We start from the raw sequence: 72,089 nt of genomic DNA, 5'->3' as shown, positions 1-72,089 counted from the left end.
TACCTGTAAAGTGTTATCCATTGTTTTTGTACTTCTATGCACACATCTATGGATAAAATACCATCCTTTCTGTTATTTAATTTTCCTGTCATATTGTATTTGGACAGGACTTTGCAACAAGGAGCAGCATCCTGTCAGAAACAGGAAAGGTACAAACAGAGCATAACTTAAAGAAAGCATCTGTTTTAGAAATGATGAAATATCACCACTATATTATACTACTATTGTATTATATGCTGAAATAAAAAATGCAGCATTAATGAAGGACTTAATGTTCGATTAAAACCGATAAATTGTTTTTAGGAAGGAGAAGAGACACCACCGTGACCGAATATCATGTGTATGATGAGATTGGAGATGAACAGGTAAAAAAATACAATGACAGTAACAAAGGGTTATTACTTGGTCACTAAATGAAGCAGTGTGGACCATTGTTAAAATGCCTTAGCTCAGTGCATTCTTGCATATGTGTGTCACCTCTAGGAGCAGCTTGAACAAGAGGAGGTGATCCCATTGCCATACGTCTATACAGACTTCCTTCCAAACAGAAAACGAGCAGATCCTCTAGAGGACTTTGGGTACTCCACCATCGGGCAAGCTAGCCTAAGCGGAGTCACAGTGATCGAGGCAAGCGAACAAGGTCTTGAATGTAGGTCCCTAGTTGAGACAGCGTAGCATACAAAAAAAAAAATATTCAAATTGTATTTGTCACATGCGCCAAATACAGACTTTACCGTGGGATGCTTCGTTACGAGCCCTTTCACAACAATGCAGAGTTAAATAGTAACAAAATAGAATAACAATAACGAGACTATATACAAGGAGTACCGGTACCGAGTCAATGTGCAAGGGTATGAGGTAGTTGAGGTAATTGACTTAATATGTACATGTGGGTAGGGGTAAAAGTGACTAGGCAATCAGGATAGATAATACACTGAGTAGTAGCAGCGTATGTGAAGAGTGTGAAAGAGTATCTCTGTGTGTGTGTGTGGCATCAATATGCATGTGTCTGTGTGTGTTGGCGTGAAGGTGTAGTATGTGTGAGTGTGAAGGTAGAGCCCAGTGAGTGTGCATAGAGCCGGTGCAAGAGAATCAGTGCAACAACAAAAAAATAGTGTCAATGCAAATAGTCCGGGTGGCCATTTGATTAACTGTTCCGCAGTCTTATTTACATTTTAGTCATTTAGCAGACACTCTTATCCAGAGCGACTTACAGATAGTGAGTGCATACTTTTTTTCTTTTCTTTTTTTTTTCTTTTCATACTGGTCCCCCGTGGGAATCGAACCCACAACCCTGGCGTTGCAAGCGCCATGCTCTACCAAGTGAGCTACACGGGACTATGGCTTTGGGGTGTTGGTGTGTTTGGACCATGATAAGTCCTTAATGATGTGGACACAGAGGAACTTGAAGCTCTCGACCCGCTCCACTACAGCCCAGTCGATGTGAATGGAGGTGTGCTTGGCCCTCCGTTTCCTGTAGTCCACGATCAGCTCCTTTGTCTTGCTGAAGTTAAGGGAGGGGTTGTTGTCCTGGCACCACACTGCCAGGTCTCTGACCTCCTCCCAATAGGCTGTCTCATCGTCATCGGTGATCAGACCTACCACCGCAGTGTCGTCGGGAAACTTAATAATGGTGTTGGAGTCGTGCGCGGCCACACAGTCTAGGGTGAACAGGGATTACAGGAGGAGACTTAGCACGCACCCCTGAGGGGCCCACGTGTTGAGGGTCAGCGTGGTGGATGTTGTTGTTGCCTACCCTCACAACCTGGGGGCGGTCCATCAGGAAGTCCAGGATCCAGTTGCAGAGGGAGGTGTTCAGTCCCAGGATCCTTAGCTTAGTGATTAGCTTGGAGGGCACTATGGTGTTGAATGCTGAGCTGTAGTCAATGAACAGCTTTCTCACATAGGTGTTCCTTCCACACAGTCGTCCAGAACAGCTGGTGCTCTCATGCATGGTTCAGTGTTGCCAGCCTCGAAGCGATCATAGAACGCCTCTAGCTCGTCTGGTAGGCTTGCGTCACTGGGCAGCTTGCGGCTAGGTTTGCAAGCCCTGCCACATCCGACGACCATCAGAGCCGGTGTAGTAGGATTCAATTTTAGTCCTGTATTGATGCTTTGCCTGTTTGACGGTTCATCGGAGGACGTAGCGGGATTTCTTATAAGCGTCCGTATTAGTGTCCCGCTCCTTGAAAGTGGCAGCGCTAGTCTTTAGCTCAGTGCGGATGTTGCCTGTAATCCATGGCTTCTGGTTGGGATATGTACAGTGGGGGAAAAAAGTATTTAGTCAGCCACCAATTGTGCAAGTTCTCCCACTTAAAAAGATGATAGAGGCCTGTAATTTTCATCATAGGTACACGTCAACTATGACAGACAAAATGAGGAAAAAAAATCCAGAAAATCACATTGTAGGATTTTTAATGAATTTATTTGCAAATTATGGTGGAAAATAAGTATTTGGTCAATAACAAAAGTTTCTCAATACTTTGTTATATACCCTTTGTTGGCAATGACACAGGTCAAACGTTTTCTGTAAGTCTTCACAAGGTTTTCACACACTGTTGCTGGTATTTTGGCCCATTCCTCCATGCAGATCTCCTCTAGAGCAGTGATGTTTTGGGGCTGTCGCTGGGCAACACGGACTTTCAACTCCCCTCCAAAGATTTTCTATGGGGTTGAGATCTGGAGACTGGCTAGGCCACTCCAGGACCTTGAAATGCTTCTTACGAAGCCACTCCTTCGTTGCCCGGGCGGTGTGTTTGGGATCATTGTCATGCTGAAAGACCCAGCCACGTTTCATCTTCAATGCCCTTGCTGATGGAAGGAGGTTTTCACTCAAAATCTCACAATACATGGCCCCATTCATTCTTTCCTTTACACGGATCAGTCGTCCTGGTCCCTTTGCAGAAAAACAGCCCCAAAGCATGATGTTTCCACCCCCATGCTTCACAGTAGGTATGGTGTTCTTTGGATGCAACTCAGCATTCTTTGTCCTCCAAACACGACGAGTTGAGTTTTTACCAAAAAGTTATATTTTGGTTTCATCTGACCATATGACATTCTCCCAATCCTCTTCTGGATCATCCAAATGCACTCTAGCAAACTTCAGACGGGCCTGGACATGTACTGGCTTAAGCAGGGGGACACGTCTGGCACTGCAGGATTTGAGTCCCTGGCGGCGTAGTGTGTTACTGATGGTAGGCTTTGTTACTTTGGTCCCAGCTCTCTGCAGGTCATTCACTAGGTCCCCCCGTGTGGTTCTGGGATTTTTGCTCACCGTTCTTGTGATCATTTTGACCCCACGGGGTGAGATCTTGCGTGGAGTCCCAGATCGAGGGAGATTATCAGTGGTCTTGTATGTCTTCCATTTCCTAATAATTGCTCCCACAGTTGATTTCTTCAAACCAAGCTGCCTACCTATTGCAGATTCAGTCTTCCCAGCCTGGTGCAGGTCTACACTTTTGTTTCTGGTGTCCTTTGACAGCTCTTTGGTCTTGGCCATAGTGGAGTTTGGAGTGTGACTGTTTGAGGTTGTGGTCAGGTGTCTTTTATACTGATAACAAGTTCAAACAGGTGCCATTAATACAGGTAACGAGTGGAGGACAGAGGAGCCTCTTAAAGAAGAAGTTACAGGTCTGTGAGAGCCAGAAATCTTGCTTCTTTGTAGGTGACCAAATACTTATTTTCCACCATAATTTGCAAATAAATTCATAAAAAATCCTACAATGTGATTTTCTGGAGAAAAAAAATCTCAATTTGTCTGTCATAGTTGACGTGTATCTATGATGAAAATTACAGGCCTCTCTCATCTTTTTAAGTGGGAGAACTTGCACAATTGGTGGCTGACTAAATACTTTTTTCCCCCCACTGTACGTACGGTCACTGTGGGTACGACAACATCGATGCACTTATTAATGAAGCCGGTGACTGATGTGGTAAACTCCTCAATGCCATCGGATGACTCCCGGAACATATTCCAGTCTGCGCTAACGGAACAGTCCTGTAGCTTAGCATCCACTTCATCGGCCCACTTCCGTATGGAGCACGTCGCTGGTACTTCCTGTTAGTGTTTTTGCTTTTATTCAGGAGGATAAAGTTATAGTCAGATTTGCCAAACAGACTGCCGTGAAAGTATTTGCCCCCTTTCTGATTTTCTCAATTTTTGCACATTTTGGACACTGAATGTTCTCAGCTCTTAATATTAGATAAAGGGAACCTGAGTGAACAAGTAACACAACATATTCATACTTTTTTCAATGTATTTAATAAACCAAGTTATACAATACCAAATGCCCGTGTGAAAAAGTACACTGAACAAAAATATAAATCCAACATGTAAAGTGTTGGTCCCATGTTTCATGAGCTGAAATAAAAGAACCCAGACATTTTCCATACGCACAAAAAGCTTATTTCTCTAAAATTTTGTGCACAAATTTGTTTACATCCTTGTTATTGAGCAAGATAATCCATCCACCTGACAGATGTGGAATATCAAGAAGCTGATTAAACAGCATGATCATTACACAGGTGCACCTTGTGCTGGGGACAATAAAAAGCCACTCTAAAATCTGCAGTTTTGTCACAGAATGCCACAGATGTCTCAAGTTTTGAGGGAGTGTGCAATTGGCATGCTGACTGCAGGAATGTCCACCAGAGCTGTTGCTAGAGAATTTAATGTTCATTTCTCTACCATAAGCAGCCCCCAATGTCATCTTAGAGAATTTGGCAGTACATCCAACCGGCCTCACAACCACAGACCATGTGTATGGCGTCGTGTGGGTGAGCGGTTTGCTGATGTCAACGTTGTGAACATAGTGCCCCATGGTGGGGTTATGGTATGGGCAGGCATAAGCTACGGACAACGAACACAATTGCATTTTATCAATGGCAATTTCAATGCGCAAAAATACCGAGACGAGATCCTGATGCCCATTGTGAGGCCCTTTTTTTAAGGTATCTGTGACCAACATATGCATATCTGTATTCCCAGTCATGTGAAATCCATAGATTAGGTGCCTAATAAATGTATTTCAATTGACTGATTTCCTCATATGAACTGTAACTCAGCAAAATCTTTGAAATTGTTGCTTTTCTATTTTTGATCAGTATAATTGCCCCTTTACACTCACTAACTGGTTGTGCCACCTTACGCTGCAATGACTGCTACAAAACACTTCCTGTAGTTGTTGATCAGTCTCTCATATCCCTGTGGAGAAATTTTGGAACTGGCTTTAACTCAGCGACATTTGTGGGTTTCAGGTCCTGGGTTTAGGTCTGAACTTTGACTAGGCCATTCCAGAACTTTACATTTGTTGCTTTTCAGCCATTCTGATGTAGACTTGCTTGTGTATTTTGGATCTTTGTCTTGCTGAATGACCTAGCTGCGCTTCAGCTCACAGACAGATGGCCTGACATTCTCCTTTTAGAATGATCTAAAACAGAGCAGAATTCATGGTTCCTTCAATGATGGCAAGTGGTCCAATGCAGTGTTTGGTTTTCACCAGACCTAACAGGACCCATGTCGTCCAAAAGGTTCTGTCCATAGAACATTCTTCTAGGAGTCTTGACGATCATCCAGGTGCTTTTTGGCAAACTTTTGGACGAAATGGGTCCTGTTATGTCTGCCGAAAACCAAACACTGCATTCCACAGTAAGAACCTCATAGCAACGGTCAAGCATGATGGTGGTCACTGAGTTAAAGCAGTTCTACATGGAAGTGTGGGCCAAAATTCCTCCACAGGGATGTGAGAGACTGATCAACAACTACAGGAAGTGTTTGGTTGCAGTCATTGCAACTAAAGGTGGCACAAACTGTTATTGAGTATAAGGGGGAAATAACTTTTTACACAAGGTGTTGTATAACTTTGTTAATTAAATGAAATAAGTATCAACATTGTGTTATTCACTCATGTTCCCTTTATCTAATATTAGGTTTTGGTTGAAGATCTGATAACATTCAGTGTCAGAAATATGCAAAAATAGAGAAAATCAGAAAGGGGACAAATACCTTTTCATGGCACTGTATGAGGTTGTGGACTGGCTTGCGAAAGTATTCACCCCCTTGGCATTTTTCCTATTTTGTTGCCTTACAACCTGGAATTAAAATTGATTTTTTGGGGGGGGTTGTATCATTTGATTTACACAACATGCCTACCACTTTGAAGATGCAAAATATTTTTTATTGTGAAACAAACAAGAAATAAGACAAAAAAAGAGAACTTGAGCGTGCATAACTATTCACCCCCCCCAAAGTCAATACTTTGTAGAGCCACTTTTGCAGCAATTACAGCTGCAAGTCTCTTGGGGTATGTCTCTATAAGCTTGGCACATCTAACCACTGGGATTTTTGCCCATTCTTCAAGGCAAAACTGCTCCAGCTCCTTCAAGTTGGATGGGTCATACCACAGATTCTCAATTGGATTGAGGTCTGGGCTTTGACTAGGCCATTCCAAGACATTTAAATGTTTCCCCTTAAACCACTCGAGTTTTGCTTTAGCAGTATGCTTAGGGTCATTGTCCTGCTGGAAGGTGAACCTCCGTCCCAGCCTCAAATCTCTGGAAGACTGAAACAGGTTTCCCCTCAAGAATTTCCCTGTATTTAGCGCCATCCATCATTCCTTCAATTCTGACCAGTTTCCCAGTCCCTGCCGATGAAAAACAACCCCCCCAGCATGATGCTTCCACCACCATGCTTCACTGTGGGGATGGTGTTCTTGGGGTGATGAGAGGTGTTGGGTTTGCACCAGACATAACGTTTTCCTTGATGGCCAAAAAACTCAATTTTAGTCTCATCTGACCAGAGTACCTTCTTCCATATGTTTGGGGAGTCTCCCACATGCCTTTTGGCGAACACCAAACATGTTTGCTTATTTTTTTCTTTAAGCAATGGCTTTCTGGCCACTCTTCCGTAAAGCACAGCTCTGTGGAGTGTATGGCTTAAAGTGGTCCTATGGACAGATACTCCAATCTCCGCTGTGGAGCTTTGCAGCTCCTTCAGGGTTATCTTTGGTCTCTTTGTTGCCTCTCTGATTACTGCCCTCCTTGCCTGGTCTGTTTTGGTGGGCGGCCCTCTCTTGGCAGGTTTGTTGTGGTGCCATATTCGTTCCATTTTTTAAATAATGGATTTAAATGGTGCTCCGTGGGATGTTCAACATTTCTGATATTTTTTTATAACCCAACCCGGATCTGTACTTCTCCACAACTTTGTCCCTGACCTGTTTGGAGAGCTCCTTGGTCTTCATGGTGCCGCTTGCTTGGTGGTGCCCCTTGCTTAGTGGTGTTGCAGACTCTGGGGCCTTTCAGAACAGGTGTATACAGTGGGGAGAACAAGTATTTGATACACTGCCGATTTTGCAGGTTTTCCTACTTACAAAGCATGTAGAGGTCTGTAATTTGTATCATAGGTACACTTCAACTGTGAGAGACGGAATCTAAAACAAAAAATCCAGAAAATCACATTGTATGATTTTTAAGTAATTAATTTGCATTTTATTGCATGACATAAGTATTTGATACATCAGAAAAGCAGAACTTAATATTTGGTACAGAAACCTTTGTTTGCAATTACAGAGATCATACGTTTCCTGTAGGTCTTGACCAGGTTTGCACACTCTGCAGCAGGGATTTTGGCCCAGTCCTCCATACAGACCTTCTCCAGATCCTTCAGGTTTCAGGGCTGTCGCTGGGCAATACAGACTTTCAGCTCCCTCCAAAGATTTTCTATTGGGTTCAGGTCTGGAGACTGGCTAGGCCACTCCAGGACCTTGAGATGCTTCTTACGGAGCCACTCCTTAGTTGCCCTGGCTGTGTGTTTCGGGTTGTTGTCATGCTGGAAGACCTAGCCATGACCCATCTTCAAAGCTCTTACTGAGGGAAGGAGGTTGTTGGCCAAGATCTCGCGATACATGGCCCCATCCATCCTCCCCTCAATACGGTGCAGTCGTCCTATCCCCTTTGCAGAAAAGCATCCCCAAAGAATGATGTTTCCACCTCCATGCTTCACGGTTGGGATGGTGTTCTTGGGGTTGTACTCATCCTTCTTCTTCCTCCAAACACGGCGAGTGGAGTTTAGACCAAAAAGCTCTATTTTTGTCTCATCAGACCAGATGACCTTCTCCCATTCCTCCTCTGGATCATCCAGATGGTCATTGGCAAACTTCAGATGGGCCTGGACATGCGCTGGCTTGAGCAGGGGGACCTTGCGTGCGCTGCATGATTTTAATCCATGACGGCGTAGTGTGTTACTAATAGTTTTCTTTGAGACTGTGATCCTAGCTCTCTTCAGGTCATTGACCAGGTCCTGCCGTGTAGTTCTGGGCTGATCCCTCACCTTCCTCATGATCATTGATGCCCCACGAGGTGAGATCTTCCATGGAGCCCCAGACCGAGGGTGATTGACCGTCATCTTGAACTTCTTCCATTTTCTAATAATTGTGCCAACAGTTGTTGCCTTCTCACCAAGCTGCTTGCCTATTGTCCTGTAGCCCATCCCAGCCTTGTGCAGGTCTACAATTGTATCCCTGATGTCCTTACACAGCTCTCTGGTCTTGGCCATTGTGGAGAGGTTGGAGTCTGTTTGATTGAGTGTGTGGACAGGTGTCTTTTATACAGGTAACGAGTTCAAACAGGTGCAGTTAATACAGGTAATGAGTGGAGAACAGGAGGGCTTCTTAAAGAAAAAATAACAGGTCTGTGAGAGCCGGAATTCTTACCGATTGGTAGGTGATCAAATACTTATGTCAGCAATAAAATGCAAATTAATTACTTAAAAATCATACAATGTGATTTTCTGGATTTTTGTTTTAGATTCCGTCTCTCACAGTTGAAGTGTACCTATGATAGAAATTACAGACCTCTACATGCTTTGTAAGTAGGAAAACCTGCAAAATCGGCAGTTTATCAAATACTTGTTCTCCCCACTGTATATACACTGAGATCATGTGACAGATCATGTGACACTTAAATAAAGTCCACCTGTGTGCAATCTAACTAATTATGTGACTTTGAAGGTAATTGGTTGCACCAGATCTTATTTAGGGGCTTCATAGCAAAGGTGGGTGAATACATATGCACGCACCACTTTTCCTGGAGTGTCGCAGCTACTGCAGGATTTTGTCCCAACTAGGTAACACACTGAGCTACTTAGCTAATTGATCAGTTCAGTGATTGCCTAAATTCAACACACCCGGTCTTCCAGGTCGGTTAAGTGCCTGCAGCAATCCAGGACCAGGGTTGCCTACCCCTGTGCTATAGGGTTCTCCAAATTTGGCCGGATTGTGGTCCATAGCTGTTTTAAACAGTTGATAGCATTCTGTTGCAGCACGGCGCTCTATGTTAACATTTGCTGTCAGATGGTTACATTAGGAATTGTTCATCAGAATTCAGAAATCACATTTTGATGTTGAAGAATAGACTTTGCTGAGGTACAAAGGTTTAATATAGGTTGCTTTAATAGGTGTTCAAGGAATAATAGTTTCGTCAGAAGACAGTGTTATGACATACGACTTAGTGAAAGGGGCTGCGGGTGATGGCTAAGGGATCCCTCACTAAGCAGGGGCTCCAGTAAGGCAAGGCTGCATTGAACAACTGGGCTGTAACAATCAAGTCCATACATGTCATGATACAGTACTATTGACATAAATAAGATCGAGCACACATTGTACAACTATCAGAGGAAACATACTTAAGATCTGGCGTCACCTCTTCACAAGAACAAAAGGGAAGCTGTGATCTACATTCCTGTAAAAGGGAGAACATTTATATAGTCATTTTTTTATCTGGGTGCATATTCAGTGTTTCTATTTTTGTAACTAAAGGAACAACTATAAAAAGGAAATGGTAATAAATAAGCTTGAATACAGAGGATTTGGCAATTGTTCTTTGTAATTGCGTGAGTGTCCCTGGTTTCACCCTTTCCTGAAGTGAGAGCCTAATTGAACTGCAGAGACTAAACAAATAAAACCGTCTGGGGTGACATTGTCCCTCACAATAAGAAAATAAATAAAAAAAACTCTCTCATATCACTTAAACAGACATTTGCAGGCAAGTCAATTACTTACAACTAATGATTTTTATATATATATATATACGCTAGATGACTGACAGGGGGAACTATTTTGAAGCCACCGTGCCTCCATCTTGGCACTCACTCACCATTGTAACAAATATTTTGGAAGCTATAGAAATGTGTTTATTAATGTCTACATTTGTTTTTGACACGTTTATTCTATTACAGACACATGAATGCATACTTTTAAATTATATGTGAGCTAAACATTAAAAAATGAAAAATATATAAACATTTTCCTTAAAGTATTTTTTTAAAAGTATTAATGTTACTGTCCCCACTACAACAAAAGGCCATGTAATTTTGTCCTTGAAACATTAAAATGAAATACTGTAGAATTCCATTAATTCCTATGGAGGACTGCTTTTCTGAGGAGTGCCAATATGGCCGACCTGTGGCTTCAAAACCTCTAATTGGCCAATACATAGCATCAGCAATCCAGGGTTTATATACATCATTGCTTATACCTCCACAGAGTTCCCAGCACAGCAGCTGACTCGTCATGAGGCCCATAGGTTGTAACAAACTATTCACCTGTGAAAACAGTCCACCATCGCATACATACACAGTAGAGTCAAGACTTTAATTGGAATTATAAAAATACAGGTACAAAATCGATTACATTCAGGAGACAATACTAGCACAAAGGGGTATCGTCTATAGTCATTTCGATAACTAATCATATAGGAACTTTATAGAGGCATCTTCTAGATGTGGACCCCAGGAAGAGTAGCTGCTGCTTTAGCAGTAGCTAAATGGGGATCCTAATAAAATACTAAATACTAGTTAGAAAAGGTTGAGGGTGATACATTATGGCTGTTTCTGAAGGGGTTTGTTTTCAACTTGATTCTAAAATGCTCAAATTAGTTAAATACTTCAATGCATAATTTCATAAGATAGACATAAATACCTGTATAATCGTTTACATTTACCTCATGATATGGAGGAAGGCAAAAAACTCTTGAAAGGAGAGTTATGCGAAATGGGGGATGAATTAAATTCTTAAGATCATGATATTTTGGTTTGGGTTATAAGGTGCAAATATTGTCTATTAAAAGAGGCATTGAAAGGTATCAGTCCAATGTACACCATTCCCACTTGGGGTTTAAGTTTTAGGAAACCCATCAGATATATAGGATTAGTTGTGCTGATATAATACATTTGTTACCTGAAAATCTATACACCATGAAAATGCAGTGCAACTGCAATGCTAACCTTCGTTTTCAATAGAATCTTCATTTAAAGACAACTTTCCCCTTTCTTTGGCAAATGTCTGTGAAAACCACTTGTTACAAGCATGTATATCTCTGCTCTTTTTGGGGAAGACAATTTCTTAATTTCTGTGAAAGAACAACACTGATGTCCATCATTGGAAGAACTATGTGTAGTTTACTGCTTTGACGATTTTAGTAACCCTTGAATTTATTTTCTCTCAAAAGTGGAAAGTCTTAAATTTTTGTTTCAAAGCTTTGTTGAAGTTTCCTTTGAGCTGGGACTTCGAAAGTCATGTTTTAGGTCTGCTCGTTCACAGTCTGTCAGTTTTTAGGGATCAATTAACAAATACAGGGAGGAGAGTCAGCATTGCTCATATCCCTCTACAAATCAGCCCAATCCTGGAAGGATATATTCAATATATTTTCAATTTATTCTACTTTGTGGCATTATAATCCCTTAGCTAAGACTAAATACCTCCATTGACAATAAGAGGGTAGAGCCAATAGTTCATGTTATGCCCGACAGCACACATCATTCAGACATAGCCCAGAAATGGCAATGCAGTTTCTTTAAGAATACCAACTCAAAAAGGTGAAAACGACCTTTCTAGAAGTAGTGCACCTCATCTCAGTGCTCATTTGTTTAACAGGTACAGTAAGCATAGACGCATCACTTTGTGTATGAGATTTTTCACAACAGTCAATCCAGTTAACAAGGCCTCAGGAAAGACCGCTGAGGTTGGGAACACAAGATAAAGGAGAAATAAAAAAATATATTATTTCAACAGCATCATAATGCACACAACTCTTAAATGAAGGAGAAGGCTTGAATGTAAGAAGAGCAATAAACTCAAAGAGAAAGCAACAAGGAGAGAAGTGATTTACTGCACCACCTAAGAAAAAGAGCATTGGTCAACTTGGAAACAAAAGAGTAATAATAATATTGTATGATGGTCACTTCATGGAGGACATATCGGTGGGGACTTGCAATGCGAGTTCGTCATACACTACTTGTATAAGCTTGACACAGCTTTTTCCATCTGATTAGCTTACACCCAGAGCAGAGTCCCCCACTACAGCTCACACACTGTAAACAGAAGAACAGACACAAGGATCTGCTATCTGGATATGGAATGGATGCAAGTCTGTTCTACCTCGGTTACAACATGCAATGAAAAAAAAAAAAGGAAACAAAAACAATGCGTTAAAAGCAACTACAATTGTCTTATTGAAATACAAATACATTCAAAAGCAAAACCTTGATTATTCTGATTGCCTAAGAGTGGACCGTTACTTGGCATAAGAAATCTCAAAAGGCCAATTGGAAAAACAATACGACGAGGGAAAACACATTGCCCTACTAAGAAAAAGTAACATCTTAAAAGCGTCTACTACGCTAAGCTAAAAATGTGTGCAGCGTCTGTAAAAAACGATTTTAGGAAACTATTAGCACACATTGGATTAGCCTTGTAGATGCTACGCAGACTGCGATAAGATCAAGTATTGACACAAAATGCATTTTCATCATTCAAGTATATTCAAACGGATGTAAGAATTGTGTGAATGGTTGCGTGGTGGATGAGATGGCAGTCAAAAATAAAGAGCAGAGGATGTGGTTGTGGTACGGTTAGGGTCGTGATGAGAGAGTTAAGGCCATGGAGAACCATCCATTCTGTTAGTAACTATGCTTCTCATCACATTGAGCCCCACTGTAGAGGGCAGAATGCCAGGTAAAACAGGCAGGTTAAGACTGACAATATGCTAACCAAAGGCATCCCAGCTAAACTTAAACACAAGCTTAAGTTCAAATGCAAGAGCCTCAATGCATTCAGTTCAAACTGACCACCGTAGTAGCAGTTGCTAAACTGGTGGGAAGGCTAGGGATAGGGCAGTATTGAATACTTGACCATGGCGTCTTCATGGTTGACAGTGGTTAGAACGTGCATGGGCGGCATGTAGCCTAGCGGTTAAGAGCATTGGGCCAGTAACCGAAAGGTTGCTGGTTCGAATCCCAAACCGACTAGGTGAAAAATCTGTTGATGTGCCCTTGAGCAAGGCACTTAATCCCAATTGCTCCTGTAAGTCGCTCTGGATAAGAGCGTCTGCTAAATTACTTTAAATGTAATGGTCTGGAAGGTTAAGAGGTCTGCTGTATCTCTAGACCACACTAAATAGGCAAATTAAAATTAAAAGGTACACATCAAATAACGAGTAATGTCTGTATCTTGGACCCTTTCAGTCACGAGGACTATCTACCCAGGCTGTGTCAGTTTAAGTTCAAGCATGAAGGCGTGCAGGAAGCCACAAGATCTGACTCATCCTATGTCGAGGTATGCTAGGTGGAGTCTTTGCGAAACAGTGTGGTTGAAATGGGGAAGATGTTATTTTACATGTGTAGGTTTCCTTTTTTTTTTAATGCAATTTTTGTTAGCAAAATTTGACCTTTAAAATGGCTTAATATCAGACAAAGGTTACACGTTAACACAACTACCTCTAATGGAAGCCATGCTCTCAGGGACTGGTCTTCCTCTTCCACAGGGTCCTCTAGGCAGTAGTGTCCGGGAAGAGGGATGTGACCTCTTACTGCCAAGGGAAGGGTTCAGGAGAACACTGAGGTGAGTTCACCCCCTCTTTCCACCTCAGACCAGAGCTCTTGAGCTAATTCACCACAGAGGGGTCCATCCACGAGTCACGTTCCGTCTCCTTCCAGGACAGGATGAGGTTAAAAAGTTAAAACGAACACGCAAGCATCCATTTTGTTTTGCCGGAAGCAGGAGGCTGCTCCACTTCATTGGTCAGCGCAGGAGATGAGCACAGGGGTCTTGGCCATGTCCTTCTTCTGGCTGTCACCAATCACAAGCTGGCCTCTGAGATAGGAGGAAGAGAAGAAGGTAAAGGTCAACAAATCAAGGTATGTACTTTCTGTTCTTGGCAAAGATTTGTGGTGTGGCATTTGTTTGTGTTCGGCCAATGGTTTGTTGTCTGGTTAGTGAAGGAGTGTCAAACTCAATTCCTGGAGGCCCGTGTGTCTGCAGGCTTTGGCTCCTCCCTTGTACTTTAAGGTAATTGATTAGTTAGGAACTCCCTGCACCTGATTATCTAGGTTATAATTGGACACAAATTGAAAGGTAATAAAGCATGGCACATTCACGTTCAAAGCGCACAGAGAAAATGTTAAACACAGGCTTTCAAAAAATTGAAAAGCTCCCTTGAAGCAAAGGTGCATCCCATTTCATATATTTCTGTCTGCCTACCTGTGAATGTTCTCCATGGCTGCCACCTCTGCAAGGGCAGCCAGGCTAAAGAAGGCAGGCAGGTCTTCGGGTGCACTGCTCCTGTCTGCCTCCTCTTGCTTGGATGCGCTATAACACCCTGTTTCATTGCATAAAGTATCTTGGGATAATGGCTTGTCATCCTGCTCCGGGGTCAGGTCCCTGGCTTTGTCCTCTGTGTTAAAACGGACCAAAGAAGATGCCATGAGGCTATTGCCTGTCATTCAAAATGGCCTCTCAAAATTGTATGGACAGAACAACCCTCGTTGCTACCTCGTTTCTGTAATTTGTAATGGTTAAAAAAAACATTTGGCATTTTCCAGCTCACATATACTTACTTAAAATCGTATGTATTTGATCATGTGCAGAATAAACTATTAGCTATTAGGAAAGACCACTCACCCTCGGCTGGGGACACCCTGCCGTCGGCCGAGCGCACCAGGTGGGTGATCTTGCTCTTCCTGGCCTTCCTTTTCTGGCTGCCCACTGGCACGCTAGGGCTAGTTCCCATGGATTCTGGGTTCAGCCTGGTGGTGGCACAGGGGGCTGGGCTCGGCTTTGCCTTGGTGGCCTTGGCAGCCGAGTCGAACATGGGGGAGTCACTACGCATCGCTATGTCTGAGGAGAGAGGGGAAACAAGGGGCACATTTTTTTTTTAAAGAGCCATTCATTTTCAATAAGGATTTTAGAATTCTTGGACTCAAATTCTAACTTGAGATCTGGGCACCAAACTTCAACGTAATTCATGTGTAAATCATGAATTGACTGAAAAAATGTATTGTCCGAAACCCTGTTCTGCTAGATGGCGTGCAGAGGATATCACTTTTTCATTTACGCCACACTTTGTGGTTTAAAACTTGTTCAACAACTAAAGAGAGAATGTTTTAAATGTGTCTAAAATCAAAGTGTGTAGATTTACTGTGTCAAGTGATCTTTTTCAAAAGATGGCTTTTGGTATCAGGTGAGCATATGGTAGCAGGGGTCATAATGCAATATAAGCATATGGTACTTACATGGTCCATTTTTACATTGAGTAGTGTATCCATTGTCTCCAACTATGTGTAAATATCATGCCAAGAACATTCACAACTGGATTAAATAATGCACACACACACATTACATGATACTCTAATTCACCTTTGTCCAAAGTATTGGGCTTCTCCTTTTTCTGCTTGTACTTGCTAACAATCTTGTGGAATAAAGTCTTTTTCTGAGATGGAGATGGACCTGATATAACAAAAAACAAAGAAACAAAAAAAAGAAACAAGAGAATGGCATGCTACAGTTGAAGTCGGAAGTTTACATACACTTAGGTTGGAGTCATTAAAACTCATTTTTCAACTACTCCACAAATTTCTTGTTAACAAACTATAGTTTTGGCAAGTCGGTTAGGACATCTACTTTGTGCATGACACAAGTAATTTTTCCAACAATTGTTTACAGACAGATTATTTCACTTATAATTCACTGTATCACAATTCCAGTGGGTCAGAAGTTTACATACACTAAGTTGACTGTGCCTTTAAACAGCTTGAAAAATTCCAGAAAATGATGTCATGGCTTTAGAAGCTTCTGATAGGCTAATTGACATCATTTGAGTCAATTGGAGGTGTACCTGTGGATGTATTTCAAGGCCTACCTTCAAACTCAGTGCCTCTTTGCTTGACATCATGGGAAAATCAAAAGAAATCAGCCAAGAGCTCAGAAAAAAATGGTAGAACTCCACAAGTCTGGTTCATCCTTGGGAGCAATTTCCAAACGCATGAAGGTACCGCGTTCATCTGTACAAACAATAGTACGCAAGTATAAACACCATGGGACCACGCAGCAGTCATACCGCTCAGGAAGGAGATGAACGTACTTTGGCGCAAAAAGTGCAAATCAATCCCAGAACAACAACAAAGGACCTTGTGAAGATGCTGGAGGAAACAGGTACAAAAGTATCTATATCCACAGTAAAACGAGTCCTATATCGACATAACCTGAAAGGCCGCTCAGCAAGGAAGAAGCCACTGCTCCAAAACCGCCATAAAAAAGCCAGACTACGGTTTGCAACTGCACATGGGGACAAAGATCGTACTTTTTGGAGAAATGTCCTCTGGTCTGATGAAACAAAAATAGAACTGTTCGGCCATAATGACCATTGTTATGTTTGGAGGAAAAAGGGGAAGGCTTGCAAGCCGAAGAACACCATCCCAACCGTGAAGCATGGGGGTGGCAGCATCATGTTGTGGGGGTGCTTTGCTGCAGGAGGGACTGGTGCACTTCACAAAATAAATGGAATCATGAGGAAGGAAAATGATGTGGATATATTGAAGCAACATCTCAAGACATCAGTCAGGAAGTTAAAGCTTGGTCGCAGATGGGTCTTCCAAATGGACAATGACCCCAAGCATACTTCCAAAGTCCTTCCAAAGGACAACAAAGTCAAGGTATTGGAGTGGCCATCACAAAGCCCTGACCTCAATCCTATAGAAAATGTGTGGGCAGAACTGAAAAAGCGTGTGCGAGCAAGGAGGCCTACAAACCTGACTCAGTTACACCAGCTCTGTCAGGAGGAATGGGCCAAAATTCACCCAATTTATTGTGGGAAGCTTGTGGAAGGCTACCCGAAACGTTTGACCCAAGTTAAACAATTTAAAGGCAATGCTACCAAATACAAATTGAGTGTATGTAAACTTCTGACCCACTGGGAATGTGATGAAAGAAATAAAAGCTGAAATAAATCATTCTCTACTATTATTCTGACATTTCACATTCTTAAAATAAAGTGGTGAACCTAACTGACCTAAGACAGGGAATTTTTACTAGGATCAAAATGTCAGGAATTGGGAGTTTAAATGTATTTGGCTAAGGTGTATGTAAACTTCCGACTTCAACTGTATGTTAAATGGTAACAATGTATTTGTTTTTGTCATGAGAGACTGGTAAAGTTCCTGAAAGCGAGGAGCAACATGAGCGGTATGGGGTGTGGATCGGTATGGGGTGTGGATCGGTGTGGATGGGTATGGGGTGTGGATGGGAATGGGGTGTGGATGGGAATGGGGAGTGACGGCTTCTGTCAAAACATATTGAAAGGTTTGGTGAACATTCCGGTGACATTCTCTGCTCACCCTTGGCAGGTTTCGGAGGTTGTTCCTCCGGTGCGGTGCTAACGTCTGTTTTTTTCTTCTTGCTGACGACGGTGCTCTTTTTGTCGAATGTCAGAGGGCTGTACTGCGGCAGGCTGTTGAACTTCTTCTCAAACTCCTCCTCTAGTTTCCCCAAACTGCAAAGGTGATACATGTTGTTGATTAGATACAGGTGGAACATGCACACATCCACTTTCCAGGCCTTCATCATGCGGAAACGCATTGCCATTTGTTTGTCCCTGTTGTTTTTTATATTTCTATAGAAATGCCAACACAATAATAGCTTTTTTCAAGTTCTCTCTTGCATGTTTCAAGAGTGCTTTGATCGGATAAGTAAGCCCCACTGTTGCTATGTTTCTCAATTACTGAGTGGTGGCAATTATTATTTTTTGTCTACTTTTCTTAAACCGAAGAGGAAACGAAAAGCTAAGATTGGTTCGTCAGCCTAAGAAGTGGCTCATTATCTAAGAAGGGCTTGAGTTAAACATTTATTTTTGGAAACCCCTAAAACTATTAATGGGCTGAATCAATCTTAATATTCTTAATGCTTATTGTGGTGCGAAAATGAAAAATATCAAACACTTATGGGCCCATAACCTAACCTGGCCTAGGCGGCTATTTGCTCTCTCTTCAGGGGTTCCTCACAGGCGGATGTTAACTAGCACACAGAGGACCCCATTACACCACAAAGAAAGTGGAGCTAGTGACGAAATATACACTGAAATAATAATGTATTTTCGTCATCCAACAATTCACTAATAGAACAGACTTGCAGCATAAATTCAATGAGCAACAAGCCACGAGCGCACTTCAGTTACTCACTTCAATAACATCAAACGTGAATCCTTGCTTGACGAACGTGCCCATTGGGAAACGGGCTTATTGTCTGTTCATTATATTCTGCTCCCACTAGTGATCTTTCAGTGATAAAACCTAGCACATTTTGGGTAAAATGGTCTTGGACAGGCAACTCACCCTGTCGCGGTCTCGTCTTTGGATTTGGACTTCTTTAGCTTCTTGAAATTACTGGGTCCCATCTGTGAGAAAGCCCAGGTCTCGTCAGTCCAGCCCCCTTCATCAGATGCACTTCGAAAAGAGCCTCTTTTGCCTGATTAACACACACACAAAAAAACACATACACACAGTTTAGAGTAGACACCAGTAAAATTAAGTTAAAACCATAGGTCTTGCTCAGAATGGGCATAATACGACAGCATATTAAGATAGTAATTCTGGAGGCAGGCCAGGGTAAGGTAGGGGGGTTACTAATGCATACCTCTGTCCACGTTGGCCCTCAGTGAGGTCAGCATCCCTTCCGACACCAGGGTCTTGTACAGCGCCCCCTTGCAGCTTCTCTCAGACTTTCTGGAGCCACACCCCTCTGTGTTGTGCGGGGGGCTGGGAGGGGAGGTGGGCTCCTCCGTGCTGCTGCTAATACTGGCCTCCTTAGCCTCCGTCTTGGGGCTTGCTGTATTCACCGCAGTCTCCACTGTCAATGGAAGCTCTGTGCGTCCGTCGTCATCTTTGTCCTTCTCCACCTTTCCCTCATCTTCTTTAGCCTTCAGGGGCCTCTTGGCTTTGGGCTTGGCCCTCTTTTTGGGTGAGCTGGACTCGACCAGAATGGTAACGGCGGCGGTGCGAGCCTTCTTCTTGGGCATATCCTCCTCTGCGTCGCCCCAGGCCCCTTTAGCCACGGCTTCGATAGTGTAGAAGAGGCTCTCCAACTCCGACTCGGATGACGGTCGCTTCTTGAGGGTATTTGTGGGCGAGCCGGGACCAGGGCTCTTGTCTTTGTCCACCACTTTGGCCGGCTCTCTGGTGCTGGCGTCTTTCTTCTTCTTCTTCTTTTTGATGCTGGCCGCTTGGCCGCTGAGCAGCAGGAGACTGGCGTCAGTGGGCATGGAGGAGGAAGACGGGAGAGAGGAGAGAGGAAGATCGGAGGTGTCGCACCCAGCCTCCTCCTTGACCACCGTCTCAGTTTTGATGTGTGGGGTGCAGGTATCATCCTGTGCCTCCATCTTCCCTGCCTCGGAGGCCAAGCACATCTACACAAAACACAACAGTGCACATAAATTAACATTTCAGTAATCATATCGATGTGAAAGTGCTAGAGCTAACTATTAATAATTTCCACTGTAGGGGTTTTGAAGAGTTAAATAATATCAAATTGACTTAAATGGACCCTTAAAGGTTTTGTTATGAGGGAGGGCCTGCAGTACCTCGGCAAGCTGGAAGAGAGTGGACTGGCCACACTGCTTTCCCTCTGGTGCAGTCGACTGGCTCGAATCAGAGGAGATCTGCTTTAATACACAACAGAGGAGAATTAGACAATAAATCACTTTACATTATAAAAGACAATACAACAGTACTATAGGGTATGTAGTTGTGCAGAGTGGCAGACTTGAGACAGTGTAATGGCTGTACCTCTGCCAGTTGAAAAAGAGGTGACTTGACGTTGGCATTGGGTACATCAGGCTTTCCCTGATGTGAGGTTCCAGACCAGGTCTGAGGAAAAAGGTGAATGAGAAAATGGATAAGATCCTGGGCTTATGTATGGTCATATTTGTGACTTGTGTATATTTGTACTAAACAGTATAGTATGGTTAATAGAGAGTAAATGCTTTCATTTGTGCCCTCCCTTAAGGCATACCCACATTGGGAAGAGCCAATAGTGGCAGTATTTGAATTTTGTTGTTGTGGATTTCAGTAAGCAGGAAGATATCCCACTCAGTTTAAAAACAAACTACTTAAGAGCACATTACAATAGCATGTGGAATGATTAAAGTCCATACTCATGCAGTATGCAGGTATGCTTAGCAGTTGGCACATCGCCTATAAATGTTACAGGCCAATAACATTGAGCTAAATCTACACAAGCCTTTTCCTGAGAATACCCACTTCTGACTGGTCTCCCCGACTCAAGGGCTTCCCCTTGCCAGCTGTGTCCGTTAAACTGGGCTGAAGCGTGCTGGAGGAGATCTGGAAAGGGACACAATTGAGGGATGGCTGACCCATTTAAAAAACAGGAATGAGCCTCACTTCCTTTTCCCTATTGCAGCCTGATATATTAGGCAGTCAGTCAGTCAGTGCAGGATAGGTCAGAGCAAAAGCATAGTAGTGCCACCATTTTAGGGAATTGTATGATTTTATGTGGTGTGTTGGGTTTGTTAGGTACTGTAAGAGCAAACCAAACAATTGATATGCAAATAGACAACACATGTAATGTAGGCTATTTTCTATACACGTGCGCATATTGGCATAAAATCCATAAACTCTTGTGTCGGAGCGCATTTGCCACGACAGCCCTACATAATAGATACAAGACGTTAAAGAGAAAACCTTCCCATTTCAGGTGGTTTTACCTCAGCAAGTTGGAATAGGGAGGATTTATCAGGGTACTTAGTGACATCTGTGACTCCAGACTGTGAGGAGCTGGAGGGACTCTGTGGAGGTTCAATTCAAACATTCAGCATAAACATTTGAATAATGTGATCTTCAAATTTGCATCTCAGTGCTTTTCCAACAAATGTGAGAATTATTTAAGTGCCACAGATATATTTCCACTAAAACAATGATTTCTAGATTAAAATTGTGGTAGAACAAGGATAAACTCAGCTCGACGAGTTGAAAAAAAACACTAGACTGGGCCCTTTCATAAATTGACTCAAAGACCCTTAGATAACTCTCTGAGGTCCTCCGGTGGTTAATTTCTGCACTACAGCCCAGGACCTTGTGGATGATGTGACATACCTCTCTGGCAGTAAGGGCATGCTCCCCAGCCAACAGTAGCATGCTTAGGCCACCCATCTTCGTGGGATCTGGGAAGGCACAAAATAAAAACTAGTTGGGATACATTTTTACAAATTTGACATTCATTCAGTGGCAGCTATGCCGAGACATGACAGACTTATTTTATTAGCCTTTTTCCCAGCAATAGAAACTTGACGCACCTGCCATGGCGAAATTAAGCTGTGGTATACTGTCAGTCTTGGGCACTTTCTTGGCAGTGGCACAGCCCTTAGGAGAGTTGGAAGGCAAGGACCACACTTTATTGCGGGTGTTGCTGACAGTGTGGCAGGGGCTCTTGACTGGCTTGTTGGTGGCGGGGCACCACTTGTAGCCCGGGTTAGCCTTCATGAAGGCATCCTTGTACTGGAAGACGACACAATGCCAGAAAGGTTATCAGCAAAAGCACACAGCAAATAATACCTACTATAGCAAAATGCAGCATATAATGAAAAGCACAGTGGAGACTCCGAGGAGGAAGGGGAGGACCTTCCTACTCAGTGAATTGAATATAAATAGTGAAACATAGAGTAAACTATATGTATTCACATCACCAAATAACCGATTAAAACACACTGTTTTGCAATGTAGGTCTACAGTAGCCTTAACAGCACCTTCTAGGGTAGCCGGAGGACAGCAATTTTCCGTCCTGATCTGGGTACATTGAGTCCAATACAAAACCTAGGAGGCTCAAGTTCTCACCCCCTTCCATAGACTTACAAAGTAATTATAACGACTCCTGGAGGACGTCCTCCAACCTATCAGAGCTCTTGCAGTATGAACTGAATGTTGTCCATCCAATCAAAGGATCAGAGAATGAATCTAGTACTGAAAGCATAAGCTTCCGCTAGCTAGCATTGGAGTGCATAGTGTGGTGAGTAGTTCAAATAAAATAAAATAAAAGTTGGTCGCGTACACAGATTTGCAGATGTAATTGCAGGGAGAGAAATGCTTGCGTTCTCATGATCATTGCAACTCCACGAGGTGAGATCTTGCATGGAGCCCCAGGCCGAGGGAAATTGACAGTTCTTTTGTGTTTCTTCCATTTGCGAATAATCGCACCAACTGTTGTCACCTTCTCACCAAGCTGCTTGGCGATGGTCTTGTAGCCCATTCCAGCCTTGTGTAGGTCTACAATCTTGTCCGACATCCTTGGAGAGCTCTTTGGTCTTGGCCATGGTGGAGAGTTTGGAATCTGATTGATTGATTGCTTCTGTGGACAGGTGTCTTTTATACAGGTAACAAATTGAGATTAGGAGCACTCCCTTTAAGAGTGTGCTCCTAATCTCAGCTCGTTACCTGTATAAAAGACACCTGGGAGCCAGAAATCTTTCTGATTGAGAGGGGGTCAAATACTTTTTTTCCCTCATTGACTGTAAAGAACATTAGGACCACCTTCCTAATATTGAGTTGCACGCCCTTTTGGCCTCAGAAGAGCATCAATTTGTCAGGGCATGGACTCTATAAGGGGTCGAAAGCGTTCCACAGGGATGCTGGCCCATGTTGACTCCAATGCTTCCTACAGTTGTGTCAAGTTGGCTGAATGTCCTTTGGGTGGTGGACCATTTTTGATACACACAGGAAACTGTTGAGTGTGAAAAACACAGCAGCGTTGCAGTTCTTGACACAAACCGGTGTGCCTGACACCTACTACCATACCCTGTTCAAAGGCACTTAAATATTTTGTCTTGCCCATTCACCCACAGAATGGCACACATACACAATCCATGTCTCAATTGTCTCACGGCTTAAAAATCCTTCTTTAACCTGTCTCCTCCCCTTCATCTACACTGATTGAAGTGGATTTAACAAGTGACATCAATAAGGGATCATAGCTTTCACCTGGATTCCTGTTTTGTAGACTCAGTGTATAATGGTGTGTATAGCCAGTTTGGACAGTATATGAATAGAAAAGGTGTGTACAACAGTAGTTATATAGGATGAGCCATGACTAGAATACAGTACATACTGTACATATAAAGTGGGTAAACAGTTTGTAAACATTATTCAAGTGACCACTGTTCCATGAGTATGTACATTGGGCAGCAGTCTCTAAGGTGCAGGTTTGAGTACCGGGTGGTAGCCGGATAGTGTGGGGTATTTTTTCAGTAGACCATACAGAGACATGGTACCGAGTGGTACCCAAGGTCAGACCATAGGTTAAAAATAGTAAATCTTTCTAGACTATATAATTAGCTATATTTTAATCTTTAAAGACAAGCAGTGATACAGAGTGTGGTACAGAGGATGAGGTAATAAAACTAAGTGATGTGGAGTGTGGTCCCGAGTGGTACACAAGGAGGGAGTCTGAGCCAGAGTCAGGAGATGGCTCTTGATTGATTATACTGTTATGTATGAGACAATGCATTAGGAATGTCTTAAATGTATATGGTTGAGAATGGGTTATGGATCTGCCATGTTTAAACCATATTTAAGTATCGATTGATATGTTTTGGAATAAACAGAGCAGAGCCAGGAGATGGCTCTGTTATTTTTTACATGAGAAAGCTTGGTTTGGCCACTATTGTTTCCAAGCTAGATAAATAGAAGGAGGAGATTGAATAGGGTCAAATTTCGCCACTATCATAAATAAAGAGAGTGGGGGGAGCGGTCAAAAGATGAAGGCCGAGTATTGGGAGTTCAGATGTTTTGCAAACCACCTCGGCTCTATTGCGTATGTAATAAAGTCCATCTTAATTCTACAAAAACTCTGGAAGAACTTTGATTTTTAATAAGTATAGTGATAATTTTCCACAACATAATTGGCACCCCAGATGGGACTGGGAAAAGAGACCACAGGGGTGCTGCACCATCTGGAGGAAGTTGGACGAATCGCACACTAAAATACAGTGGCCGCTGTTAAGAGGTAAGCGACGTTCTTACTTTTAAACATAGAAATTGTGTGATTCGCTCAGGCTGAACGGGCAGGTGGCTAGCCAGTACGTGAATAGGTGCCTTCGGTTACCGCTCTAACGTGGAGTTCATTGTTAGAGGCTGCTCGGGTAGGTGGTACATCATCCTGTGGTGGTGATGCAATAATTAGACAGGGCCAATCGGGTAAAAAAGTAGGTCATCCTGAGTAGGTGACACCATAAATTGGAAGTAGCGCTGGTCATCCAGAGTAGGTGAACGGTTGTGAAATAGCCACTAGGGCTTCAAAATATAGAGAAAGTTTTAAATAGAGTAGGTCTGCTCATCTTGTGTGGGTGAATGGTTTGCTTGAGCGGCTGTGATTCATTCAATTGTGATTAAGTTGTATGTTTCATCTGTCTCATTCAGGTTGCTCATTTGGTCAGCTTGATCAATTTGTTTGATTCGATTGTTTTGTCTGACTCGTTTTGTACAAGACTGGTTTGTTGGACTTGCTTGGGTTTGCGAAAGCAGCTCTTTCATCTTGGTCCACTGGTCTGACTCAATTCGTGCATTCAATCTGTCGAATTCACTCAGTTGTTCATCTGATGTATTTGTTCAATTCGTCTGATTGATTTGTTCGTCCTGCTGGTCATTCTGTCTGATTCATTTAAGCACGAGTGGCTGCTCATCTGTGTGAGTGATCGGACAATAATAAGAAACCCTGCAAATAATAGCCTTTTCTGTGTTGAGGAAGTGTCAGGAAAGGGACTATATTTGAGGTTGCTGGAAGCTTCTATGTCTGGTGGAGAAAGGGCGTGCCCAATCTCACATTAGGAAGATAAGTATAAATGGTATGTGGATATTCATTGACCAACTGAGTGTGGAAAATTCACGTTACCAGGAGGGGTAGAATAAATCCTGTTAGAGGAACAGGACATGTGTACTGGTGTGGTTGTATTATGTCTACACATTGTTTTTCGGCCAATCTTTTAGGGTTTGTTTCGGACATTATATTTGGACATTTAAAAGTGATTTAGGATTATGGTCAAATTGATAAGAGTAAAATGATAAATGAGATAGGGTTAACATTCCAAATTTGGGCCCTTTTATAGAAGAAAATATTCCTGTAGGTTATACAAATAGTGATTAAGCGTGTTTGAGAACAACATTGTGTGAATGTGATATGAGAATGGTATAAATGTGGAAAAGTCGCACTCTGAAGTTTGAATGATAAGATATGTTAGTGTGTATGATAATTTGATATAAGTTTGGATAATAAGCTTTTGATATAATGATATCTTGGGGTTCCGTACAACACTGCCTGTCATAGAATATTGTGAGATGTTAGTTCAGTGAATAGTGACTAGTATATAAGATTCTGGGAGGATTTTATGACTGAGGGGCAGGGTCTGGTAGTTAAATGTGTTGTTCCGCTGGGAGCAGATTATGATAAACTGATTTGTGGCAATAAAGAATCATTAGAAATACGAATGGTTTGGTTGATATGAATATATGAAAATAGGATGAATTTTATGTGCATGTAATTAACTACTAGAGATTGGATAAAGCAATAAGTGGAATAATGTATAGGTACTGACTTGCGCACCCAAAACGTAGACCTACGTGAAGGATGGGAGACAGTGCATGGATCATTTGATAGAAATAAGATTAAGCATTATAATAACTATCTATCATTTCGGAGCAGAGGTGATATAGTAAAGGAATTTTAGTATATTGTAGGGGAAAAACATAATCCATTTGATTAAACTCGTTAGATATATGTTTCCAAATCAATGAATGTAGATTTGACTCTTTGACTGCTAATTCATTCCCTTCGAGCTTGTGAGATCTTTGTCCTGTAAAGCTTTTTCTGATAATTGTGCTATGTGCCAGATGTTAGGATTACAGACCATTATACATTGGAATAAAGGGGGATTTACTTGTCATTTTAATAAGGCATAGGTTCTGCATTACTGACTAAAATCTAGGTTTTCTGATTATAATTAGACTATGGCTATGGGTTGCTTAGATTGATAGAACAGTCAGTGTTTATTTTGTGATGTAAGACTGGACGATTTAGCAGCTTGCTTGTTTCAAATTGAAAGACTCACTTATTCAACATGAATAGTGGGACGATTGAGGTAGTCATTTGTTGCGTTGCCTAATTATTTGATAGCTTAAACTACTGTGAATAGGGTTGTAATTTGGAATATTGAATATGGATATTCATTGAATATATGTTTGTCAACTATAGCAAGTGTTTGTTTTATTAACTATAGCCTAATCAGAAAGGACAGTTACTTACATTTAATAGCGGATTGGCAATTACTTTAGAGCTGTGGCCATGATTTTTATTGATAACAAAGGAAAGTAAGTTAATAGGGAAGTGAGAATTTCAAATTTGAATTGTTTGGGTAGAGTAGACTGGAATGAAAATAATGTATTCTAATAATATGAATGCAAATATACTATTAGTTATTGGTGGTTTGTGAATAAACTTTACTAATGCCATGTTTTAGTTCGCGGGTGAAAGAGAGTCGTACTTGCTGGACTGTATCGGGTTGTAAGGGACATTTGAAGCAGAGGTCTGAATAGTTGAATTGGGAAACATTATTTGACAAATTCTAATTGTTATTACCCAATTCTATAGTTTGCGTAACACCCGTGATGTATGCAAATAGTTAATAAATTCTAAAACTATAATCGGTTTCCATTACATGGAACAGTGGATTGCAGGTAGTTTTTACTATTACGCTGATGGGATAGCACCAACTTGTTATAGGTTCTAGATTTATTAAACAACACATTTATATTTCACTAAATTAATGCAATAGGTTACAATGATAACATTACCAGAAAAATAGCAACAAAATGGCCAAAGGAAGGGATGTTTGATGTGACAGTGTGTGAGGACATGGATACCCTAATAAAGAACTATAAAACAGGGGAACAAGGATCACATTTAAATATAGACTGTTATGATGGACTGAGGGGTATGTTAAACAAGCTGGAAAATTATGGGATAGATGAACAAGATGGTGATGGACAGAGAAAGTGGGATGAAGCAAGTAATGAGGAAAATGAGGAAGATGAGGAACTAAAAACAGTGTGCTGACTATGAGCAAGAACAGAGTGAGACAGAGGGACAATTATCACAGCAAGGAACTACAGGAGGCAAATCTATAGTAACAGAACTAGGTGAAGCATTGCAAGCCCACCTGGAAAAATCAAAGAGAGAATTAAAAAACAGAAGAACAATGAAAAAGACGAAAATATAGAGCCCAGTATCCCATTTTGGTAAAGGGGACACAGGTTCACTATGTGCCTTGGGGATCACAGGACCTGGAAGGCCTGGTGACTAGACTGTCAAACATACATGAAGGAGCAGGAAAATAGATTAGAACATTTGAAGAACAAACAATGGGGAAGCTACTGGCGGTGGGAGATTTGAAGGCATTTCTGGCCAGGGTGGTGGGAGTGGCCAAAATGGAGGACCTTTTGCAGGCGGGTGGCCTCATACAGGCGGAGGATGTCACTGGATGGAGTGGCCTTTGACAATTATAGGCCAGGACTATGGCACACTCTGAGAATGGAGTTTCAAGCCAAAATAGACCCTAAAGCACTGAGAGGGGAACCATTGGGGGATAAAGAAAACCCTGCAAGCAACCTATAGGATCAGCTCAAGAGGTGGCGACAAGAAACAGAAAAAGACCCAGAGGGGGATCCACTGATGACAACACTATTCAGGACATCACGGATGGAGGCAATGCCAACATCTGTCAGAAGCATACTGGAAGATGTGGTGGGACCAACATCAAAGTCACGCAAGGAATTCTGCGACCATATTATCCACGCAATGGAGAAATACAGGAGGGATGAACGAAAATTGGCGAAGCAGTGGAGAGAGATTCTGAGAAAACTGGGACAGATGCAGCTTGAAGAGCTGACAAAAAGAAAACAATCCCCAGTGATTACTCCAGCACTGCAAGAGGAGGGCGCAATGGCACCTGTTCTCCAAGGAGGTCCACAACTACAGCCTCAACCACAAGGCCAAAGACCTCCTGCCTTACCAGTAGTGAATGTGTACACACAATCCCCTGGACAGTGGCAAAACAAAGGAAATAGAAACAGACCAAAGAATCCAGGGCACCGATCACAACAGCAGACATACCAAAATTGTGGACCAGGAGGATCGCCAGGTGCCTGCTGGAGGTGTCAACAATCAGGACATCTAAGAAGGAATTGTCCTACCAAGCCATGGTTGCCTAAGCAACCACAGCAGGGTAATTGACAAATAAATGACACCAGCTCAGATGCATGGCGGCAGTCTCAGACACAGGCTCCACAGGGCCCAGTGAACCCGTGGGGAGGACCAAATCAGGGATACTAGGGATGCCCAGAGAATCCTAGAGGGGATGGTCAGCTAGTGGCAGTAACTATGCAGGCTGATGAAGAACCTATGCTGCAGGTTCAGGTGAATAATAGAGGCACACCAATGATGATAGATACTGGAGCAACTTACTCATGTGTAAGTCCAAATTATGCCTCTCACCTCCCCATGTCAGGCAAATATGCAAAGACCGTAGGATTTTTGGGACAAACGCAGCTAACACCTATGATTGTTCCAGTAAAACTTGAAGCAGGAGAAAAAGCTACTTGCATACCTATATTAGTATCAGAACAGACTCCAGTTAATCTATTAGGGAGAGATGCACTGTGTAGAATGGGCATCCAAATTAAATGCACATCAGAGGGACTAATAATAGTTCAGGAAGGGGTACGTCCACAGATGATGGCTACAGCCAAAACAGCAAATGTATACTGGATAGGGAACATAGAATCACCAATACAAGAGGTATTAAAGAACTGGGAAAAATGTATCAGGGCTCAAATTACAGAAATGAGAGTACCAAAATTAGGCTATCATTGTACACTGCAATATGATCCATATCATAATCATTTGCTAGAACAACTATGGTTAAGGAAGGCATGGGGTAAACCGGCTTCCATGAAATCGCAATATTTTGTAATAGGGAAACAAGGGTCAGCAATGGAAGCACAAGATGCTCCAGGATCTGATATCATACAGACCTGGTTTGATGTACCAGGAACAGAACCTCACATAACACTTTTAGTGGCTAAGGGATATCAGGCAAAAGATCTAGGACCAATGATGAAAAAGGCTAAAAATACACAGTGGGTAGAAACAGAGAATCCATTAATTTTCCTGTCTGTTGACAAAAACCTAATTAAAGTCCTATGCTTTGTAGAACTGATGGGGGAACCACAGGAAGTGGAAATAACTGAGGAAAGACAGATGCCAGTAGTTAAAGAAGTGACAAAACAAGAAAAGCTAAGGAAACAAATGGAAAGTATGATCATAGAAGACTTATGGGCAAAACATGATACAGATGTGGGTTTAGTAAATTCAGCCAATCCAATTTCCATTAAAGTAAAGGCAGACAAAAGACCCCCATGGAAAGCAATACCCAATGACACCGAAAGCAGAGGCAGGAATTCAAGCTACAATAAAGGGACTGATAAAAGCAGGAGTACTGGTTAAAACCCAGAGTGACTGTAACACGCCACTGTTACCAGAACTAAAGGCAGACAAACAGAAGTGGAGACTGGTTCATGACCTGAGAGCCTACCAAGACTACTAAGCAGAGGAACCCAATCCAAACACGCTGTTAACAAACACACCACCAGATACAAAATGGTTCTCAGTAATAGACTTATGTGGTGCATTTTTCAGTGTACCCTTAGCGTAAGAGAGTAGACACGTGTTTATGTTTACTTACAAAGGACAGCAATTTATATAAACAAGGAATTAGATTGAAACAAACGATTACTAATTTGATGGAGTACAGTAGAATTATCTTCATGTTTTGGTTGTAGTTAAAACGTTTGGGGGGCTAATTAAGATGTACTATAGTGAATGTTAACGAAATGTACACTATCTTTTCCAGGAGAATGTGAGTTTCATTATCTCTCTTTGGAATGTTTTCCGAGTCTGTCAGCTGAGGAGAGCAGTTAGTAAAACTCAGAAATCTTATAATTAGGCTGTAAGAGGGAGCTACCAAATTAAATAAGGCCTAGCCATTTGTTTGTTTTTGTCCTACGTTTCACCACACACACCAGCACACACAACCCACCTATTATGAATATATTATATATATGGTAGTTGTGTAGGGTTTTTATTTTTGGTTTCACAGGTTAGAAATAATACACCTTAAAGGGCACATAAATTACATTTTTGGAAGTTTCTATTGCCAGAGTTTTGATTACACATATGTAAATTCTCCTGATAAGAAATTGTCGTGAAAAAACACAATGTAAGTAAACCTGGTACACCAAATGTTTGAAATATCGTTAAATAATATCTAAAGGTAAAGGGGAAGAAAAGAGAAAGTGACACACTTAAATGGGGTTGAATGACCTCTGACCTCTGTTCTGACTTTTTGGTGAGGCCTGATCACCCTCACTAGAAAGCTAGAGACATTGTGTGAAATGTATATGTAGTATGTAAACACTAATAATACGTTTATAATTTAGCAATAGGCCTATGTGTGATTCATACAATGACAGAGAGAGAGAGAGAACTAGCCCTGAATGAGGGACACCTGTCGCTAGTCAATTTTACTATTCCTTGAATTACCTTATGGGATACAATTAAGTTAAGGTGTTATCAAGGGTTATCATTCTAATTTGATTTCTTATTTTGATTTAACAGACAGTGTTTTTTGGGTGGCCTCAACTCTGGCACTAATGAGTTATCACATGTAAGCTAACAGAATAACGCATCTAACACCGCATGAAATACTTACGTGTTGACCCATGCCAGTGCCGGTGCTTAGGGGACCATGAGGGTCCGCCTCTAGAGCAAATGGAAAGGGAATTGGAAGGGTATATCAAGCAACTAACTGTCACACATGAAGTTATATACCAACAGGAGAGAAGCAGAGTTCTAAAAGCAGAGGCGAATCCACCACGACCAGTGGTCCCGGGGGAGAAGGTCTACGTCAGGGTCTTCAGAAGGAAGTGGAACGAACAGAGACGTGAGGGGCCCTACACCTTCATCCAGGCTACACCAACTGCCGTAAGGGTCGAGGGGAGCTCGACCTGGTATCATCTAAACCACTGCACCAGAGTACCGCATGGAAACCGACGACCGAGAGATGAGGAAGCTGAGGATGCCGAGACCCTAGTGACGGAAGAAGGTCCCGAGCCAAAGGGACCCAACGCCGGCCCGGAGTAGAGGCCCAGAAGCAGATGGTCATTATCGGAAGAGAGCCTTGCTTATGGCAACCTAGAATGTCTGTATGGGGTAGTGGCAGGAGGAGGATGGGCCGGAGAATGGCGCCGGAGAAGATGGCTAACGTTTTACAGCCCTCTAACCAATTGTACTATTATGTGTGTTTTTTCACGTTATTTGTAATTTATTCTGTACATAATGTTTCTGCCACCATCTCTTATGACCAAAAAGAGCTTCTGGATATCAGGACAGCGATTACTCACCTCGTATTGGACGAATACTTTTTCTTCAACGAGTCGGACGCAACCGACAAGGCCCAAATCCCCGTCATTCGCATGAGAAAGAGACGGATATATCGTGGACGTAGGTCAGGGGTGCCTTGTAAGGATCCAACGGCGAGCGAGTAAACTGCCTCTTTCATCAATCCTATTAGCCAATGTTCAATCATTTGAAAACAAATTGGATGACCTAAGACTAAGGTTATCCTACCAACGGGACATTCAAAACTGTAATATCTTATGTTTCACAGAGTCGTGGCTGAACGACGACATGGATAACATACAGCTAGCGGGCTATACACTACATCGGCAGGATAGAACGGCTGACTCCGGTAAGACAAGGGGTGGCGGTCTGTGTATATTTGTAATCAAAAGCTGGTGCACAAAATCTAATACTAAGGAAGTCTCAAGGTTTTACTCGCCTGAGGTAGAGTATCTCATGATAAGCTGTAGACCACACTATTTACCAAGAGAGATTTAATCTATGTTTTTTGTAGCTGTCTATCTACCACCACAAACCGATTCTGGCACTAAGATTGCACTCAACGAGCTGTATAAGGCCATAAGCAAACAGGAAAACGCTCATCCAGAGGCAGCGCTCCTAGTGGCCATGGACTTTAATGCAGGGAAACTTACATCCATTCTACCTCATTTCTATCAGCATGTTAAATGTGCAACCAGAGGAAAAAAAACTCTAGACCACCTTTACACCACACAGAGAGACGCATACAAAGCTCTCCCTTGCCCTCCATGTGGCAAATCTGACCATAAATCCATCCTCCTGATTCCTGCTTATAAGCAAAAACTAAAGCAGGAAGCACCAGTGAGTCGGTTAATAAGGAAGTGGTCAGATGATGCAGATGCTAAGCTACAGGACTGTTTTGCTAGCACAGACTGGAATATGTTTCGGGACTCTTCAGATAGCATTGAGGAGTACACCACATCAGTCACTGGCTTCATCAATAAGTGCATTGATGACGTCGCCCCCACAGTGACTGTACGTACATACACCAACCAGAAGCCATGATTACAGGCAACATCCGCACTGAGCTAAAAGGGTAGAGCTGCCGCTTTCAAGGACCTTATAAGAAATCCCGCTATGCCCGCTGACGAACCATCAAACAGGCAAAGAGTCAATACAGGACTAAGATTGAATCGTACTACACCGGCTCTGACGCTCGTCGGATGTGGTAGGGCTTGAAAACTATTACAGACTACCAAGGGAAGCACAGCCGCGAACTGCCCAGTGACACAAGCCTACCAGACGAGCTAAATCACTTCTTTGCTCGCTTCGAGGCAAGCAACGCTGAAGCATGCATGAGAGCAACAGCTCGGATTAACAGGACGTGTACTCCGAGCATGTGCTGACCAACTGGCAAGTGTCTTCACTGACATTTTCAACATGTCCCTGACTGAGTCTGTAATACCAACATGTTTCAAGCAGACCGCCATAGTCCCTGTACCTAAGGACACTAAGATTACCTGCCTAAATGACTACCGACCCGTAGCACTCACGGCTGTAGCCATGAAGTGCTTTGAAAGGCTGGTCATGGCTCACATCAACACCATTATCCCATTATCCCAGAAACCCTAGATCCACTCAATTTGCATACCGCCCCAACAGATCCACAGATGATGCAATCTCTATTGCACTCCACACTGCCCTTTCCCATCTGGACAAGAGGAACACCTTAGTGAGAATGCTTTTCATTGACTACAGCTCAGCGTTCAACACCATAGTGCCCTCAAAGCTCATCACAAAGCTAAGGATCCTGGGACTAAACACCTCCCTCTGCAACTGGATCCTGGACTTCCTGATGGGCTGCCCCCCAGGTGGTAAGGGTAGGTAACAACACGTCTGCCACGCTGATCCTCAACACGGGGGCCCCTCAGGGGTGCGTGCTCAGTCCCCTCCTGTACTCCCTGTTCACCCATGACTGCATGGCCAGGCACGACTCCAACACAATCATTAAGTTTGCCGATGACACAACAGTGGTAGGCCTGATCACCGACAACGATGAGACAGCCTATAGGGAGGAGGTCAGAGACCTGGTTGTGTGGTGCCAGGGTAACAACCTCTCCCTCAACGTGATCAAGACAAAAGAGATGATTGTGGACTACAGGAAAAAAAAGAGGACTGAGCACGCCCCCATTCTCATCGACAGGGCTGTAGCGGAACAGGTTGAGAGCTTCAAGTTCCTTGGTGTCCACATCACCAACGAACTATCATGGTCCAAACACACCAAGACAGTCGTGAAGAGGGCACGACAAAACCTATTCCCCCTCAGGAGACTGAAAAGATTTGGCATGGGTCCTCAGATCCTCAAAAAGTTATACAGCTGCACCATCGAGAGCATCCTGACTGGTTGCATCACCGCCTGGTATGGCAACTGCTCGGCCTCCGACCGCAAGGCACTACAGAGGGTAGTGCGTACGGCCCAGTACATCACTGGGGCCAAGCTTCCTGCCATACAGGACCTCTATACCAGGCGGTGTCAGAGGAAGGCCCTAAAAATTGTCAAAGACTCAAGCCACCCTAGTCATAGACTGTTCTCTCTGCTACCGCACGGCAAGCGGTACCGGAGCGCCAAGTCTAGGTCCAAAAGCCTATTTATGCATAGTCACTTTAACTCTACCCACATGTACATATTACCTCAATTACCTCGACTAGCCGGTGCCCCTGCACATTGACTCTGTACTGGTACCCCCCTGTATATAGCCTCCCTACTGTTATTTTATTTTACTGTTGCTCTTTAGCTATTTGCTTTTATTTTCTATTTTTCTTTAATTAACACTTTAATTAAAAAAAAAAAACGTTTTTTCTTGAAAAAAAAAACAGCATTGTTGGTTAAGGGCTTGTAAGTAAGCATTTCACTGTAATGTCTACACCTGCTGTATTCGGCACATTTGGCAAATACATTTTGATTTGATTTGTCATGACTACAAGGACAAGCAACAGCTGAAGCACACTGGATTAATTTCCCAAATGTATATCCTGTTCCATATTACTTTAGTGGTGATAATGAGTCTAAGCATTAATTAAGGAAAGAAGGTGACATTTAAATGTATTTTGGTGTTGGAACTAGGTGTCCCATATAGGACGCCTGGGGAAACCTGGAATCCAAAAAAATTAGATTAGGCCTCTCTCATGTTTTCTCTATGTAATATACGCATGTAACATAGGGTTTCCGGTTACAAGAGTCCATGTACATGTCTCTTAATCCCCTAAACAGGTTCTGCTTAGATTCAGAAAATGGTTGTTAGGGAGGTGTCCGAAAGGGAGAGCAAGCATTACTAGGCCTTGTAAAACATAAGGGATGATATTATGAAGAATAATATTACAAAGGATTTAGTATTTCATGTATTGCTTATACAAACCGCAAGATAACTGCCTTAAATAGATATTATGGTTAAAACAAAGCTGCATTATTTTAGGTGTTAGGATACATTGTTTATTTTAGAGTAGAAACATTTATATTGTTATTGTTTGAATAAGTAATGTTTTAAAAATATATTTTCATGAATGAGTATTTTTATGTTAGTCTCTATTTATCTCAGTATTCATATCTTAGTCACTATATATATTTGAAGTGTGGGACCTATTTAGTCCCAAAGGGGGGGGTGTGTGGGGTATTTTTTCAGTAGACCATACAGAGACATGGTACCGAGTGGTACCCAAGGTCAGACCATAGGTTAAAAATAGTAAATCTTTCAAGACTATAAAGATTAAAATATAGCTAATTATAAAGACAAGCAGTGATACAGAGTGTGGTACAGAGGATGAGGTAATAAGACTAAGTGATGTGGAGTGTGGTACACAAGGAGGGAGTCTGAGCCAGAGTCAGGAGATGGCTCTTGATTGATTATACTGTTATGTATGAGACAATGCATTAGGAATGTCTTAAATGTATATGGATGAGAACGGGTTATGGATCTGCCATGTTTAAACCATATTTAAGTATCGATTGATATGTTTTGGAATACACAGAGCAGAGCCAGGATATGGCTCTGTTATTTTTTACATGAGAAAGCTTGGTTTGGCCACTATTGTTTCCAAGCTAGATAAATAGAAGGAGGAGACTGAATAGGGTCAGATTTAGCCACTATCATAAATAAAGAGAGTGGGCAGAGCGGTCAAAAGATGAAGGCTTGGAAACAATAGTGGAGAAACTGAACTGGGAGGGTTTAACGAGCAGGAATGGAAATTGTATATAAACTGAGGGCCGAGTGTTGGGAGTTCAGATGTTTTGCAAACCACCTCGGCTCTATTGCGTATGTAATAAAGTCTATCTTAATTCTACAAAAACTCTGGAAGAACTTTGATTTTTAATAAGTATAGTGATAATTTTCCACAACACTAGTAACAGTGACTAAGGTTCAGGGCAGGGTACTGGGCAGAGGCCTGGAGTCTGATGGCCTGGAGATAAAAGCTGTTTTTCAGTCTCTTGGCCCCAGCTTTGTTACACCTGTACTGCCGCCGCCTTCTAGATGGTAGTGGGGTGAACATGCCATGGCTCAGGTGGCTGAGGTTCTTGATGATCTTCATGGCCATCCTGTGACACCCGGTGCAGTAGATGTCCTGGAGGGCAGGAAGTGTACCCCCGGTGATGGGTTGGGATGACTACACCACCCTCTGGAGAGACTTACGGTTGCGGGGCGGTGATACAGCCCGACAGGATGCTCTCGATGGTGCATCTGTAGAAGTTCACGAGGGTTTTAGGGGCCAAGCTGAATTTTTCAGCCTCCTGAGGTTGAAGAGGCGCTGTTGCGCCTTCTTCACCACGCTGTTGGTGTGTAAGGACCATTTCAGGTCCTCAGTGTGCACACTGAGGAACTTGAAGCTTTTTATCCTCTCCACTGTGGCCCTGTCCATGTGGATGGGGGCATGCTCTCTGCTGCCTCATGTAGTCCACGATCAGCTCCTTTGTTTTGTTGACATTGAGGGAGAGGTTATTTTCCTGGCACCACTCAGCCAGGGCTCTCACCTCCTCCCTGTCTCGTCGTTGTTGGTTATCAGACCTACCACTGTTGTGTCATCAGCAAAACTTAATGATTGAGTTGGAGACGTGCATGGCCACGCAGTCATGGGTGAACAGGGAGTACAGGAGGGGGCTGAGCACGCACCCCTGTGGGGCCCCGGTGTTGAGGATCAGCGTGGCTGAGGAGTTGTTGCCTAACTTTACCACCTGGGTCGGCCCATCAGGAAGTCTAAGACCCAATTGCACAGGGTGGGATTCAGACCCAGGTCCCTGAGCTTAATGATCAGCTTGCAGGGCACTATGGTGTTAAAGGCTGAGCTGTAGTCGATGAACAGCATTCTTACATAGGTAATTCTCTTATGCAGGTGGGATAGGGCAGTGTGCAGTGAAATGGCGATTGCGTTGTCCGTGGATCTGTTGGGGCGGTATGTAAATTGTTCTGGGTCTAGTGTGTTGGGTAAGGTGGTGGTGATATGGTTCTTAACTAGCCTCTCAAAGCACTTCATGATGACAGAAGTGAGTACTACGGGCGATAGTCATTTATACTGAACAAAAATATAAATGCAACATGTAGTGGTTTCATGAGCTGAAGTAAAAGATCCCTGAAATGTTCCATATGCATGAAAAGCTTATTTCTCTCAAATTGTGCACACAAATGTGTTTACATCCCTGTTAGTGAGCATTTTTCCTTTGCCAAGATAATCCATCCACCTGACAAGTGTGGCATATCAGGAAGCGGATTAAACAGCATGATGATTACACAGGTGCACCTTGTGCTGGGGACAATAAAAGGCCACTAAAATGTGCAGTTTTGTCACACAACACAATTTCACAGATGTCTGAAGTTTTGAGGGAGCGTGCAATTAGCATGCTGACTGCAGGATTGTCCACCAGAGCTGTTGCCAGAGAATTTAATGTTCATATCTCTACCGTAAGCCGCCTCCAACGTCATTTTAGAGAATTTGACGATATCCTGAGGCCCATTGTCATGCCATTCATCCGCCGCCATCACCTCATGTTGTAAGGGTGTCGTAAGGGTCTGTACACAATTCCTGGAAGCTGAAAATGTCCCAGTTCTTCCAAGGCCTGCATACTCAGATATGTCACCCATTGAGCATGTTTGGGATGCTCTGAAACCAGTTCCCGCTAATATCCAGCAACTTCGCACAGCAATTGAAGAGGAGTGGGAAAACATTCCACAGGCCACCATCAACGGCCTGATCAACTCTATGCAAAGGCGATGTGTCGCGCTGCATGAGGCAAATGATGGTTACACCTGAAAATGACTGGTTTTCTGATCCAAGCCCCTACCTTTTTTTTACAGTACAGTATCTGTGACCAACATATGCATATCTGTATTCCCAGTCTTGTGAAAAGGAATTTATTACAATTGACTGATTTCCTTATATGAACTGTAACTCAGTAAAATCGTTGACCTTTCATTTACTTAGCTAATTTAGCGTAATGTTACTCAACATCCTGACTCACACAGAGAGGAATGCTATTTATGTTAGCTAGCTGGCTAAGGCTATCCAACACAGCAACTCTTCCAAGTCAAGGTAAGCTTTGGTTTTATTAATCTATTGCCACCTTGGCTCACCGGTGTAACTGCTAAACTGCTTGCTGTACTCACTGTATTGGATTGTGGGTTTACTAACAAGATAGTTCAAGTTTGTTGACTATAAAGTTATGGTGACAAAGATGTAGGCTGTGTAGCGGTTATGTTATGAGGGTTTGGCTTGGAGAGGTTTTTGCGACTGGTCACAGACAGCGGTTGTGTTGTGCACTGAAGTCCATAAGCAAACGGGAAAAGGTGAGAGGAGGAGAGCGCATAGATGTGAGAAGGAATTATACAATGAGCTAAGTGATGATGCTGTATCTGGCTGCTATGAAAGTTAACTGTGTGTGCAGGTGATCAGGGGTGTATTCATTCCAACGATTCTGTTGCAAAATATTTTTTCTACGGAAGCAAATGGAATGAAACTGGGAGGGACCTACCTGAAATTGTCCAATAGAAACTCTCGTTTTAGTTCAAAAACGGAACTGGTTGGACTAATGATTACACCAGCCAGATGCAGGCAAGAGTGCGAAAGGCGGTATTAAATGTGTCAGTCTGTCACCTTAATTACTCCAATTTGTCTCGCGACCTGTGTTATACCTATGTTATAAACTTTAATTTGTAGGCTAGGTTGTAGCAACCTCATGATGGGTAGGGCAAATTTGAATATCATGTAGTAGCCTAAACCTATCGATGTTACATTGAGCTGGGTGAATGGAATATGAAAAAACAATCGTCCTCCCTAATCTTAAACGGCACCGACTGCCACTGCTGAAGAGGTGTTACATAAGAGAACTTTCATATTTTTCTGGACATAATTTGCATAGAGACTATCCAAAACAAGCTACAGTAGTGTGCATATATTGTCACTTTAGATAGTTTCATGGATTATAAAAGGGACTAGGAAGATAGATAATGCATGTCTTACAAGTCTTAGTATGGCTAAGACACTTCAGTTTGATGTAATTTTGTGTCTTTCAAATGAGTTTGCTTGTGATCCTGTGTTGGAACTCTTGATCAGCTTCTTTGCCTGTCACTCTGCACAAATCAGGGTTCATTCTATCTGAATTCTGACAATCCATGAGGAAAAATGGATCTGAATTTCAATTAATCTCCTCAAATGACTAAATCAAATGAACTTGTCTGCTTCATTGGATGTTAGAATTATACCCCTAAGAGAATAAGAGACGTTTGACAATTCCAGAACAGGGTTTTGGTCGCGCTCACCTCCTTGGCCATGTCTGTATACTTCTGTTTCTCTTTGGGCTCCAGCACGGCCCACCAGTCAGCCAGGATCTTGGTGGCACCGCGGTTGTCCAGCCGAGGGTGTTGCTGCCTCACCAGCGAACGGTGGCGCTTGCAGAAAAGCAGGAAGGCATTCATGGGCCGGCGGGCCCGCTGCTCTGAAGAGTCCTCCTCCCCCTCCATGGGCCCCCCGCATGGCACCTTCGGCCCCTGGGTCTCCCTGACCAGCAATGGTTCCTGTGGACAGACGCATCAGTGATAGATGTTTTAATCTTCATCATCACTAACCCCAGTACCACTATTATCATCATAACAATGGTAAGGCTCTATTTTATAGTGCTGATTCAGTTGATATATATATATATATATATATATATATCTTTGAAAATAATTCAGAAATTGTTTTTATACTGAATAAAAATTAAAACGCAACAATTTTCATTTGACTGAGTTACAATTCATATAAAGGAAATCAGTCAATTTAAATAAATTCAGTAGGACTTAATCTATGGATTTCACATGATTGGGCAGGGGTGCAGCCATGGGTGGGCATCACCCACTGGGGAGCCAGGCCCAGCCAAACAGAATGAGTTTTTTCCCCACAAAAGGGCATTATTACAGACAGAAATACTCATCACCCCCCCAACCCCCCCTCAGACGATCCCGCAGGTGAACAAGCCGGATGTGGAGGTCCTAGGCTGGCATGGTTACACATGGTCTGCGGTTGTGAGGCCAGTTGGGTGTACTGCCAAATACTCTAAAACGACATTGGAGCCAGTTTATGGTAGATAAATTAACATTAAATTCTCTGGCAACAGCTCTGGTGGACGTTCCTGCAGTCAGCATGCCAATTGCGCGATCCCTCAAAACTTGAGACATCTAAAATGTGCAGTTTTGTCACACAACACAATGCCACAAAGTGCATTGTCCCCAGCACAAGGTGCACCTGTGTAAAGCTGTTTAATCAGCTTCTTGATATGCCACACCCGTAAAGTGGATGGATTATCTTGGCAAAGGAGAAATGCTCACTAACAGGGATTGTAAACACATTTGAGAGAAATAAGCTTTTTGTGCGTATGTAACATTTCTTTTGATTTTTTATTTCAGCTCATGAAACATGGGACCAACACTTTTATATTTTGTATTTTTTTTTATATCATAGAAAATGAAAGTGAATACTTCTAGATTACATACTAGGTTATCAAAATGATATGGGTTTTAGAAATTAAATGTTTCAATCATATTTTAGACATGGTATTTCTACCCCCACAGCCAGCCAGGGAGCGACACTTCACTCTAAACTGGAGTGAGAGGTCACTGCATCATATACAGTGAACTAACAATAGACTGTTATAAATGTATCATGGAGCAATAGTCAAGTGGGAATTCGGCAAGAGATGAAAGACAAAGTCCAGGGTCATGTTCAGTAGGTCCGAAACGATCAATCTGAACTTGCCCAATAAGAAATGCTCATTCCTTTCAAAACGTGCACACTGAACGCGACCCCGGTCTGCAAAAGAGGACTGTCACCTTCTCTAGTTCTTCTTCCTCCTCCTCCTCTTCCTCCTCTGAGAAGTCCAGGGCCTTCTTGGAGAGTAGCGGGTGCCATTGTAGACACTTGCGCTTGGGCCGCTTGCAGCTCACCTCCAGCACAGGCTCCTTACCCCTTCCTCCACCTTTCATGGCGCTGCTGAGCCTAGAGGGGGGAGAAAGAGAGTTCACTCAGAATTTAGGGTGGTGTAGGGTGAAGTTGTCTATAAATGCTGATCTTTACTTAAGGGAAACTTCTCGGGTTTTGTTGAGCGCTATGATCAACGACTTTGTAAGTAGCCCTATACAAATACATTGGATTGATTACTGACTGAATTATTTAGTCTATTGAGCAACTGCTGGTGGTAGGGATAGTGGTAGCAGAGTAAAGGTTAAAGGTCATGAAAAAGTGATTAGAGTATATAAGATAGAAGCTGACCTCAAGTACTTCTACAGAAGCAGATGACTTACTGAAGTGTTGCATACCTAGTAGCACTGAAAACTCAGTAGCACTATTTTAAATGACTAAGAAAATATTTTTTCAGCAATAACTTATGAATTACTAGTTGTTACACACACACTAGTGATGCACACCCATAACCCGCAGACCCCTTGGTTATATACGCGGGTTGGGCAGGTTAAATAAATAAAAATCCATAAATGTATCATTCTTATGCAATTTATATTGATAGCCTAAAAGTAATGAAAGAAAAACCTCAAATGTAGCCTATCTGGCATTAGTGCGAAAGCTTTCTTTTAAATGTTTGGGAAAGATTTGGTGAAGTGGTAAAAGAGGATAATGGTAGTGCCTATACAAATTTGACAGTCACCAGACGAGGACTTCAAATAGGCCTATGGCACGTCAAGGGAACTGTAGCCTACTGTTCAGATGGGTTAAATAGAAACTGAAATCTGGACAGATTGTAGGTCAATAACCTCTCACATAGCCTTAATATTAACTCCTGCAGAATTAAGCATTTCTTGCAGTAAAATTATACACCAAATGTACATTTTGACTCGAGGAGAGGAGTGATCTTTATCAGCATCATAAAAGCTGATAGTAGCCTATTTCAACCACATCATCAATGCATCCAAGCTGAACTGAAATCTTATCAGGAACATGTTGGGTCGTTTTCACAGATTTCTATTTCCTTACAACCGGTCAAACTGATGTCATTTGGAAATTTGACAGAACATCTTTGCAATTGTTTTTGGGTTGAGTTATTGCATTTTCTCCCCAGTTCCCAAATGTATTTTCTCTGCGAAAGAAGCAGAGATGACAGAGAAAACTTTACCAATGTCAACTAGACTGAAGCATTCTATCTATCATTTACGACATTATTCTGGTGAGCAAGGGTTTATTTAGTCTTTACATTGACATTTTAGTCATTTAGCAGACGCTCTTATCCAGAGCGACTTACAGTAGAGAGTGCATACATTTTATTACTTTTTTCATACTGGTCCCCCGTGGGAATCGAACCCACAACCCTGGCGCTGCAAGCGCCATGCTCTACCAACTGAGCTACACAGGACTTCTTCTAGGGCAACATGACAGAAGAGAATCTGCATGTATCAAACTAGAGAGAAATTGACTAACAAATAGCCTACCAAAATGTCTGAAATTATAAGCAGAAACATATCTAAATTAGGCAAAAAGTATCCTGCACCCCTGTCAAAATATCGTTCCCCAATCTCTGACTGTAGCCTACAGTGCATTGTCTATAGCAGGTTAGGGCAGGTGCGGGCCTCAGATTTTCACTTTATCACATATAGTCGGGTGGTTGCGGATGGGTTAATAGCAATTGTGTACCGGGTGAACAAACAGCTGACCCGCGCACCACTAACACACACACACTTTATTGCCAAGTGGCACTGTGAGAACTAAGACACCAGTTAGTATATCTGCTTGGTTGAAGGCAACCAATTACCTGAAAACACCCATTTCAGACAACAATCCAATGACAACAAATATGAAAGAATGCTACCATATGTAAACTCATGGGAATCTAATTTTGGTTCACATTCTGTGACAAAAATACTTCACCTAAGCATGAAAATGTATTCACTTAAAGGTGCTAGATTTAACAATTCCTCCTACAGATCTGTATTTTCATAAGTAAAAAAGTATAGTTTTTGAATGATTGGTTTACATTCTCAGAGGTTGAAAACATAATTATATAATGCTACTTCATGTTCCTGCAATGATTTGGGGGGATTATGATACAGTAAGATAAAGTAGCTTACTAAACTATTTCAGGTCGTAATCTTAAAAAACCAAGAGGAAATCAAAATGTTGATTAAATTGTTACATGTGCAGTGACTTCAGAAAGTATTCACACCCCTAGACTTTTTCCACATTTTGTTGTGTTACAGCCTGAACTTAAACTTGATTAAGTTGAGATTTTGTTGTCACTGGCCTACACACAATACCCCTTATGTCAAAGTGGAATTATGTTTTTAGATTATTTTTTTTATTAATTAAAAATGAAAAGCCGAAATGTCAATAAGTATTCAACCCCTTTGTTATGACAAGCCTAAATAAGTTCAGGAGTAAGAATGTGCTTAACAAGTGACATAAGTTGCATGGTCTCACTCTGTGTGCAACAATAGTGTTTAACATGATTTTTGAATGACTACCTCATTAATCTCTGTACCCCACACATTCAATTATCTGTCAGGTCCCGCAGTTGAGCAGTGAATTTCAAACACAGATCCAACCACAAAGATCAGTGTCACGATCGTTGACAGATGAAGCGGACCAAGGCGCAGCGTGATAAGCGTACATTTTATTAACCGTACTGCACACGAAACAAAACAACAAACCAAACGATACGTGAAGTCCTAGGTTATACACACCAAACGGAACAAGATCCCACAATAAACTGGTGAAAACAGGCTGTCTAAGTATGGTCCCCAATCAGAGACAACGAGCTACAGCTGTCTCTGATTGGGAACCACCCTGGCCAACATAGAAATAAACGATCTAGAACAAAACCCATAGAAAACTAAACATAACAAGTCCACACCCTGGCTCAACATTTAAGAGTCCCCAGAGCCAGGGCGTGACAATCAGGGAGGTTTTCCAATGCCTCGCAAAGAAAGGCACCTATTGGTAGATGAAAAAAATTTAAAATAAAGAAGCAGACGTTGAATATCCTTTTGAGCATGGTGAAGTTATTAGGACATTTTACACCCATTCACTACAAAAATACTGGCCTCCTTCCTAACTCAGTTGCTGGAGAGGAAGGAAACCGCTCATGGATTTCACCATGAGGCCAATGGTGTCTTTAAAACAGTTACAGAGTTGAATGGCTGTGATATGAGATAACTGAGGATGGATCAACAACATTGTAGTTACTCCACAATACTAACCTAAATGACAGAGTGAAAAGAAGGAAGCCTATACAGAATCACAAATATTCCAAAAAGCGTACAAAGCGTTATGTTTGGGGCAAATCCAACACATCATGCAATGATGGGTATGCTTGTCATCGGCAAAGACTTGGGAGTTTATTTAGGATACAAATGAATGGAATAGAGCTAAGCACAGGCAAAATCCTAGAGGAAAACCTGGTTCAGTCTGCTTTCCAACAGACACTGGGAGACAAATTCACCTTTCAGCAGGACAATAACCTAAAACGTAAGGCCAAATATACACTGGAGTTGCTTACCAAGATGACATTGAATGTTCCTGAGCGGCCTAGTTACAGTTTTGACTTAAATCTGCATGAAAATCGATGGCAAGACTTGAAAATGGCTCTCTAGCAATGATCAACAACCAACTTGACAGAGCTTGAATATTTTTTTAAAGAATAATGTGCAAATATTGTACAATCCAGTTGTGCAAAGATCTTAGAGACTTACCCAGAAAGACTTACATTTACATTTTAGGCATTTAGCAGACGCTCTTATCCAGAGCGACTTACAGTTAGTGCATACATTATTTTATTATTTTTTCATACCCCCCGTGGGAAACGAACCCACAACCCTGGCGTTGCAAACGCCATGCTCTACCAACTGAGCTACATCCCTCCCGGCCATTCCCTCCCCTACCCTGGACGACGCTGGGCCAATTGTGCGCCGCCCCATGGGTCTCCCGGTCGCGGCCGGCTACGACAGAGCCTGGATTCAAACCAGGATCTCTAGTGGCACAGCTAGCACTGCGATGCAGTGCCTTAGACCACTGCGCCACTCGGGAGGCTATAATCATCACTGCCAAAGGTGATTTTAATGTACCCAAATTCCAGCCATAAATGTCTATTCACAACGTTTGATTTCAACATAGAGAGCTCGTAGGTTTTGGTTTTAGTTGAATCCCAAGTTTAGCTAGTAAGAGCAAGATGGAAAGCTAGCATCAACGTAGCTCTACAATTGTTTTCATGTTTGATTGTTGGGATTGTTGTTTTAGTCTGACAATCGGGGTGGAAGGGGTTTATGTTATTTTTTCAATGTTATATGTCGTTTCCTTCCTAAAGAGACACATAGGTCACTTCAGTGTTCAAGCTTAAGTTGAAACATTACCTGATTATTTACAAATGAGTGGTTACCATTCGGTTATATACAGTGCCTTGCAAAAGTATTCATCCCCCTTGGCGTTTTTTCTATTTTGTTGCATTACAACCTGTAATTTAAATTGATTTTTATTAAGATTTCATGTAATGGACATACATAAAATAGTCAAAATTGGTGAAGTGAAAAAAAATTACTTATTTCAGAAAAGTAACGGAAAAGAGGTGCGTGCATATGTATTCACCCCCTTTGCTATGAAGCCCCTAAATAAGATCTGGTGCAACCAATTACCTTCAGAAGTCACATAATTAGTTAAATAAAGTCCACGTGTGTGCAATCTAAGTGTCACATGATCTGTCACATGATCTCAGTATATATACACACCTGTTCTGAAAGGCCCCAGAGTCTGCAACACCACTAAGCAAGGGGCACCACCAAGCAAGCGGCACCATGAAGACCAAGGAGCTCTCCAAACAGGTCAGGGACAAAGTTGTGGAAAAGTACAGATCAAGGTTGGGTTATAAAAAAATATCAGAAACTTTGAACATCCCACGGAGCACCATTAAATCCATTATTAAAAAATGGAAAGAATATGGCACCACAACAAACCTGCCACGAGAGGGCCGCCCACCAAAACTCACAGACAAGGCAAGGAGGGCATTAATCAGAGAGGCAACAAAGAGACCAAAGATAACCCTGAAGGAGCTGCAAAGCGCCACAGCAGAGATTGGAGTATCTGTCCATAGGACCACTTTAAGCCGTACACTCCACAGAGCTGGGCTTTACGGAAGAGTGGCCAGAAAAAAGCCATTGCTTAAAGAAAAGAATAAGCAAACACGTTTGGTGTTCGCCAAAAGCCATGTGGGAAACTCCCCAAACATATGGAAGAAGGTACTCTGGTCAGATGAGACTAAAATTGAGCTTTTCGGCCATCAAGGAAAACGCTATGTCTGGCGCAACCCCAACACCTCGCATCACCCTCGAGAACACCATCCCTACAGTGAAGCATGGTGGTGGCAGCATCATGCAGTGGGGATGTTTTTCCATCGGCAGGGACTGGGAAACTGGTCAGAATTGAAGGAATGATGGATGGCGCTAAATACAGGGAAATTCTTGAGGGAAACCTGTGTCAGTCTTCCAGAGATTTGAGACTGGGACGGAGGGTCACCTTCCAGCAGGACAATGACCCTAAGCATACTGCTAAAGCAACACTCGAGTGCTTTAAGGGGAAACATTTAAATGTCTTGGAATGGCCTAGTCAAAGCCCAGACCTCAATCCAATTGAGAATCTGTGGTATGACTTAAAGATTGCTGTACACCAGCGGAACCCATCCAACTTGAAGGAGCTGGAGCAGTTTTGCCTTGAAGAATGGGTAAAAATCCCAGTGGCTAGATGTGCCAAGCTTATAGAGACACACCAAGAGACTTGTGGCTCTACAAAGTATTGACTTTGGGGAGGTGAATAGTTATGCACACTCAAGTTCTGTTTTTTTTGTCTTATTTCTTGTTTGTTTCACAAGAAAATATATTTTGCATCTTCAAAGTGGTAGGCATGTTGTGTAAATCAAATGATACAAACCCCCCAAAAATCAATTTTAATTCCTAGTTGTAAGGCAACAAAATAGGAAAAATGCCAAGGGGGTATGAATACTTTCGCAAGCCACTGTATTTGAAACCCAACCCATGCTTAACCCATGCTTAATCCATTCAACGTAAAAGGTCTTAACAGCCCGGTTAAGAGGAAAATAGTCTATTACATACCTTAAGAAATTAAAGGCTGACATTGTGTTCTTACAAGAAACACATCTTACAGCCAGTTAAAATAAGAAATTAAAGAGGGAATGGGTGGGACTACTTTTTGCATCCTCTTTTCAAATCAAATTTAATTTGCCACATGTGCCGAATATAACAGGTGTAGACATTACAGTGAAATACTTACTTACAAGCCCTTAACCAACAATGCAGTTTAAGAAAAAGTAAAATAAAACAAGTGTTAAGTAAAAAAAATTAAAGCTAAAGAGCAGCAGTAAAATAAAATAACAGTAGGGAGGCTTTATACAGGGGGGTACCGGTACAGAGTCAATTTGCGGGGGCACCAGCTAGTCGAGGTAATTGAGGTAATATGTCATGTGGGTAGAGTTAAAGTGACTATGCATAGATAATAAACAGAGTAACAGCAGCGTAAAAGAGGAGGATGGGGTGGGGTGGGGGAGCAGTGCAAATAGTCAGTGTAGCCATGATTAGCTGTTCAGGAGTCTTATGGCTTAGGGGTAGAAGCTGTTGAGAAGCCTTTTGGACCTAGACTTGGCGCTCCGGTACCGCTTGCCATGCGGTAGCAGAGAGAACAGTCTATGACTAGGGTGGCTGGAGTCTTTGACAATTTTTAGGGCCTTCCTCTGACACCGCCTGGTATGGAGGTCCTGGATGGCAGGAAGCTTGGCCCCAGTGATGTACTGGTCTGTACGCACTACCCTCTGTAGTGCCTTGCAGTCGGAGGCCGAGCAGTTGCCATACCAGGCGGTGGATGGATGCTCTCGATGGTGCAGCTGTAGAACTTTTGAGGATCTGAGGACCCATGCCAAATCGTTTCAGTCTCCTGAGGGGGAATAGGCTTTGTCGTGCCCTCTTCACGACTGTCTTGGTGTGTTTGGACCATGATAGTTTGTTGGTGATATGGACACCAAGGAACTTGAAGCTCTCAAACTGTTCCACTACAGCCCCGTCGATAAGAATTGGGGCTGTAGTCCACAATCATCTCCTTTGTCTTGATCACGTTGAGGGAGAGGTTGTTATCCTGTCTTATTGTTGTCGGTGATCAGGACTACCACTGTTGTGTCGTCTGTTGTGTAGTCCCCTGTAGCTCAGTTGGTAGAGCATGGCGCTTGCAACGCCAGGGTTGTGGGTTCGTTGAAAATGTATGCACTCACTAACTGTAAGTCGCTCTGGATAAGAGCGTCTGCTAAATGACTAAAATGTAAAATGTAAATGTCTGCAAACTTAATGATGGTGTTGGAGTCGTGCCTGGCCATGCAGTCATGGGTGAACAGGGAGTACAGGAGGGGACAGAGCACGCACCCCTGAGGGGCCCCCGTGTTGACGATCAGCGTGGCAGATGTGTTGTTACCTACCCTTACCACCTGGGAGTGGCCCGTCAGGAAGTCCAGGATCCAGTTGCAGAGGGAGGTGTTTAGTCCCAGGGTCCTTAGCTTAGTGATTAGCTTTGAGGGCACTATGGTGTTGAACGCTGAGCTGCAGTCAATGAATAGCATTCTCACATAGGTGTTCCTCTTGTCCAGGTGGGAAAGAGCAGTGTGGAGTGCAATAGAGATTGCATCATCTGTGGATCTGTTGGGGCGGTATGCAAATTGGAGTGGGTCTAGGGTTTCTAACTCCAAAGCAAGAGAAACTGCAATGTTGATAAATAGACATCCCTTTTGTATCAGCAACACCATATCTGATCCCTCAGGCAGGTTTGTTATTCGGAGTCGTGGACCCTATTGAATATTTATGCTCCTAACTTCGATGACCATATGTTTATTCAGAATGTATTCCTTCAGATTGCTCAAGCACCACCAGGATGGCTACTGGCTGGAGGAGATTTACATTTCTGTTTAGATATGGTTCTTTATAGGTCCTTTGATAAATCCTCTCCTCTTACCAAAGCCGCCAAAGTTCACCATGTCATTCAAGAAGGATCTCAATTTACTAGATGTATGGAGACAGATGCACCCACAGAATAGGGACTATTCTTTTTATTCATAACCCACACAACACACACACGCATAGATAACTTTTTGCTATCAACCCAACTGTTTCAGAGTGTTAGATACTGATTATCTCCCCAGATTCAATCCAAGATGGCGTAGCAGTGCGGTCGTGTTTTCTGTAGTGTCCTTGTGTAAATAGGCCGTTTTTTTGGAGGGGGGGTCTATTTTTTTAAATGTATTTCTCAATTTTACTTTTCACTCTTTAACTAAATATACTTTCCAGCAACCCGCCTCACTCATCGTGGAAAGGATTCTATTATTTCTTTATAACTTTTATCAAGAACCTTAAGCTGAAACGAGTCTAGCTGCAACCGAATGGCTGTGGTAGCCAGCTAGCTAGCTACTTGCTATTAGCCACGGGTCTAAAACATTGTCCGTGGAATGCACTACCCACCAGCCAGCACTAGCTCTAGCCTGGACAATTTGTCGGCCAGTCTGCACAGCGTGCTATCGACCCAGAGCATATCGGATTTTCTGCTGGAATCACTAGACCCTAGCGCCAGATCATCGCAACTAGCTAGCTGCAACCGAATGGCTGTTGTAGCCAGCTAGCTAGCTACTTGCTATTAGCCACCGTTAGCGGTCTAAAACATTGTCCGTGGAATGCACTACCCACCAGCCAGCTCTAGCTCTAGCCTGGACAATTTGTCGGCCAGTCTGCACAGCATGCTATCGACCCAGAGCATATCGGATTTTCTGCCGGAATCACTGGACCCTAGCGCCGGATCATCGCAACTAGCTAGCTGCAACCGAATGGCTGTTGTCGTTGGCTAATTACCATTGCCCCTTAGCAAGCACCAGTTAGCCTTGAGCTAGCCTCGAGCCAGGCCCATCTCCCGGCTATCTACCTCTCTGTCAACCAGACGGGACCTCCTAGTGTTGACACGGAGCCCCGCCGATCCAACACGACTGGTCTGCCGACGAAATCGTCTGATGTGGTTTCAACAGGCTTCCCGTTACGACGTCGACCACAAAGATCCATCTGCTAGCCCCGGCCCGCTAGCACACGCAAGCCATGGCCTCTTGCTCGCCAGTGCTGTAGCAGCCCCCGAACTACCTCCGAACTCTCCTATTGCTGTTCACCGGACCTTATGATAACTCAGCTATACAGCTGATGCCTGCTGGACTGTTCCTTTATAGGGTACCTCATCCTGTTTATGTTAAGCCTCAGCCCAAATTTTGTCGCCATTACCAGCTGTTGTCTTAGCTCTCTCGAATAACACCTGTGATTGCTTTATGCCTCTCTCCCATGTCAATATGCCTTGCTTATTGCTGTTTTGTTTATTTCTTATTGTACAATTTCACTGTAGATCCCCCAGCCCAGCTCAACCTGCCTTAGGTTGAGCTGGTCCTCTGTAGTTCAATTGGTAGAGCATGGCGCTTGTAATGCCAGGGTAGTGGGTTCGATCCCGGGGACCACCCATACGTAAAGATGTATGCGCACATGACTAAGTCGCTTTGGATAAAAGTGTCTGCTAAATGGCATATTATTAATATTATTATTATTTAGATAGCTCCTTTGTCCCACCCCCCATACATGCGGAGACTGACTCAAATCGGTGCCTCCAGTGATGCAATCTCTTTCATCGTTACCCAACGCTTAGGTTTACCTCCACTGTACTCATATCTTTCCATATCCTTGTCTGTACATAATGCCCCGAATCTATTCTACAATGCCCGGAAATCTGCCCCTTTTTTCTCTGTACCCAACGCACTAGAAGACCAGTTCTTAAAGCCTTTAGTCGTATCCTTATTCTACTCCTCCTCTGTTCCTCTGGTGATGTAGAGGTTAACCCCTGTAGCCCCCAGTATCGCTCCTACTCCCCAGGCGTTATCATTTGTTGACTTCTGTAACTGTAAAAGCCTTGGTTTCTTGCAAGTTAACATCCGAAGCCTCCTCCCTAAGTTTGAGTTATTCACTGCGTTAGCACACTCCGCCAACCCTGATGTTCTAGCAGTGTCTGAATCCTGGCTTAGGAAGGCCACCTAAAATTCAGAAATGTCCATCCCCAACTACAAAATGTTCCGTCTCGATAGAACTGCCAAAGGGGGTTGGGTTGCAATCTACTTAAGAGATAGCCTGCAGAGCTCTATCATACTATCCAGGTCTGTGCCCAAACAGTTTGAGCTTCTACTTCTAAAAATCCACCTTTCCAGAAATAAGTCTCTCACTGTTGTCGCTTGCTACAGACCCCCCTCAGCCCCGAGCTGTGCCCTGGACACCATATGTGAACTGATTGCCCCCCCATCCATCCTCAGAGTTCGTACTGCTTGGTGACCTAAACTGGGATATGCGTAACAACCCGGCCAACCTACAATCTAAACTAGATGCCCTCAATCTCACACAAATGATCAACAAACCTACCAGGTACAACCCTAAATCTGTAAACATGGGCACCCTCATAGATATCATCCTGACAAATTTACCCTCTAAATACACCTCCGCTGTCTTCAACCAGGATCTCAGCGATCACTGCCTTATTGCCTGCGTCCGTGGTCAAACAACCACCCCTCATCACTGTCAAACGCTCCCTAAAACACTTTAGCGAGCAGGCCTTTCTAATTGACCTGGCCCGGGTATCCTGGATGGATATTGACCTAGTAGTCAGTAGAGGATGCCTGGTTGTTCTTTAAAAGTGCTTTCCTCTCAATCTTAAATAAGCATGCCCCATTCAAAAAATGCAGAACTAAGAACAGATATAGCCCCTGGTTTTCCTCAGACTTGACTGCCCTTGACCAGCACAAAAACATCCTGTGGCGTACTGCATTAGCATTGAACAGCCCCCGCGATATGCAACTTTTCAGGGAAGTCAGGAACCAATATACACAATCAGTTAGGAAAGCAAAGGCTAGCTTTTTCAAACAGAAATGTGCATCCTGTAGCACTAACTCCAAAAAGTTTTGGGACACTGTAAAGTCCATGGAGAATAAGAGCACCTCCTCCCAACTGCCCACTGCACTGAGGCTAGGAAACACTGTCACCACCGATAAATCTACAATAATCGAGAATTTCAACAAGCATTTTGCTTCGGCTGGCCATGTTTTCCACCTGGCTACCACTACCCCGGCCACCAGCTCTGCACCCTCCGCTGCAACTTGCCCATGCCCTCCCCGCTTCTCCTTTACACAAATTCAGACAGCTGATGTTCTGAAAGAGCTGAAAAATCTGGACCCCTACAAATCAGCTGGGCTAGACAATCTGGACCCTTTCTTTCTAAAAGTAGCCGCCGAAATTGTCACAACCCCTATTGCTAGCCTGTTCAACCTCTCTTTCATAACGTCTGAGATCCCCAGAGATTGGAAAGCTGCCGCGGTCATCCCCCTCTTCAAAGGGGGTGACACTCTAGATCCAAACTGTTACAGACCTACAGTGGGGAAAAAAGTATTTAGTCAGCCACCAATTGTGCAAGTTCTCCCACTTAAAAAGATGAGAGAGGCCTGTAATTTTCATCATAGGTACACGTCAACTATGACAGACAAAATGAGATTTTTTTTTCTCCAGAAAATCACATTGTAGGATTTTTAATGATTTTATTTGCAAATTATGGTGGAAAATAAGTATTTGGTCAATAACAAAAGTTTCTCAATACTTTGTTATATACCCTTTGTTGGCAATGACACAGGTCAAACGTTTTCTGTAAGTCTTCACAAGGTTTTCACACACTGTTGCTGGTATTTTGGCCCATTCCTCCATGCAGATCTCCTCTAGAGCAGTGATGTTTTGGGGCTGTTGCTGGGCAACACGGACTTTCAACTCCCTCCAAAGATTTTCTATGGGGTTGAGATCTGGAGACTGGCTAGGCCACTCCAGGACCTTGAAATGTTTCTTACGAAGCCACTCCTTCGTTGCCCGGGCGGTGTGTTTGGGATCATTGTCATGCTGAAAGACCCAGCCACGTTTCATCTTCAACGCCCTTGCTGATGGAAGGAGGTTTTCACTCAAAATCTCACGATACATGGCCCCATTCATTATTTATTTTACACGGATCAGTCGTCCTGGTCCCTTTGCAGAAAAACAGCCCCAAAGCATGATGTTTCCACCCCCATGCTTCACAGTAGGTATGGTGTTCTTTGGATGCAACTCAGCATTCTTTGTCCTCCAAACACGACGAGTTGAGTTTTTTACCAAAAAAGTTATATTTTGGTTTCATCTGACCATATGACATTCTCCCAATCCTCTTCTGGATCATCCAAATGCACTCTAGCAAACTTCAGACGGGCCTGGACATGTACTGGCTTCAGCAGGGGGACACGTCTGGCACTGCAGGATTTGAGTCCCTGGCGGCGTAGTGTGTTACTGATGGTAGGCTTTGTTACTTTGGTCCCAGCTCTCTGCAGGTCATTCACTAGGTCCCCCCGTGTGGTTCTGGGATTTTTGCTCACCGTTCTTGTGATCATTTTGACCCCACAGGGTGAGATCTTGCGTGGAGCCCCAGATCAAGGGAGATTATCAGTGGTCTTGTATGTCTTCCATTTCCTAATAATAATTTCTTCAAACCAAGCTGCTTACCTATTGCACATTCAGTCTTCCCAGCCTGGTGCAGGTCTACAATTGTGTTTCTGGTGTCCTTTGACAGCTCTTTGGTCTTGGCCATAGTGGAGTTTGGAGTGTGACTGTTTGAGGTTGTGGACAGGTGTCTTTTATACTGATAACAAGTTCAAACAGGTGCCATTAATACAGGTAACGAGTGGAGGACAGAGGAGCCTCTTAAATAAGAAGTTACAGGTCTGTGAGAGCCAGAAATCTTGCTTGTTTGTAGGTGACCAAATACTTATTTTCCACCATAATTTGCAAATAAATTCATAAAAAATCCTACAATGTAATTTTCTGGATTTTTTTTCATCAATTTGTCTGTCATAGTTGACGTGTACCTATGATGAAAATTACAGGCCCCTCTCATCTTTTTAAGTGGGAGAACTTGCACAATTGGTGGCTGACTAAATACTTTTTTCCCCCACTGTATATCCATCCTGCCCTGCCTTTCGAAAGTATTTGAAAGCCAAGTTAACAAAACAGATCACCGACCATTTCGAATCCCACCGTACCTTCTCCGCTATGCAATCCGGTTTCCGAGCTGGTCATGGGTGCACCTCAGCCACGCTCAAGGTCCTAAACGATATTATAACCGCGATCGATAAAAGACAGTACTGCGCAGCCGTCTGCATCGACCTGGCCACGGTTTTCGACTCTGTCAACCACCGCATTCTTATTGGCAGACTAAATAGCCTTGGTTTCTCAAATGACTGCCTCGCCTGGTTCACCAACTACTTCTCAGGTAGAGTTCAATGTGTCAAATCGGAGGGCCTGTTGTCTGGACCTCTGGCAGTCTCTATGGGGGTGCAACAGGGTTCAATTCTCGGGCCGACTCTATTCTCTGTGTATATCAATGATGTCGCTCTTGCTGCTGGTGACGCTCGGATCCACCTCTATGCGGATGACAGCATTTTGTATACATCTGGCCCTACATTGGACACTGTGTTAACAAACCTCCAAACGAGCTTCAACGCCATACAACACTCCTCCCGTAGCCTCCAACTGTTCTTAAGCACTAGTAAAACTAAATGCATGCTCTTCAACCGAACGCTGCTTGCACCCGCTCACCCGACTAGAATCACTACTCTCGGCGGGTCTGACCTAGAGTATGTGGACAACTACAAATACCTAGGTGTCTGGTTAGACTGTAAACTCTCCTTCCAGACTCACATTAAGCATCTCCAATCAAAAGTTAGATCTAGAATCGGCTTCCTATTTCGCAACAAAGCCTCCTTCACTCATGCTGCCAAACATGCCCTCGTAAAACTGACTATCCTACCGATCCTTGACTTCGGCGATGTCATTTACAAAATAGCTTCCAACACTCTACTCAGCAAATTGGATGTAGTCTATCACAGTGCCATCCGTTTTGTCACCAAAGCCCCATATACTACCCACCATTGTGACCTGTACGCTCTTGTTGGCTGGCCCTCACTACATATTCGTCACCAAACCCACTGGCTCCAGGTCATCTATAAATCACTGCTAGGCAAATCCCAGTCTTATCTTAGCTCACTGGTCACCATAGCAACACCCACCCGTAGTCTGCGCTCCAGCAGGTATATCTCACTGGTCATCCCCAAAGCCAACACCTCCTTTGGCCACCATTCCTTCCAGTTCTCTGCTGCCAATGACTGGAACAAACTGCAAAAATCTCTGAAGCTGGAGACTCTTATCTCCCTCACTATCTTTAAGCATCAATTGTCAGAGCAGCTTACCGATCACTGCACCTGTACACAGCCATTCTGAAATTAGCCCACCCAACTACCTCATCCCCATATTGTTATTTATTTAGCTAATTTCCAGTGTTAATACGAAATTGTAACTATTTTGCACTATGGCCTATTTATTGCCTTACCTCCATAACTTACTACATTCGCACAGACTGTATATATATTTTCTGTTCTATTTTTGACTTTGTTTTGTTTACCCCATATGTAACTCTGTTGTTGTTTTTAATTGCACCGCTTTGCTTTATCTTGGCCAGGTCGCCGTTGTAAATGAGAACTTGTTCTCAACTGGCTTACCTGGTTAAATAAAGGTGAAATAAAAATAAAATAAACTGCTTAGTAACCATTCTCCTCTGGTAATCTCCATCCCTACCAAGGTAAATGGAGCGTATAGATGGAGACTACATTCTACTCTCCTTAAGCAACCTGAATTTTGTATATTCATCAAAGAGCAGATCAATATTTGTACTTTGACAAACAAACCCTCTGCTCCTGACAGTTTCATTCTTTGTGATGCATTGAAAGCCTATCTGAGGGGATACATCATTGCCTATATCATTGCCTATACTAAAGGGTTGAAGATAAAACATGGAGCCAAACTAAAATGTCCTTGAATCTTACATTTTAATTTTTTATACAGGCTCTTGGTAAGTTTTTTTTGAAATATAATACTCTGAACACGTATCAAGCTGAGAGGGCAATTACTAAATCGAAACAGCGTTACTACGAACTTGGAGAGAAAGCACACAAAGTATTGGCATGGCAACTGAAAGCAGAGATAAGTAAAAGGACAATTAATGCTATAAAAACCCTTACTAATGAGATATCTTTAGACCGTACTGAAATTAATGATACTTTTAAGAAATACTATGAGGACCTCTATACTTCCCAATCAAGCAATGATCTATCAGAGATCAACTCTTTTCTCTCCTCTCTCAACCTCCCATGCCTGTCAGAGGAGGACAGAGAGCGCCTGAGTGAACAGTTCTCAGTCCCTGAACTGTTGGAGGCCATTCAATCTTTTAATAATCTGGATTCCCTCCAGAGTTCTATAAATAATTTAAGGAGCTGTTGATACCCTACCTTACGGAGGTACTTCAAAAAGCCGGGGAGGACAACTGCTTTCCAGAGTCTCTCTCAAGCTGTGATTACAGTAATTCATAAGAAAGGGAAAAACCAGGTAAAGTGTGCCTCCTATAGACCAATCTCTCTCCTTAATACAGATTGTAAACTGGTCACCAAGATGCTATCTAAGAGACTGGGGTCATGCCTCCCCCTGCTGGTCAACCCAGATCAGACTGGCTTCATAATTAATAGATTGTCCTCCAATAATCTCAGAAGGTTCTTTGATATAATTCACCTTGCTAACAAAAACACCTAGTGTCGCCATCTCCCTCGACGCCGAAAAGGCCTTTGATAGGGTCGATTGGCCATATTTTTTCCTGTTTTGAATGTTCGGTTTAAGGAACAGTGTTTGTAAACATGATAAAATCACTCTACAAATCTCCTTAAACTAGGATTGCTTCCAATGGGATTACTTCCTCCTCTTTCCCTCGCTACAGGGGGAACAGACAGGGTTGCCCTGCTAGCCCCCACCTCTTCGCCTTCGCCATCGAACCGTTGGCTGAGGCCATTAGAACATGCCCTGACACAAGTTCAACCCTGGTATCTCCTCCCTATGTTTTAGACGTGGCTCAGATGAAGGAACATTCCTCCTTTCCACTTGGCAGTGTTCAAAGCTACACATTCTGGGAAGAGGTATCCGATACCATATCTTCAATTCATGGGGCTCCATTCCCTGTAGACCTGGAGGTCTGTCTACTGAGTAACTTGTCTAATTCCAATCTTAGGCAAAGTCTCGCTATAAAGCTAACAGAAATCTTACTAGCGATAGCCAAGAAAAGTATTGCCTTGAAATGGAAATCAATTGGCAGGGAGGTATCTGAAGTTAATAGTCATATCCCACTGGAGAAAATTACTTACTGCTTAGGAAGACATTTTACAGAATTTCGCAACCCTTTATTGATTATATGGAGAATCTCCCCTCACATCATATTGATTGCATCTCTGTATAATCTTCATGTAATGTTTCACACTTAAAATGTATAATATGTAGCCTACTGCAGGTGACCATATATTTTTTTATTTCATTTTAATTTGTCTGTTGTCTTGTAAGGTTAATGTCATTTTGTTATATTGTTGTCTAAAGTATTTTCATTTTTGTTTTGAATGTTCTTTATTAACCGCATGATCATTACACAGGCGCACCTTGTGCTGGGGACAATAAAAGGCCACTCAAATGTGCAGTTTTGTCACACAACACAATGCCACAGATGTCTCAAGTTTTGAGGGAGTATGCAATTGGCATGCTGACTGCAGGAATGTCCACCAGAGCTGTTACCAATTTCTGCACAAACTGTCAGACACAGTCTCAGGGAAGCTCATCTGCGTGCTCGTCATCCTCACCAGGGTCTTGACCTGACTGCAGTTTGGCGTCGTAACCAACTTCAGTGGGCAAATGCTCACTTTCGATGGCCACTGGCACACTGGAGAAGTGTGCTCGTCACGGATGAATCCCGGTTTCAACTGTCCCGGGCAGATGGCAGACAGTGTGTATGGCTTCGTGTGGGCAAGCGGTTTGCTGATATCAATGTTGTGAACAGAGTGCGCCATGGTGGCGGCAGGGTTATTGTATGGGCAGGCATAAGCTACGGACAACGAACACAATTGCATTTTATCAATGGCAATTTGAATGCACAGAGATACTGTGACGAGATGCTGAGGCCCATTGTCGTGCCATTCATCCGACGCCATCACCTCATGTTTCAGCATGATAATGCATGCCCCTTGTCGTAAGGATCTGGACATAATTCCTGGAAGCTGAAAATGTCCCAGTTCTTCCATGGCCTGCATACTCACTAGACATGTCACCCATTGAGCATGTTTGGGATGCTCTGGATTGACGTATACAACAGCGTGTTCCAGTTCCCACAACTTCGCACAGCCATTGAAAAGGAGTGGGACAACATTCCACAGGCCACAATCAACAGCTTGATCAATTCTATGCAAAGGAGATGTGTCGCGCTGCATGAGGCAAATCGTGGTCACACTAAATACTGACTGGTTTTCTGATCCCGCCCCTACCTTTTTTCCTAAGGTATCTGTGACCAACAGATGCATATCTGTATTCCCAGTCATGTGAAATCCATAGATTAGGGCCTAATTTATTTATTTCAATTGACTGATTTCCTTATATGAACTGTCACTCTGTGAAATCTTTGAAATTGTTGCATGTTGTGTTTATATTTTTGATCATAACAATAGATCATGACTTGTTCAATTCGAAATGGGGATATTCAACCCACGTAGGGTGCCGCCTTGAAGTCTGAGGGCACAGCCCCGTTATTATCGTCACTTCGTGCAACACATCAAAGCAGCCATTCCAGACTCTCAAGTCAAGGACGTAGAGAGGCTGGTGTTAGCAAGACTAGGTCTTCACTATATTCCTTAAACAATGTAAACTACGCTTTGGTCCTATTATTGCTCACACAATTTCTATTTGGCACAGAATTGAAAAACAATGTAACTGGGAATCAAAATGGCATGTCAATACTCCCAATATTTCACAATAATGCCTTTGCATCCCCCCAATTGTCCAAATGTGGAATCCGTACAATTGACAATATCATGGACAATAATGTTTGAGAAAATTCCAAGATTTGAAAGATACATTGCATTCGGAATGTATTCAGACACCTTGACTTTTTCCACATTTGATGTTAAAGCCTTATTCTAAAATGGATTAAATCTACAAACAATACCCCATAACGACAAAGCAAAAACTGTTTTTTTTTTACAATTTTGCAAATGTATTGGAAAAAAACCCACAGAAATATTATATTTACATAAGTATTCAGACCCTTTACTCTGTACCTTGTCGAAGCACCTTTGGCAGCGATTACAGCCTCGAGTCTTCTTGAGTATGACGCTACAAACTTGGCACACCTGTATTTGGGGAGTTTCTCCCATTCTTCTCTGCAGATCCTCTCAAGCTCTGTCAGGTTGGATGGGGAGCGTCGCTGCACAGCTATTTTCAGGTCTCTCCAGAGATGTTCGATCGGGTTCAAGTCCGGGCTCTGGCTGGGCCACTCAAGGACATTCAGAGACTTTTCCCGAAGCCACTCCTGCGTTGTCTTAGCTGTGTGCTTAGGGTCGTTGCCCTGTTGGAAGGTGAACCTTCGCCCCAGTCTGAAGTCCTGAGCGCTCTGGAGCAGGTCTTTAATCAAGGATCTCTCAGTACATTTCTCAGTTAATCTTTCCTTCAAATCCTGACTAGTCTCCCAGTCCCTGCCGCTGAAAAACATCCCCACAGCATGATGCTGCCATCACCATGCTTCACCGTAGGGATGGTGCCCGGTTTCCTCCAGATGTGATGCTTGGCATTCAGGCCAAAGAGTTCAATATTGGTTTCATCAGACCAGAGAATCTTGTTTCTCATGGTCTGAGAGTCCTTTAGGTGCCTTTTGCAAACTCCAAGCGCGCTGTCATGTGCCTTTTACTGAGGAGTGGCTTCCGTCTGGCCACTCTACCATAAAGGCCTGATTGGTGGAGTGCTGCAGAGATGGTTGTCCTTCTGGAAGGTTCTCCCATCTCCACAGAGGAAATCTGGAGCTCTGTCAGAGTGACCATCGGATTCTTGGTCACCTCCCTGACCAAAGCCCTTCTCCCCCGATTGCTGTTTGGCCGGGCGGCCAGCTCTAGGAAAAGTCTTGGTGGTTCCAAACTTCTTCAATTTAAGAATGATGGAGGCCACTGTGTTCTTGGGGACCTTCAATGCTGCAGAAATTTTTTGGTACCCTTCCCCAGATCTGTGCCTCGACACAATCCTGTCTCGGAGCTCTACGGACAATTCCTTCAACCTCATCGCTTGGTTTCTGCTCTGACATGCACTGTCAACTGTGGGACCTTATATAGACAGGTGTGTGCCTTTCCAAATCATGTCCAATCAATTGAATTTACCACAGGTGGACTCCAATCAAGTTGTAGAAACATCTCAAGGATGATCAATGGAAACAGGATGCACCTGAGCTCAATTTCGAATCTTTGCAAAGGGTCTGAATACTTCTGTAAATAAGGTATTAATGTTTTTAATACATTTGCACAAATTTCTAAAAACCTGTTTTCGCTTTGCCGTTATGGGGTATTGTGTGTAGACTGATGAAGAAAAAAATACTTATCAATTTTAGAATAAGGCTGTAACGTAACAAAATGTGGAAAAGGTGAAGTGGTCTGAATACTTTCCGAATGCACTGGAGTTACCAGGCAACTCCTTTTTTTTAATACTGTATTTTCTCACTGCCTTTATATTTTATTAATAAAATGTTATTGTGTTAAACATAGTAATGTTCAAATACCTATCAAACTATACATTTAGTAATGACAGGATACATTTGAAACTTCACGTGCAGTAAAACTTTCGTATGACTTAATCAAATTATTTTATCGATAGGAGTGGAAAAAAAGGGTGTTTGTTTATTGACAATCACACCAAAAACGTCTAACAATACTAGTAATGAAAAAGACAGCACTTCTAATAACCTATTTCCCACCATAGTCTGAAATTGCAATATAACTTTTCTTTCACATTGATTTTGACAAAAAATTAAAAGGATTGCTGTTTCAGCATTGACTCAATGAATTGTTCGGTGTTCGACTCTTTGGGCTATCCACGTGTGACATGCACACAGTTACAAACCTGGCTTGAGTTAGCGCCAGGTACAGGATCAATATTCACCTCCCTAAAATGGATGAAGCCTGAGTTGGAATGTGAAGCTAACTAAAGCTGGCTAGCTTTAGAAAATCCTGAATAGATCTAGCTAGCATCGTAGTATACCCCTCAGGACTTTGATAGCACCTTGATTCATTTCCTTGATTAATTTCTCGGATATCATGAACTGTGATGCGAATGGTGTAACGAGGTGATAAAATAAACAAACAAATCATATTTGCCTTTAACAACAATGATTTATAGAGCACTATTAAGTCAGACAGCCAAAATTGTCTTCATGTGCAATATTACCCCTCATTACTACTGTAATTGACATTTGTCTCTACTTGCAGGTGTAAATGTGACATGTATCATCGAGCTCTATGAGGGTTGTGCTATGGGGAAGGCATGCATAGCGTGCATACACACCTGACACCGAGTCACAGTTTCACCGTTGGTGAAGCAGCTAGCTAGTGTGCACAGGTTATGCAACTACAAGATTGTAGTTATCACTCAAATAAAGTCATTAACTCATTTTGAAACGTAGCCTAATCATCTTAATTAAAAGGCTATATCTCACTGTCACTGATACAAATATCTACATACAACCATAGAAATGGTTATTGTGCTTTTGCTAGTTGCTATCAAATCGGGTATGGCAATCAATTATGTAATGTATGTATCATGAGAGCTAAGCTTGTTAATTTGAGGATATAATAACATGAGGCTTCATGGCATATCAATGAGTGGATACAATGGGCCATTAACAAAAACAGGTCAACAAAGGAGAATAATCCTTGACTTGGAAAATATGGGATGGATTGCAGGCATACTTACTTAGGCACAGACTATGGAAATGCTGTATCTGAAAGATGAAGATGAATCTGTCTGTCAGGCTTTGTCATGCGATGATGATGACCTATAAAATACAAGACATTGCTCTCAGTCAATCGATTCATTTGCAATGCTTGGTTAATGCACCAAACAACCAGAGGCTATTGTTCTGGTTGTATTCTTCAGCAGGCATAGTAAACATGCTTATTAATCATCACTGTGAAAATAACTTAAAACGTGTGTATAGTCAAGTCTTCGATATGTGATAAAGCTTCAAACTATTGTGGAACATTATTTGTTGTTGATGAACCAGTGTCGATTCTAAATTCGTGCAGCCCATCGGACATATAGGCACTTGCAGCAACCCAGGAACGTAGACAACTACGGAGCAATGAACATTCAGTACACAATAAAATACGCAATATCAGGTAGATACAGTTCAGTCAAGATGATATCCTACAGTATTGCAGCGATTGTTTTCAGGTAAAACCGGTGCTGCCTGCAAACCCGATTAGGCTGTCACGGAATCAATAAAGTGTATCCACGGTAAACATTCCATGAGGAACAACATCAGTTTATACTAATTTATTAATAATATTTTGTTGAGCTTGCCCAACGTTTTTAATATTAAGCTCCAATGTGCATATTCGTGCAAAATGTCGTTCTAGGGTCTGACATGATAGACAAGCGAATGAGAGTCCATCTTGCTTTGGTGAAAATGAAAATATCACTCCTGCCAAACTCGTATGCATTCATTGAAAAATATATTCCACATGGACAAATTGGCACCATCCATTACTTAAACTAAGGATTTTCAGTCCAGAAATTTGCGCCAACCCGTTTGATGTGCATGGTCTCCATTTCCTACCAGTTACTAAGAATAAAAGTAGCTTTAGCTTGCTAGCTCTCAAACGCGAATTGCTCCAGTCCGCCCGCTGAACATGTCATTATGCAAAACATGCAATGCGTCCAAAAGCCCACGAGCCATGGCATTGTAAGCAAACTTCACTCATTTGATGGTTTTCACGCATTCGAACGCTGCCATCCTTCGCTTAGTAACAATGTAGCCGTGCATTTCATGGGGGAAGTGCTCCCGCTTAGCCATGTCGTACATGTTGTCTCAGGCTTTTGCGTAGTCGTTTTTTTACAGAGCAGTGACTTAAAATGTACACCAAACGCCTTTGATGGATGGAATTCACGATTATAACAACACGTTTATAAATGAAAGCCCCTTGTAGTCATACAATAATTCACGAAAAACTAAAAAGCACCACGCTGACCACTTCCAGAGCAGTGATAAACGGCACAGATCTCACACTGGATGACTGAGTGATTTTGGGGGAAACGACACCGGGATTTTTATAAGGGATAAAATACAAACAAGTTCTCTGTCATGACGGCATATACATATTAAAACATACCTCTGATACCCAGCTCGAATGCAAGGGCCCTCTCATCCCCAGCAGCGTCCTTCTTAAAACTTATTGACACAGCATAACAGTTCGGCACTGGCTGTACAATAACACAACTAGGAACACACTTCACCGGATGAACGCTACAGTCAGCGCGAGGCGCAACACTACGATCCGAAATCACCAAACTAATAATGACAATTCTGGAATTCTATCGAAATAAGATAAATGATCATTTACATTAGGTCGCAGTACTTTCGTTTTCCTCGAACAAATGTATCATCTTGTCTAATCTACCCTCCCACGTTCGCAAAGTGTTCTAGGGCTATGTCTTGCGAAGCCTTGTGCAGTGGGCTATGACATTCATAGCCAGCACTGACTGGCCTAGCCATGTCATCATCAACCATTCAGATTTTGGCCTTACAGCGCATATTTTAAACAAACTTTGTTCTTGCGACGTTTTTGAAACAGGTCACTGAAAATGTGACTAGAGAGAAAAACTGATGACTGTTTAAGCAGAAAGCCATGCCTGTGTCTCAGTCGTGTGTGACTACTTAATATTAGCTTCCTGGATGTTGCGTTACTGTGAGGGATCGGAGTGTTTGGAAAATAAAGTGGAACAGTAAAAGTATGCCAGCACTCACCCGCAACAGGCCACCCAGAATGTAAAGAAAGGTAAGTAAGTAAATGGTGGTGCTACAACTGAGCCGTTGTCCACCTCATTCACCCTCTCTTAGTGTGCTTCACTGATCAGAACAGTTTTTGCTACATACAGTACCGTACATGCAGAGTGAAAATATCCTTATCATGTACGGCTGGTCGTGATTGGACGATAGTTTGAGCGACAGCCGGAATCAACCATTACAGCTGTGTATTGTTCTGAGACAGCAAAATTAATATAACGTCTTCATAATGTTCATGACATGTACAGTTACACTGCATAACCAGGTAGGGCAGAGCGATGAAAATGCACAGAAGGCCATACTTTTTAAATGCAGATGTAATCAGATTGTAAATTAAATGTATACAGTATATCCATGAATAATGGCACGTACAAATTGGCACTACAGGCAGCTATTATGTTTCATGGTATAAGCCCTTCAAGTCACATGTTTAATTACAATCATTCATTTAATGAAAAAAGTCAAAGTTACCTTTTCAGCCATGTTTTCCCCATACAGTTCTTTCAGAAAGTATTCACACCCCTTTACTTTTTCCACATTTTGGGTATTAAAATTGATATAATTGTCATTTTTTGGTCAATGATCTACACAAAATACTCTGTAATGTCAAAGTGGATGAAAAATTATATAATTTGTAAAAAAGTAATGAAAAATAAAATACTAATATATCTTGATTAGATAAGTATTCAACCCCTGAGCCAATACATGTTAGAATGACCTTTGGCAACGATTACAGCTGTGAGACTTTCTGGCTTAGTCTCTGAGAGCTTTACACACCTGGATTGTACAATATTTTCACATTATTCTTTTAAAAAGTCTTCAAGCTCTGTCAATTTGGTTGTTGATCATTGCTAGACAGACATTTTCAAGTCTTGATTTTCAAGCCGATTTAAGTCAAAACTGTAACTAGGTCACTCAGGAACATTCCATTTTGTCTTGTTAAGCAACTCCATTGTATATTTGGCCTTGTGTTTTAAGTTATTGTCCTGCTGAAAGGTGAATTTGTCTCACAGTGTCTGTTGGAAAGTATACTGAACCAGGTTTTCCTCTAGGATTTTGCCTTTGCTTGGCTCTATTCTGTTTATTTTTATCCAACAAAAACTCCCTAGTCCATGCTGATGACAAGCATATCCATAATGTGATGCAGCCACCACCAATACAAATACAAATACAAAACCAGTTATTGAGTGTAAGGGGGCAATAACTTTTTCACACAGGGCCATTGGGTGTTGCATAACTTTGTTATATAAATGAAATAAGTATCAATATGTTGTGTTATTTGTTCACTCAGGTTCCCTTTATCTAATATTAGGTTTGATTGAAGATCTGATAACATTCAGTGTCCAAAATATGCAAAAATAGAGAAAATCATAAAGGGGCAAATACTTACTGTACTGTATATACCCACTCACTCACTCACTCACACACACTACACTGACACTCACAGAAAACCCACACACATTCACATACACTACATATGCACACACACATAACACACATGCATACCAACACAACACAGACACAGGCACACACACTTTCACACTCATCATATGATGCTGCTACTGTTCTGTATTCTTACTCTTATTATCTATCCTGATGCCTAGTCACTTTACCTTGCCTTTATGTACATATCTACCTCAAATACCTCGTACCTCTGCACATTGATCTGGTACTGGTACTCCCTGTATATAGTTTAATTCTTTAGTATTTTATTCCTCTTGTTACTATTTTTTTTAAAACTCTGCATTGTTTGGAATGGCTCGTAAGCAAGCATTTCACGGTAAAGTTTATACCCATTGTATTCGGTTCATGTGACAAATAACATTTTATTTGATTTTGGCAATGAAGTAAGTAGGGCCATACACATTTTATTAAATGTTTAACAGATTTCATTTTTTGAAAAGTGAGGCGAGCGAGCAAATAAACAATAATATAGTATACACTTTTGTTTAAATACTATAGCAACCTTAGTTCAACACCTAGTGACCTAATCAAGAGATGTTAGCCTCTCGGGAGGCTAAAAGAGGCATAGTTCAGCCATAATCCGAGAGGAAGTTCTGTATCTCTTTACTGGAAACTTGAGGACATTATTTTTGCTACAATCGTGACATTTTCCAGTAAAACCTTTTCAGATAAAGAAAATAAAAATGTAATTACATTTGTATGGCCTAACTAAGCCTTGTCCAAGCCAGAATGGCCCATAGGGCAGGATCTCCTGTATCTGTAGTATGAGACAGCTTGATGTACAATTACACACCCTAGACAGGATGCTAGTTTGTCGCAGGGCATTAGTCTGTGGCCATACAGTGACTCATGAAAACAGATACGTATTCATCATTGTCTGTCAAAAGTTGAACTCTAGTAAACTATTTTCAGATGAGTTGCATACACACAAATGCCAATGGACAATTATCTCCATTCTCCATAATCTGTTAACGGATGACTAGAATTGAAAAACCATTGTCTCAATCCATAATTTCTTGACAAAAAATCTCTGGCAGTAGCCAAGCAGAGAGGAAGTCATTGGTATTTCTGGACTGGGGATTGAACCCCCAACCTTCCAATCTCAGGGCAGACACTAACCACACGGTCACTGAGATTCATAGACCCTATCTACCCATGACAGTTACGTGTGCTGAGTCATCTGAGTTCACCTTTAAATGACTTAGTAACTACCAAAATATTGGCTACCAAAAGCAAAAACCTGTGTTTTGGGAGCGAGAGGCACCTTTCCATGAGTTTGAAGACACGTCCTAGCGTGATGAAAGTGTTTCCATGGCCTCATAAATGATAGCCAGCTAATTTTTCAAGAACAAAAAATGTGTTTGGTTAAAATAATGTAGATGGTTATGCTAATCCATTGCATTTAGCTTTGCTAGCAACCTTGCTGGCTAGCTACAGTAGTTAGCCAGTTAGTTACAGTAGTTAGCTACTGCAATAAGTTATTGTGTCATCATAATATTCCCTTTGCCATGGTTTCCGTAATCTTCCCTTTGCCACGGTTTCCAGAATGCTTACAGGCACATAAAACATTTTATAATCCAGGTGTAGACATACTGATGCGTTCGGAATTCCATGATCAGAATACAAGGGCTGCATTAACTTTCACACACAGCCATACTGTGCATTGCAAAAGTATTCATCCCCCTTGGCGTTTTTCTTATTTTGTTGCGTTACAACCTGTAATTTAAATGGATTTTTATTTGGATTTCATGTAATGGACATACACAAAATAGTCCAAATTGGTGAAATGAAATGAAAAAAATTACTTGTTAAAAAAAAAAAAAAAAACGGAAAAGTGGTGTGTGCGTATGTATTCACCCCCTTTGCTATGAAGCCCCTAAATAAGATCTGGTGCAACTAATTACCTTCAGAAGTCACATAATTAGTTAAATAAAGTCCACGTCTGTGCAATCGAAGTGTCACATGATCTCAGTATATATACACCTGTTCTGAAAGGCCCCAGAGTCTGCAACACCACTAAGCAAGGGGCACCACCAAGCAAGCGGCACCATGAAGACCAAGGAGCTCTCCAAACAGGTCAGGGACAAAGTTGTGGAGAAGTACAGATCAAGGTTGGGTTAAAAAAAAATATCAGAAACTTTGAACATCCCACGGAGCACCATTAAATCCATTATTAAAAAATGGAAAGAATATGGCACCACAAGAAACCTGCCAAGAGAGGGCCGCCCACCAAAACTCATGGACCCGGCAAGGAGGGCATTAATCAGAGAGGCAACAAAGAGACCAAAGATAACCCTGAAGGAGCTGCAAAGCTCCACAGCGGAGATTGGAGAATCTGTCCATAGGACCACTTTAAGCCGTACATTCCACAGAGCTGGGCTTTACGGAAGAGTGGCCAGAAAAAAGCCATTGCTTAAATAAATAAATAAGCAAACACGTTTGGGGTTCTACAAAAGCCACGTGTTGACTAAAATTGAGCTTTTTGGCCATCAAGGAAAACGTTATGTCTGGCGCAAACCCAACACCTCTCATCACCCTGAGAACACCATCCCCACAGTGAAGCATGGTGGTGGCAGCATCATGCTATGGTGATGTTTTTCATCGGCAGGGACTGGGAAACTGTTCAGAATTGAAGGAATGATGGATGGCGCTAAATACAGGGAAATTCTTGAGGGAAACCTGTTTCAGTCTTCCAGAGATTTGAGACTGGGACGGAGGTTCACCTTCCAGCAGGACAATGACCCTAAGCATACTGCTAAAGCAACACTTGAGTGGTTTAAGAGGAAACATTTAAATGTCTTGGAATGGCCTAGTCAAAGCCCAGACCTCAATCCAATTGAGAATCTGTGATATGACTTAAAGATTGCTGTACACCAGCGGAACCCATCCAACTTGAAGGAGCTGGAGCAGTTTTGACTTGAAGAATGGGCAAAAATCCCAGTGGCTAGATGTGCCAAGCTTATAGAGACATACCCCAAGAGACTTGCAGCTGTAATTCCTGCAAAAGGTGGCTCTACAAAGTATTGACTTTGGGGGGGTGAATAGTTATGCACACTCAAGTTTTCTGTTTTTTTTGTCTTATTTCTTGTTTGTTTCACAATAAAACATATTTTGCATCTTCAAAGTGGTAGGCATGTTGTGTAAATCAAATGATACAAACCCCCAAAAAAGCCATTTTAATTCCAGGTTGTAAGGCAACAAAATAGGAAAAATTTCAAGGGGGGTGAATACTTTCGCAAGCCACTGTATAGCCTACTATATATATTTCTATGTTTTAATGTGTTGTAGTCTGGACTGGTCTACATCTCTTGAATTAAAGTCTTTGTGTAGCCGATGTGGAAGAGCTAGCGTCCATGGGTGACATCACACGCTTTGAGACGTAGAAGTAGCTGTTGCCCTTGCTCTGTGTAACGCACACATATGTGGTTACAGTTTTTGTGTTTAAAATAATTATTCTTATGGTAGTCCTCTATATTCTTGCATTGTTAACCATGTACATTGTATTCGGAAAGTATTCAGACCCCTTGACTTTTTCCACATTTTGTTACGTTACAGCCTTATTCTAACAGTTTTTGTGTTTAAAATAATTATTCTTATGGTATTCCTCTATATTCTTGCATTGTAAACCATGTACATTGTATTCGGAAAGTATTCAGACCCCTTGACTTTTTCCACATTTTGTTACGTTACAGCCTTATTCTAAAATGGATTAAATTGTCCGTTCCCCCCCACCCCCCATCAATCTACACACAATACCCCATAATGACGAAGAAAAAAAGTTTTTGGGAAAATCTTTCAAATTTATAAAAAAAAATAAACATGAGACTATGAGACTCAAAATTTAGCTCAGTTGCATCCTGTTTCCATTGATCATCCTTGAGATTACAGCCTCGAGTCTCCTTGGGTATGACGCTACAAGCTTGGCACACCTGTATTTGGGGAGTTTCTCCCATTCTTCTCTGCAGATACTCTCAAGCTCTGTCAGGTTGGATAGGGAGCGTTGCTGCACAGTTCTTTTCAGGTCTCTCCAGAGACGTTAGATCGGGTTCAAGTCCGGGCTCTGGCTGGGCCACTCAAGGACATTCACACTCAAGGACATTCACATTCACATTAACTCAAACAGGAAGTACCCGTACTAAGGACTATTCAACGCTGGTCTGACCAATTGGAATCCACGCTTCAAGATTGTTTTGATCACGCGGAGAGGGATATGTTCTGGGTAGCTTGCAAAAATAATTTAGACGAATACACTGAAATGGTGACTGAGTTTATCAGGAAGTGTATAGGAGATGTTGTGCCCACTGTGACTATACCTACCCTAACCAGAAACCGTGGATAGATGGCAGCATTCGCGCAAAACTGAAAGTGCGAACCAATGCATTTAACCATGGCAAGGTGACTGGGAATATGGAAGAATACAAACAGTGTAGCTACTCACTTCGCAAGGCAATTAAACTGGTAAAACATCAGTATAGAGACAAAGTGGAGTCACAATTCAACGGCTCAGACACGAGACGTATGTGGAAGGGTCTACAGACAATCACGGACTACAAAAGGAAAACCAGCCACATCGCCGACGTCTCGCTTCCAGACAAGCTAAACACCTTCTTCGCCCACTTTGAGGATAACACAGTGCCACCGATGCGGCCCACTACCAAGGACTGTGGGCTCTCCTTCTCCGACGTGAGTAAGACATTTAAGCAAAGCTGCCGGCCCAGACGGCATCCCTAGCCGCGTCCTCAGAGCATGCGCAGACCAGCTGGCTGGTGTGTTTACGGACATATTCAATCTCTCCCTATCCCAGTCTGCTCTCCCCACATGCTTCAAGATGGCCACCATTGTTCCTGTACCCAAGAAAGCAAAGGTAACTGAACTAAATGACTACCGCCCCGTAGCACTCACCTCTGTCATCATGAAGTGCTTTGAGAGACTAGTCAAGGATCATATCACCTCTACCTTACCTGTCACCCTAGACCCACTTCAATTTGCTTACCGCCCCAATAGGTCCACAGATGATGCAATCGCCATCACACTGCACACTGCCCTATCCCATCTGGACAAGAGGAATACCTATGTAAGAATGCTGTTCATTGACTATAGCTCAGCATTCAACACCATAGTACCTTCCAAGCTCATCATTAAGCTTGAGGCCCTGGGTCTGAACCCCGCCCTGTGCAAGTGGGTCCTGGTGAAGGTAGGAAACAACATCTCCACTTTGCTGATCCTCAACACTGGGGCCCCACAAGGGTGCGTGCTCAGCCCCCTCCTGTACTCCCTGTTCACCCATGACTGCGTGGTCAATCATCAAGTTTGCAGACGACACAACAGTAGTAGGCTTCATTACCAACAATGACGAGACAGCCTACAGGGAGGAGGTGAGGGCTCTGGGAGTGTGGTGCCAGGAAAATCACCTCTCACTCAATGTCAACAAAACAGAGGACATGATCGTGGACTTCAGGAAACAGCAGAGGGATATTGTAGGATTTTTAATGAATTTATTTGCAAATTATGGTGGAAAATAAGTATGTGGTCAATAACAAAAGTTTCTCAATACTTTGTTATATACCCTTTGTTGGCAATGACACAGGTCAAATGTTTTCTGTAAGTGTTCACAAGGTTTTCACACACTGTTGCTGGTATTTTGGCCCAGACCCAGCCACGTTTCATCTTCAATGCCCTTGCTGATGGAAGGAGTTTTTCACTCAAAATCTCACGATACATGGCCCCATTCATTCTTTCCTTTACACGGATCAGTCGTCCTGGTCCCTTTGCAGAAAAACAGCCTCAAAACATGATGTTTCCACCCCCATGCTTCACAGTAGGTATGGTGTTCTTTGGATGCAACTCAGCATTCTTTGTCCTCCAAACACGACGAGTTGAGTTTTTACCAAAAAGTTATATTTTGGTTTCATCTGACCATATGACATTCTCCCAATCCTCTTCTGGATCATCCAAATGCACTCTAGCAAACTTCAGACGGGCCTGGACATGTACTGGCTTAAGCAGGGGGACACGTCTGGCACTGCAGGATTTGAGTCCCTGGCGGCGTAGTGTGTTACTGATGGTAGGCTTTGTTACTTTGGTCCCAGCTCTCTGCAGGTCATTCACTTGGTCCCCCCGTGTGGTTCTGGGATTTTTGCTCACCGTTCTTGTGATCATTTTGACCCCACGGGGTGAGATCTTGCGTGGAGCCCCAAATCGAGGGAGATTATCAGTGGTCTTGTA

The 72,089-nt window shown here is 42.6% G+C and overlaps 1 protein-coding gene across 6 annotated transcripts; it reads right to left on the bottom strand.

Annotated features, from left to right (window-relative positions):
• Positions 1-13,318: 13,318 nt before the first annotated feature.
• On the bottom strand, positions 13,319-64,434 carry LOC121579295 (HMG box transcription factor BBX). Of its 6 annotated transcripts, none has more exons than XM_041893768.2 (17): positions 64,362-64,434; positions 62,309-62,390; positions 41,165-41,330; positions 39,617-39,871; positions 21,631-21,832; positions 21,431-21,498; positions 21,043-21,123; positions 20,579-20,659; positions 20,105-20,185; positions 19,900-19,980; positions 18,957-19,725; positions 18,656-18,788; positions 17,663-17,817; positions 15,687-15,776; positions 14,952-15,167; positions 14,532-14,724; positions 13,319-14,144 (listed from the first exon to the last, which is right to left on the bottom strand). In XM_041893768.2, exons 3-17 carry the CDS (start codon positions 41,315-41,317, stop codon positions 14,066-14,068), a joined length of 2,637 nt encoding a protein of 878 aa, XP_041749702.2. In that variant the 5' UTR covers positions 41,318-41,330; positions 62,309-62,390; positions 64,362-64,434; the 3' UTR covers positions 13,319-14,065. The 6 variants fall into 6 exon arrangements, with proteins under 6 accessions (XP_041749702.2, XP_041749700.2, XP_041749704.2 ...); XM_041893766.2 differs by lacking the exon at positions 64,362-64,434 and adding an exon at positions 63,727-64,031; XM_041893770.2 differs by lacking the exon at positions 64,362-64,434 and adding an exon at positions 63,727-64,031 and having other exon boundaries at positions 19,900-19,977.
• Between the last annotated feature and the right edge of the window lie 7,655 nt (positions 64,435-72,089).

Source organism: Coregonus clupeaformis, chromosome 13, assembly GCF_020615455.1.
Source record: "Coregonus clupeaformis isolate EN_2021a chromosome 13, ASM2061545v1, whole genome shotgun sequence".
Classification (NCBI taxonomy): Eukaryota; Metazoa; Chordata; class Actinopteri; order Salmoniformes; family Salmonidae; genus Coregonus; species Coregonus clupeaformis.
Note: the sequence above shows the minus strand (reverse complement) of the source record. Positions and strands in the feature narration are given on the sequence as shown.

Bases quoted from the DNA above. Each gene is read 5' to 3' on its own strand.
- LOC121579295 (XM_041893768.2), bottom strand. From the start codon at position 41,317: ATGAAAGGTGGAGGAAGGGGTAAGGAGCCTGTGCTGGAGGTGAGCTGC. The intron at 21,124-21,430 runs GTATGTCACATC...GAACCTCCACAG, and splicing joins ATGCCCTTACTGCCAGAGAG to AGTCCCTCCAGCTCCTCACA. The intron at 15,777-17,662 runs GTGAGCAGAGAA...TTGTTATATCAG, and splicing joins ACCTCCGAAACCTGCCAAGG to GTCCATCTCCATCTCAGAAA.